The sequence below is a fragment of the Papaver somniferum genome, chromosome 3 (genome assembly GCF_003573695.1).
Source record: "Papaver somniferum cultivar HN1 chromosome 3, ASM357369v1, whole genome shotgun sequence".
Classification (NCBI taxonomy): Eukaryota; Viridiplantae; Streptophyta; class Magnoliopsida; order Ranunculales; family Papaveraceae; genus Papaver; species Papaver somniferum.
Window position 1 is genome coordinate 137,798,681 of NC_039360.1, and position 72,089 is coordinate 137,870,769.

The window sequence follows — 72,089 nt, forward strand, 5'->3', positions numbered from 1 at the left end:
AACTAAGGCTAACTCATCAATGCTCGATAAAAGAAGAGGAAACATCTTATTTCAGTCATATGGATCTTGATAATAAGTCTGCCATGTCTTTTAATCACACAAACACCATCTTCGAATAATATACAAAATCCTTTTCGAACCAATTGCCCAACACTAAGCAAGTTTTGAGATAAACCAAGAATATAATAAATATTATGAATTAGTATTTCTATATCTTATTTAGTCTTGACTGCAATGGTTCATTTTCCTTCAACTTGGACACATTTGTTTTTGCCAAGATGAACTTGCAACTTTTCATCTTCATTAATGTTGCGTAAAAGACTCTTTTCACCTGTCATATGATTACTACAACCACTATCCACAAACCATACATCAATCTTACTGTCTTTTGAGTTAACACAAGTAAGAAACATATTACCTTCCTTATTCCTCTCTTCAGCAAAGTTTGACTCTTCTTTACCTTTCTTTTCCCAACAATAATCCTCATCATGACCATATTTTTTATAATAATTGCACCGCCTCCACTTATAATTCGGGTTACCTTTGTCGGAGTCTGATCTAGTATGACTAGATCTGTCATGTCCTCTTCCATGACAATGATAACTTCCGCTGCCTCGGCCTCAGCCTCGTCAGGCAGATTTGTGGTTAGAGGAATTTTCGTTGTTTTCCTTCTTCTTCGAGACCTCCACCGTTGATTCAAACGAATGTTCAATAGATTTTTCTATTGACCTGTTCATTCTTTCTTCATAAGCTAAACGAGAACACGTTAATTAGTTCATCAGTTGAATAAACAGTTAAATCTTTATACTCTTCAATTGTAGTTATAACATGATCAAACTTGGACGGCAGACTCCTTAACACCATCTCTACAACTTTTTGTTATGTCATAACCTCACCATAAGTTTTTCACTGATTAACAATAGTTGAAACTCTAGAAAAGAAATCTTGCACAAATTCATTTCCTTTCATAAAGAGGGTTTCAAAATATGACTTTTACGCTTCACTACAGCAACCTTATCACCACCATGAAAAGCATTTTTCAAGATTAACCAAGCATCTTTTGACTTGATATAATATCAAATCTTAGGGAAGATTGGATCAGTGACAGCTTGTTGCAAAGTCAATAAAGCTTTTGAATCCTTCCTACGAAGTTCCCTCACATCAGTTTGATTCCCTCTCGTCTCTCACCATCTTCATAACCATTCTCAACTAGATCCCAAAGGTCTTGAGAAATAAAAAAGGTCTTCATCTTAATAATTCAAAACTCATAATTGTCACTAGAAAAAATAGGAATCAAGGATTGGAATATATTGACAGTATTACTACTCATCTTGAACATTTAACTGAAAAAAATCTTCTCAACAAAAATAAAAAATCACACCTTGATTCAGTGAAGATCTATAACAGCACCAGAAGTGATCTTCAAACAGTAAAATACAAGATTCAAATCGAACCAGGCTCTCGATACCAATTTTGTTGGTAAATCTGCAGAAATATAAGAGAAATAAAAAACGATGGAGGAAATCAGATTGTATTTAGATGATTTAGACTTACAATCTCTTACTCATGAACTGACTGTTGAGGATAATAATCCCATATAGACCAAACCCCTAGTATAGATCTCCATATAGTTGTATGGGCCACTCAACTCATTGCCAATTGGTTTTGAGTTGGATGCCCATATTCTATCATGGTATCAGATCTAGCCTGTATGCGTGTAAGCCCAATGGCTACCCTTACTTTGTCCACGGTGTAACGAACCATGGAGGGAGCTACCCGCATGTAGAGGCTCCAAACCCCGCCCCATGACGGGACCAGCTACCCATACAAAGGGTCAACGTTGTAGAGGCTCCAAAATTTTTCCCTACGCATTTAGGGGGCTTGTTGAGGATAATAGTCCCACATAGACCAAACCCCAAGTCTGGATCCTCCATATAGTTGTATGGTCCACTCCACTCATTGCCAATTGGTTTTGAGTTGGATGCCCATATTCTATCACTAAAAGACTCCAGCTTTTTATAACATAAAAAAACAGACACTTAGTGGGCATTCCACTTTCACACAACTCCTTATATTTTGGTAACAAATCACTACCAGTAACTCATATAATTCAGCAACAAACAAAAACGTGAAAGAATAAAAGAATTAGTAAAAGAAATCCTAAAACTTAGCTGAGTTGACTGACTACTTTGCATCAGTAATTTTATTAACATATATATACTCTTGGTTGTGTTAGGTTATTTGTTATTTAGTCATTTGATAATATGCTGCTTGATATGTAGTTAAGCATTTTATTTTATAAATGCATGTAGGGAGAATTGTTGAAATGAGGGGTTTGATAATTAGGCCTCAAGAAGTTCCAGTTCATAAGCTTAATTGACTTAGTTTTTCACATCCCCTTCTAGGTCAAGCTATGGCACATTAATTAATGGCAGTGGTTTAAGGTGTATAATGACTAATTTTAAATGTTGTCGTAATGTGTAATCATAGATTTTGTTAGAGCAAGTCTTATGGTGGAATCCAATTTATTCCAAGTGTGGAAAAATTGTGGAATGTCAAGTCTAGTGGCTTCCAAGTTGGGGTCTTCCACGTTTTTTCCAAGCCATGTTACATGATTTCATAGATGGTTCGTGGAATCCATGGAAGCGCTAATTAGATTAGCGTAAAACGTTATTCAGAATAATGCGCTGGAAGACAGAAAACGCCAATGAAAGTAGCGCCCAACGCTAATCTAAATAGAGTAAAGCGCTATTCAGAATAACGTTTTTTTTATCTGTAGACTTAAAATGAGTTATTGAAAATCTAATGGTTGAGAAAAAAACGTTAATCTTAATAGCGTAAAGCACTATTCTGAATAGCGTTTTTCTAACGCTATTCTTATTAGCGTAAAACGCTATTTTGAATAGCGTTTCTACTATTCCACCACCACACTTGCACTTCCATCCACGATTCTAAATGCAGAGGTGGCGTGAAAGATAGAAGATGGAACTCTTCCACCATAAGACTTGCTTACAAAGGAACTTTCATTAGTTTTCAAACTTTAGGACGTGAACTTGGATTATAAGGTCGGTTCCTATGGGTGTGGCAAATTAATAGATTTGCCAGTTTTGCACCCACTATGGAGCTGGAAAACAAGAAACCTATCCTGGATAAATGGAAAATTTGCCATTTAGCCAGGCCAGGTCAAGTTTCCACCGAGCGGTCGAGTCTCGACTGCTCGGTGTAGTTTGCACCGCCAGCGGTCTAGACTCGACCGCTAGTATCATCTCATCTAACGGTCATCATTTCATCATCCTACAAATACAATATCAAATTTCATTTCAACTCACACCATTTCTTCAATCTCCATTATTTCACTCCACAAATCCAACATGTCAGTTCGAGTTCGAGCTCGCAGATTTAGCATAACTGAAGATGAATCCATTTGCAGGCATTATGTCTTTGTTATATAAGATATGGCCAATGATGGATAACTGTTAGAGCACTGCTCGGTCGAACTCGCAAGCGTTTATATCTCAAGCTTGTTTGTCAAGTTTAGTTGCCAAAACTATAAGTCTTGATTTCTAGTCTACTTATAGCTAAGTCTCAGACTAGGATAGTAAGTGTAGTTGAGCTATAGACTCCACGACGTTCATCATGCAAAGACAAAGAACTACTCAAGGAAATGGTGGAACTTCATCGACAAAAAGGTATGTGGATACTTGAACTTATCTATCACTCAAAAGTTTATCTATTTTATCTCCTATCTTGAGACAAAAGTCGTATTGCTATATAGACATGGATTATACACATTTGCTATTTCGAGCTGAGTTTATCTCGCTTATCTATTTCTTGAAATATGTGTTGGTAAGGTTTCGCTTTGGCCAAGTTCATCTTTACTCGTGACGAAAGTCATGTTGATCATTTCAATAAATTGAAATTTTCTTTGATGAAAAATAGTTTGTGAATAACAACTATATAACATCCTCTAAGAATGTTTCAATGATTGGAATGAGAGTTTAAAATATATAACCATGAATGAATATAAACATTGTATGTGAATTCATACTTGTGTAAGTCCAAAATCCTTGAACCAAAGTCTGCGTACTTTACTGGTTTAGGATGACCGGAGCTAAGTCCGCGTACATGTACGTGTACTGTCAGAAGTTCACATCCCGTGAATTTCGGACGGAGTTTGTGAACTGAAAACAAGCTCAGTACAGGTACTTAAGTATGTGTACCGGTATGCGTACTTAAGTGGGTTATTTTCTAAAAATGGTTTATTCGTAAACTAAGACATTTATAAATTAAGGCATGAAATCTTTGCAAACCGCGGCTATCATGTTCATGAATCGATTCGAGTGAATCAAAATCTTTTTTGCTTCGATTGTGTCTTGTATACTTCTATGAGATTTAAGCAATTGAACAACTCTCTAACTAGTTCTTTTGAGTCATTTGAACTAGTTATTGTGAAGATGAATAAGGTTGATATGAAATTGCTCATATGGATAACCATTAGTTAACTATTGTTGAACCAACTAAGTGTACACGTTTAGGTACGGTTACTCAAACCTAAATGAAGTTACATTTCACGTGTGTATAACAAGCTAAGTCCGATCTAACGGTTGAAAGATATTAGCTTGAATCTAATCAGGTTTTCATCTAACAGTGAATATTGAATGCTTTGTTACCAAGGTAACTTAGATTGCAAACCCTGATTTGGAGACTATATAAAGGAAAACTCTAGCAACTGGGAAACCTAATCCCCACACCTCCTGTGTGATACTAGTTGTATAAGCTAGAGTCGATTCTCCTTAACCTTAGGTTTCTATCGAGACCCTGTAGGTTAACGACTTGAAGACTTCATTGGGATTTTGAATCCAGACCCAACTATTTTCTCTGTAGTTGCGTGACCTGATCTTGTTGTTTCTATCGTATTTGAGTACAATCGTAAGATTGGCTTGAGATTAATTTCTCCAATAGGAAAGATAGAAAAGTAGTCACAAACACCTTCGTCTCATTGTTTGTGATTCTACAATATCTTGTTTCGCTAGTCGATTAAGATTATTGTGATGTGATTGATATTTCTAGGCTGTTCTTCGGGGATATAAGTCTGGTATATCAATTGGTTCATGTTCACCTTGATTTATCAAAAGGTGGAACAAAACTCGTAGGTATTTCTGTGGGATACGGATTTATCTATTCATGTAGACTTTTCTGTGTGATGTAGATTTGTTCATTAAAGTCCTCGACTTTGGTTCGTAGCAACTCTTAGTTGTGGGTGAGATCAGCTAAGGTAATCAAGTGCGTACTATCCTGCTGGGATCAGAGACGTAAGGAGCGCAACTGTACCTTGGATCAGTGTGAGATTGATTGGGGTTCAAATACAGTCCATACCGAAGTTAGTTTGTAGTAGGATAGTGTCTGTAGCGGCTTAATACAGTGTGTGTTCAGTCTGGACTAGGTCCCGGGATTTTTCTGCATTTGCGGTTTCCTCGTTAACAAAACTTCTGGTGTCTGTGTTATTTCTTTTCTGCATTATATTTTGTTATATAATTGAAATATCACAGGTTGTGCGTTGAATTGATTAATTGGTAAATCCAACCTTTGGTTGTTGATTGAAATTGATTGATCCTTGAACATTGGTCTTTGGTACTGTTCAAGTGATTTCTCTTGTATTCAATCAGGCTCGCAAATTCCTATTTGTTTGAGTGAGGATTGAATCGAGAAATTGAGATATAACTCTTTGATATACTTTTTATTAAGATTGAGTCTAACTGTCTAGTTGATTCTATTAAAAGTATATTGGAGTTAGTCCATACAGATTGCTAAGCAAAATATTGGGTGAGGTTGTTAGACACCCACTTTTTCAACAACAACAACAAGAAAAAACTATATGGAGTCACATATTCAGAGATTTCATGAAGAAACATTGAACCTCAATAATCGAGATGCAAATGGATTTTGTAATCGCTTCGGAATAATCAACAAGGATTTGAAGTTGTTTCTTGCTGCACTTACTGAAGGCTGTCGAAACCGACAAAATGGCAAAAATGCATTTGATGTGGAGCAAATGTGTCGGCTCGAATGGCGGAACAGAGTGGGAAAAGATTTTCAATTTGATGGTTGTTATCTTATCTTAAGGGTGTTGCCCAAATATGATGAGTTTAGATTAACAACCCAAATATGATGCATCTTTCATTTGTACGATGCATCTTTCATTTGTATCAATTTTTAATTTTAATACGTTATTAATATAAAACTAGTGCATCTTTCATTAAGTTTAGAATTTTAATTTACATTAGTGCCTCTTTCATTCATCTAGATAATATAAACTAGACATAACTTACAATAAAGACTTTAAAAGTAAAAATTTGGGACAATGTTCTTCATCTTGTTTATCTTCTTCATTGAACCAAACTTCCAACCAATGCGCTCATGGACGGAGTCTCCTTTGTTTATCTTCTTCTTTGCCTTCAAATTTCCCTTCCCTTGAACTTTTCTTTGTCTTTTCTTAGTTGGAGGTTTGATTTGGTTAATATCCAAACTTGTAGACTTATTTGGTTTTTACCTATTTCTTTATAACCTTCACATATCTTACTAAGGGCGGCTTCAAGCACCACTCCGGAAAAATCAAGTTGGGTAGCCAAGTCAAGTTGGGATTCAAACTTTGTCATTTTGAAAGATAAGATAGATAAAGATAGAAACTTTTTGTGTAATGTTTTTCCATTTTTATAGCGGTGGAGAAAGAGCCGTTGGTTGAGACTACACCGCTAGCGGTTTAGTCTCAACCGTTCGGTGGAGACTCGATCGCTTACCATTTATACCATAGTAGCATGACCAGTTTGCCAGGCCAGCTGGCATGTCAAATGTGTGGGTTAGCTACCCCCATAGGAACCGGCCTAAGACGTTAGGAGAGGGTCCCAAATGTGAAAGCAGACGAACATAAATGAAACCTTCTTTTGTTGACGTGTATGACGTGTGTACAATTAGTCTCCCTCTCAAACGGGAAATTCTACACTCACCGCGGGTTGGGATCCTGCGGTGTGTATCACAAGACACAGAAGGCTGGGTTTCGCCCCAATTCGGTGGTTTTGAGGGGGTGGGTTAGGGCGGGGCCACCCTTCTGTGTCTTGCGGGACAAACCGCGGGATCCCAACCCGCTGTAAGTCCATAGTTTTCGCTCTCAAACTGCATCCCGATTCCCGAGTCCTTTCACACACGCTCTCTCTCTTCCCCGTTGTTGTTTTCTCTCCCTCGGCCTCCTTTCTCTACATTTTCTCCTTTTTTCTTCCCCTCTTTATTGTTGCTTCTTTTGATATGTATAATCTAACTGAATCAAGGTCTTTGTGTGTGCTTCTGTCGATCACACACTGGAAAGTTGTGTCACGCAATAAACTAAGGAAATTTTAACAAAATGCCACACTTTGGTTCTCCGGTTTAATAAAGTGCCACCATTTTTTTCAGAATTTATAAAATGCCATAAACGTTAAGTTTTTTGTTAACGCCCACTTGATTAGTCAACTGTCGTTGAAAAGTATAAAACATGTGGCATTATTACCAAACTAGCCTTCTCAATTTCCTAACAACTAGGGTTGCACAGGACTAACCGACCGACTGAGTCGACCCGAAGAACCGGGTATATTATTAACCATTGATCTGATAAAAAAATTAATCTCACTCTATTATAACCTAACCCTAAACGGAGAGACACTCGCTTCTCTTTCCCTTTTCTTCTTCTTCTCTGCTTCACTCTCTCGCCTCTCTTTCCTTTTTTTCTTCTTTTTCTTACGATCACGACCACCAGCAGAATCACCATAAATCACTGATTACTTCAATTTCTTTGGAAAGTGGTAAAGTTGTTCCTAATCAGATTGTTTTGGGAATAAATTGAGAAGATGTTGTTAGGGTTTATTACATAAGGGGTTTAATCGGAAGGTTGTAAAATCAGAAAGAGGGGTTTCATGATTTCGTGTAATGGCTAAATTATACTCAATTGTGATTTCTATTTTTTTATAAGAAAATCTATAATTGAAATACATTTGTTTGTTTTTTGGAGCTGTGTGAATTGTGAAGTTTTAGATCGAGAATTGTGAAGGATTGAGTTTATGTAGATTGAATTGCCATGGGGGGTTTTAGAATTGGAAGAAGAGAGAAGAACTGGTTGGATTTGTTTGAGCAGGAGATGAAGAATTGATGTGAGTCTATAATGAAATTTCTGTTGCTCATAGAAGAACATGGGTTTGATACATGATTTTGAATCTAAGATGAAGACAGGAGAAATTTATGGTTTGAATTGATTTGTCTGTGGCAGTCGAAGGAGATGGGTACTTGAGCTGAAATTGAGAAGATGGTGGTGCTAGGCTTGTGAGTTTGTTTGGCTTGATGGGTGTTGCAGCTGCAGTATGTATCAAGGAATTGGTATTTGCATCAGTGGTTTGAGTTGAGAACAAGCTGGAGATGTAAAATGGACTAGGGTCTACAGTGCGGTGAAATAGCTGTAGTTGAGAGACATGTTGAGCTGCAGCAAACAATGAAGAGGAGCTCGGATAGATGAATGCCTAGGTTTTAGGTACAAATTGTAGATGTTGTTGTTGCAGTGATGGAGAGAAGTTGGAGCTGAAATGTTTGAGTTACTGCTGTAGAAATGATGTGTTGATGCTCATAGTGCGGAGGTGATGCTCATTGTGTTGAAGTGATGGAGACATGTGTTGTAGCTTATGTATGACAGAGAAGTGTAGATTTGTTGTTGAGCTGACAAGGAAGTGAAGTTGGTGGAAGAACAGAATTTGCAGGGTTGTAACTGATGATGTTGGTAGTGACAGTGAGCTGAGAATGGTGGCTTTACAGAGAAATAGTTTGTTGCAGGTGGTGATGCAAAGAATAGGCTGTAATGCTGAGAGGTAGCAGTTGCAGAAGCTACATGCAGAGTTGAAAAGGAGTTGAGCAGCAAGAATACATATGTTGGTGAATGCAGGTGCTACACAGGCTTGATGAAGCACCACTATGGTGCACATCAAATTAGGTCGTGCAATGGAACCAACTTAGACCAGTCAGTTGGCTGACTCCGATACTCATTTCTTATTAATGTTGACTGTGGGATTTCATAGCAATGATTACAGTTTGTATTGATTTAACTCGTTTGGTTTAGGGAGATGATTTGAGGGTGTACATGTCTTTTACTAAGATAGATAACTGCCACCTATGCACTAACTGATGTCAACAGTTTTTTTGGATGGAAATGGTCAAATGTGTGGCATTAAATAAATTTTGAAAAAAATGATGGCAATTTCTTAAACATGAAATTAAAAGTGTGGCACTTTATTAAAAATCCCTAAACTAAGGAAATTAAGGGCGGGTTCTCTTCTAAAGTTTTCTGGTGTCAAGTGTGATTCGTATTTTAGTAGGGTAGGATAGGATAGTTTTAACACAAGTATATTTGGCAATATTACAGTAGGCATTCATTGTAATGGTTGGAATCTGATGACTTATGAGTGGGTTATGATCTGTTACTACAGTAACTTCAATTGGGTGATGCTCCGACAACTGTTTCTTCAGGCACAGACAAGCAATTTCCGTTATCAAACCCACCCTCTCCATGAGATATATAGAAATTTGGGAAATTTCGCCTCTGAGTCTTTCCAATTTTTATACAGACAAACTGACTAAAATAAGATTTCCGTTGAATGTGATTAAGGTTTTCTCATGGGAATTATCAGTAAAACTGAAGTAAATTTGAGGAGGTTGCTTGCAACAGCTCCGCAGCAGAAGAATCAAGCAAAGCTCATAAATGTAAGTGCAAGGTTTATTTGATTTACGACAAAACTGTTCGTATTTTGTAAATCTGGTTACTGAGTTATAATATTACGTTTTCTTGTTTGAAGCAGACTCATCGTGCTTAATAAGTAATAAAATCCTGGAAAACCCATGTAATGATGGTAGATGTTAATTAAGTTGTTATAAAAATCTTTTGTCAAGTCCAAAATTGTGATAATGGCTTTTTTTAACTCCAAATTATATGTTGTTGGTTGCATTCTCTTGGTTAAAACTATACCTGTCACTTACAAGATCTCTTTGATTTGACTTCCTTGCTTAACTTGTCACCCTGTTAGATGTAATTATATGGGTGACTCCCTTCAGATTTGGCTGAAATTTGGGGTATGGCCAACTGTTGTTGTGAGGTCTGTCACATATATCTCTTGTTGCAAATACATTATGGTTTCTGCGTTCAGTACCAATTTTGTCTCAGTATATCTCTTGTTCAAATAAATGACTGGTGCCCATGACTCAACTGTGCAGTATGTTGCTACTTTACGAGAACAATTGGAGCAATTGGCAGCAGAAACTACAGAGGATGGCTTACAAAGGTTTTGTTATTGTTAGCTTTTTTATACCTTTAAAGTTAAAAAAGACTGGTCAAGAAAGACATCTGTATGTTTTGGTCTAGTATCTCCTAAACCCAAGTTTGCTGGAAACTTTTTAGAATTATAACCGATTCTCCAGCACCTACGGATTATAAATATTATTCATCTTGATTTTGCAATTCAATATTTTTCCTGGAGATTCACCCTGTTGGTGGATTCACCCTAGTAATCTGGTTTTTTCTAGAGGCTAAGCACTTGTTGATTTTCTGTGACTTAAAGGCATCTTTGTGCAGGACATCCATGTTCTTTGTTGTGCATAAAGTATGGTATAGTGCTTTGGCATTAAATATTTTGAGTTATTTGTGTGGGTCATATAAACACCAAATGCTTAAGCATTTGCCCAAAAGATTACTCTGGAGTCTGAACCATTTTCTTTACTAATCTACAAAAAGATGATGAAACACTTTAGGAACTCCAAAATATTAACTTCCTGTTTCTCCACACTTGCAACTACTTGGAATTCACCGCTAACATTGAAACAATAGATTACAGTGTCAAAGAACAATGTGTTAAGAAGAATGAAATATTGTATATGCCCTTTTACAGCTTCTAGTTTTGTTAGTTACTTAACTGTTGGATCTTTCCTTTAGGATTTCGAAGGCAAAGGTGAGTGACTATTCAGAGAAGACTGAAGCACTGGCAGCTAAACTAGCTGCAGAACCAGTAAGTGTATGGTTTCACAACATTTTGGGATCCATTTTACGAATTTGTTTTTGAGTTTTTTCTTTGATCTATTATTATTTGATTATTCTGCATAAGGACATTTAGTTAGTAAAGGAACTCGACGCAGTCACTTTTCATGTCAAAATTCTTATCCAGAGGTAATTAGAAGAAAATGAGGAATTTCTTTGTCTGTACTGTGAAGTACGTGACATTGAAGGAGTTATTGACCGTGTGTACATGATCTGTCCTACTTTGTTAACCTAACAGATCTTTGGTTCGGTGGCAGCCTGTTTCGCCAGGACCCTTGGAGGCTTTTGACGGGGATTGGGTCAAGGAAATTCCATCAAAGCCGGAGCTAGGAAGTCAAATACCTTCTCCAAGATTGCGAAGGAGGTTGTTCTACGTGAAGCAATAATTTATTGCACTTGATGTTGATGTTCGGAACTAGCTTACCGGTTATCTAGCTTTACAGGTCTCATAATAAAGTTGAAGATAGATCAGCTCCTATCAAACTGGATGCTGAAGCACAGGCGCATATTGAAAAGCATAGGTATCTTACTTATATCATCTGAGTTGTCGTTGCAATATGGTTACAAAACCAAACTATTTCTTTGAGGGACACTCTTGAGGTTTAACAGGGAGTGTTAAGAGTTTTGATCGATGGAGAAAGGCAAAGCTAGTCCTATTTCGCCTTCATTTGCCTAGAGGTCTTATTCTCTCCTCTGATTTTTCAACAGAAAGCTTCAAGAAGATTTGACGGATGAAATGGTTGGATTAGCACAAAGACTTAAAGAGAGCAGTCTTATGACACGGAAAAGGTGTGTCGAATACACTATCTTGCATCAAATATTTTCTGTTCTTTTTCTCTTTCTTTTTATTTTTAAATCAGATATAAATCTGCCAGGACACTTCCACATGTATCATGTATGGAGGTGCAGGGGTTAAGTTTCATAAAGTGACACATAAGTATCTTGAGAACAGTTCAAAAGTTAAGATATAATATACTACTGGTTAATTCACAAGCATTATTGTGCATTCAAAAAATTAAGCTTCTTGAATAACTGTGCCCTTCTGCTAGAGTTGTCTACCTCCTATGTCTAAAATAATCAGAAAAGTCTGAAGAGCTCCAGAGCAAGAATCAAAACAACTTTCTCTATTTTAGTTGGAGGAGATGTTTTTGATGTAGTACTGAACCCAGAATGGTGCAGCGAAAGAGAAAAGTATTTCTTTCCTAGGACAACCTAAGTTTATCATCTTGCCATTGTGTCAATAAAATAAATGATAATCGAGTTTTATCAGTGTTACCATGTGCATGTGGTGTAGACATGTGACACCGGTAACCTATATGAATGATATCTGTACTCCAGCGAGCATGTGTGGTATTGCCTCATCACTTCCGTGTTTTGGATTGATACTGCTAGTTTGGCTAGAAGTACCAATTTGATGTCCACCTACCGGAACGCTTCTTTGCGGTGAAGAATTTTTCTTTAACCATAGTAGGAGACTGGGTGCTTGTTTGACGAGCCTTTACTTTTCACTTTTTCTTAGTCACATAGTATTTTCAAGGTGATGCTGTCTCAACTGCTTGATTTAAAAGTCTATACTCAGTACAAGTTTGTATAAAAGGTTTAGCCTTTTGCTATAAGTATATGACTGAATCATCTGTAAAAGCAAGTCATGTGCAGAGCTTCCAGAGCTAATCCTTGAACAAATTTCCTTAGAGGATAGGGATACAAAATTGCCTTTGTCATCTTCAATATCCTCGTGCATTAGAATCGAATACTACAAGTAGTTGGATCAATTTCAGGAGTGCTATTTTCAAATTAGCTGCCTGGTAACCTGAAAGAAATTTACTACATGAAGATGTTTTTTTTGTTGGCATAATAAAATTATTAGTAGAACATGATGGTTCTTATGATTTGGGTGAGCGCAGGTACTTGATTCTATGGAAAGGGCAGTGGAGCACAGCTTGGCAAGCACTAGTAATGCAAATGCTCGGGCAATGGAAATTTATCCCCGGACTTGCAAGACCACATGCTTCATGTGGCTACTAATCTTAGTCATGATATGTGTTTTCGTAATGGTCGTACTTCTCATTCGATTTGACTAGTTTATAAAACTGTAATCTTTGTTCTCAACTTTTCCAGACTGAAAAGTATGTTATTCAATGCTGCTTTATCTAGTTTTTGTGTCAGCACAATTTCATGCATTAGTTGAGCACTATAGGGTTCGCTTGCCTGCCATCTTGTGTTGTTACTTATTAAATAATATTTGTGTTGTAACTATGTACAAGAATGGTATGTCATCTCTCCATGATCATTTAGAAATCTTTCCTTACACCAATCTTGCTGGTAAGAAAAGACAATTCTTGATCACGGAGATGTGACATGTTTTAGTATCTATACTGGAGGAGTGGGATCTGTTAATAGAAGTCTTGTATTTGGGTTGACGTTCTGGACGGTGGCGGTCTGGATATTATTTTGCTGCACGAGTAAAAGAAAAAGTTAGTTACTAAAAATAACAATTGGGCAAAACTGATCAAAAAAGAAAGAGGTGAGATTTTAATGGTGACTGTTTGTTTATGCTCAGAAGACGAGAAGAATGGTAAGGGCCTTGGGGTTCTCCACTGAAATCATCAAAGTTAGTTTTAGAATCGTTCATCTGGACTGCAAAACTGGAAATATCTTGGTGGCATCAAAATGCTCGCGAGAGAGGCTTAGTTGTTTCCGTTTGTAAATCAAAGGTCGGCGACATGATTTTTCTCTTTGGGTTTCTTCAAAGAGAATTCCGAAGATTATTAGCCACTCTGATATTCTTGGGAATGCTCATAAACTCTTTTTGTATTTTAGAAACTAAATAAATAGGATGCGGTTTAACATGATTAAAAACAACATCATTCCTATGATTCCATATAGATCAAGAAGGCTATTATTGGGGCGTCGCATTCCATTAGAGGAGCTTCACCTAATAGGACAAAAAAGGGTCACCCAGAAGTAATATCAAAAACCCCTTATCTCAAATAATTTGTAATGACCGAACAACCCTTTAGTTAATTTTAATTTAATTAATTTCTACGGTTGGAATCAATGTAAACCTGGACGTAAAACCAATTTCTACGGTTGGAATTAAAAGGAACCTGGACGTAAAACTACATGCAAATAAAATTCTACAGTTTAATCCAAACCTGGGCGTAAAATCAATTTCTACGGTTGGAATCAATCCAAACTTGGACGTAAAACCAATTTCTACGGTTGGAATCAATCCAAACCTGGACGTAAAGTCAATTTCTACGGTTGGAATTAAAAGGAAGTTGGACGTAAAACTACATGCAAATAAAATTCTACGGTTGGAATTAATCCAAACCTGGCCGTGATTTCTTCATAAACTAAAATTACGTCTAGAAAAGATGCACCGAACCTAGACGTAGCACTAGCAGAAACGTTACTAAAACCCTAATTTTACTTCAATTTCATTCAATCTAACCTATTTTAAGCACAAAAACGAGTAAACAAAGATGGGTTTGTTCGATTATTACCTTACATACACCATGGGATTGTTCGATGATATGAATTCAAATGGATTCATCGTTGAAGAGGATGTAGAGAAAAATGAGAGGAAGAAGAAGAGCAATTGAAATGTGAAGAATAGAAATTAGGTTTTGTTTATGTTTTTAAGTTTTAATTTTAATTTAAGGGTAATTTGGATAGTTGTTATTGAATCAAAAGTATCCCATAACCAGATTTTTGGTCATTAAATATCCAAGTGAAGCCCCTCTATTGGATGGTGACGCCCCAATAATAGAGTGAAAGCAATTTTTTTCAATGTCTTTTTTAATAATAATATCATTCATACAAGTTTGAAACCAGTCTTTAATATTCTGATTTTGCAAACCAGACACTTTTAGTAATTTTAGTAAATTTGCAGTTCAGAAATACGTGGTTTTCATTTTCCATTTGATTATTAGAACAAATCCTGCAACAACGATATATGCATGTTTGTTATACTTGAACAATCTATCTCCTAGAGGTAGCACTCTAGAAACCAATTTCCAACAGAAGAGTTTAATTCTAGGAATGTAAGAGATTTTCAAAAAAGTTTTTCAATATTAAATGTGTCATTGTTAGAGAGGAAATGATACACAGATTTAATAGTACATTCCCTTGAAACAGTTTACTTCCATCGAATTATGTCAGGCATATCAAAATTTAAAGTGATGGATTTAATTCTATTATGCATAGATGGGTGGATATTTTTCAATAATCTCATTGTTCCAATTTCCATTTTCATCGGTTAACTGATTCACAGTGTTAGGCAAGCTATCATCAATACAAATAGGAATAAGTTTAGAAGATTGATTAGGAATCCAATAATCAGACCATATGTTAACATTAGAACCGTAGTTAACCTGCCATTCATAATTAGACCCTATGATATCTATCCCTTTTTTAATATTACTCCAAATCCATGATTTATTGTAATTTCTATAGTATATTAATGGGTTAGTTTTAGGAAAGTACTTATGGCGTAAAACTTGAACCCAAAGGAGATGTTGATTGTTTAAAAGTCTCCAGGCAAGCCTGGTAATCATAGACATATTTTATTTATGAGGATTTCTAATTCCCAGGCCACCAGAGTCAAGACTAGCGCATATATTAACCCAAGATTTAGTGTAGATACCTCTTGCATCTTCTTTTTTGTCCCATCAAAGATCCTTGCATTTTCTCAATGTTATCCAAAATAGTCTTAGGAAAGGCGAAGCATTGCATTTGATAGCTAGGATAGGCACTAAGAGAAACTTTAGTGTTGTTCTCAAAAGCCATATATGGCAACAAAACCAGCCGCATTCTGAGTTGCTGTAGTTGCCATATTCCTATAATCTCAAACGAAATGTCTATATATGAGAATTTTTTTTGACAATTATCATATATAGCTACGCGCTATCATAAATCGCGCGGAACATTAGACGCCATTATAAATGCCATGGAACCATTAACGCTATTGTAGATTACGTTTCGAATCTGGAAGTTATTTATAATCGCGTCTGTCCGATACGGTGTTTAAAATAGCGTGATGCGAAACGCTTTTGTTAATTGTGTCTGGAGTGGGACGCGATTGATAACGTGTGTTAGAGCATTGCTCGGTTGAACCCACCAAGCGTTGGTATGTCAAGTTTGCTTGTCATATTTTAGTAAATCAAAACTCATTTAAAGAGTCGCTTGATTATTTTCTAGAGTCAACTTCATATAGTGATGCGTGTCGTAACCACAACAAATTAATTAATATTTTTCCACCTAATTAACAAGTAATATAGTGTAGTCAAGTTCGTTCCCACGAGGAGCAAGAGATTTTTAGTTGTAAAATTGTCACCAAAGGGGGGAAATTATTGGTTTAGATAAAAGCAAAAGAAAGTAAACAAAGCAATTAAAATATAAAGAAAAATTAATAAGAGAGACAAGACCAAGGAATCCTTCTTCGTTGAAAAACGATGATTCAAGTTATGTTTTTCATCCACATGTTATTAGTCACAGATTATCACCAACCGTAGGATAGCAGGTTCGCTTAGCTAACCCCAAAATCCCTTGTATCACTGAGTAACAGGTCCGCTTAGTTATCAGATTCTATTCAAAAGAACCACCTTGAGGTTCGCTTACAAGATGTAATTCCCCGAACGCATTAAGATTTATGAATTTAGGTTAGTAGTTAGACTCGGTTCGCTTGATCCACTTTCTAGCGTTGTTTTCACACACAATTGCTCCACGGAATCCCTCCGCAAGGTCTCGTGTTTTCTACTTGTGTAAAGTGTCAAGAACGATTACGTATTCCCTAACTTATACTAGATTTAGGTTGAGTTAACAAATCAATTCAGCGTGCACTCTAAATAATCTATCAAACAACCATGAATGTATAAACATTCCAATTAGTAAAAGCAAACGATAATCATGTGAAAAACTTCAAGGTAGTTTTTAAAACAAAAACTCAAAACATGTTAAGAATTAGGAATTCATCCTCAATCAATAAGAAAATTATCTACTCATGTTTTTGAAATTCACACAAATAATTAAAAGGAGAATTTTGAAGTTCACACAAATAATTAAAAGAAGAATTTTGAAAAGCAAGCAAAAACACAAGTGTTGTGTGTGTAAAAAGTGTGTAAAAAATCGTTAGAAAAGTAGAAAACTTCTCTATTTATAGGCTTCAATTTCCTACCAATCCTCTTAAGAATAGACTCATTTTCCCATGATAATTCCACATTCCAAATCCTTGTCTTTGTAAAGTTCTTCCACCTTCTCCTTCCAAATTCAAGTCCAATTCCTCAAACCCATGAGTCTAGAGAATTCTTCTTGGTCGCCTGAAAAGTTGTCGGAATCACCGGAATCCGGCCTGAAAAGTTGTCGTCGGCCACCTGAGTTTTGTCGTCGTCGACCGAATATTCCATCACAGCACCGTCCAAGTTAACGGTCAAACGGGTTAAGCTGTTAGTCAAGAAAGTCAAGTAACAGGTAGTCAGCCGAGACAGCTGGTCTGACTCGGTCTAACTAGCTGATTTATTACGGCTCATCGAACTCACTGAGTTGACTCGTCGGCAAGGAAATCCGACAGAGTTTCGTTTGTTTCTTCGACATCTCCAGGCCAAATTCAGGCCATTCTTCTTCTTCCCTGTAACAACCTACACATACATCTAGTTCTTTTCACGTCATTCTTCACTGCAGAGCTTCACTTGTCTTCTGCTATTCAACACAATGAGCTTAGATTCTGCACCACCAATACATAACAATGATCTGCCATTCTTCTTCTTTGTTGAAATCGAGCCTCAGATGCCACCCATCTCCATCGATCTGATTCTTCTTCATCAGCAGCTCTATTTTCTCTCTGTTCATTACAGCTGCAATAATAAATCCAGGATAAACCCATTCTTACTAATTAATCCAGAATCCTCTTATCACAGTCAAACCCTACAAACTCGATCTGATTCAACCCATTAATTACCCATATCAACAGCACAGAAACTCTTTGATTAGAACCCAATCTCCACCTTTTCCAGCAATCCACCACCAACCTATCTTCTCAACTTCACGGTGAAACCTTAAGTCAGCACCTCCATCATCGTTCTAACTCAATCCCATCTTTCCTGTAAATCTCGATATCTTCACAAACCCTATCATTTCTTCTTAATTTCATCAATTCGAACCCAGTAGCAGCCTCAGTTCCTTCTCGATCTAATTTCTCCATTACCAGCACCATCTTCTTCGTCTTACACTTTCCTCTCGAATTGAATCAGCAGATGAGCTGCCGTTTTGTCCTTCTTTATTTCAGGTGGATGGAACAGAAATGAGAGAATACTCTCTCGATTTTAGGGTTAAAGAAACAGGGTTGGATATTCATCACCTGGTCACCTTGATAAGGGATACCCATTTGGCAGCCCATTAACCTGTAGTCGCTGTCTTTTAATACTTCTCCATAAGAGAGTTACCCCTTAACCTTTGGTCGGCTCCAGATAGTTTTCCCTGGAAATGACAGTTTTGTCCTTTTTGCTTAAATTGAGTGATTTCTTCTTCTTTTCCTCCGTGCGACTCCATAATAACTATAAAACTCAAAACACGCGTAAAATACATAATTTACAAGAAAAATAGCAGAGAAAGCATAAACAACAGATAATAAATAGGATGTATTCTACACCCTATCAAATTCCCGCACACTTAGACTTTGCTAGTCCTTGAGCAAATCAAACTAAAACTTATAACTTCAAAGCGTTCCAGCTCCCAAGCATCCAAAGAGTTACGAGGACATAGAGTTTCTGCATGCTAGTAACAAGAAGTTAGAAATACCAAAGAACATATTCTCATTCTTGAATGTTGAGAGAGAAATAACCACACCATAATGAGAGAACGCGTGTTTGTTGTGGTACTTCGATTGCGGTAAATAAGAGTTCGTTACTCGGACTTGAAAAGATTTTTAAAACAAAAATATATACACAATATGTCACAAGATCAAGAGGAACCAGGACTCAGGATTCCAATGTGTTTCATATTCAAGTGGCTCAGAAAATAATTCTAGGCGATTATAGCTCAAAATAAAACAAGTATTAACTCTATCTTTGCCAAATTAGATTCCATAAAATATTACTTGTATATGATAAGCATGGAACATCAAGAATCCCTAGGACTAAGCATGTTCCATCAAACAAAATCACAAGTAATTAATTGAAATCATAAATCAATTAAAATCGGTGCAAAAAGTGAATTAAGAATTATTTAAATAACCACATGGCTGAAAAACAGCTTCCTCCAACATCCCAGTATTGGGGTTTAGCTACTCATAATAATCATGTTCTCAAAATACATACTTGATGCTCAAAATATGATTAAAAGAGTGAAAAATATAATACAGTGAAACTACGACCCTCTTTAAGCGTCCAGAGAAGAACGATAGAATACCACTGATGTAAATAACGATACCTCACGGCTGCTGTTGACGCTGTTGTTTTAAGACCCCCGGCTGCTAGTCGTTGTCACTGTTGATAAACGACTGTCTCTGCCGGTGTGTTCTTCGTGTTCTTCGAGCTTTGTTAATGGCAGCAGCAGCAGCAGGTACAATTCCTGCAACTCCTCCTGCGCCTCTCTTCTGGCCTCCCAATCGACCCCTAACTCTTGATAAAACCTTTTATAACTTCTATCCACCTCTTATATACTTCACAGCTCAAAGAAATCCCGATAGAATCTCTTTTTTTTCTTCTCTGCCGTTGAAACAATAATCACCTCTGTCAGTGTTTGTACGCGTCTGTTAGCTATAAAATAGCCACCAAACTCTTCCTATGACTTGAACAGGACCAAATACATGACTATCCAGCGTAAAACTCTCCCAAAATCTCCACAAAATCTTTGAAAGTGCACAACAGGACACGTCTCTCTGTTTTAACTTTGATTGCTTCTCCCGGATATTCTAGCCCAATTAAGCCCATGAAATCATCCATACTAGAATTGTGTATCCATATCACGTCCAGCCCATGAGAATCAGTGATTTAATCTCATTAAAACTCGTCCGAAAATCCAACCCTAAATCTGTCTGGTGAAAGAAAATTTTCCCGCCAAAATTTGTTTTCAAACGGTGAAGGTGACCTCCCCCTTATCCAGTTCTGGTGTCCCTTTAGCACATGTCCGAATTGGGTTACCCCTTATCCATAGTGAGAGTCCGAATAACACTTTCCCCTTGGGTGCAAATAGTAATTTTTCTGGGATATTTTCAGCACTTTTTCAGGGTTCCTCCGGGGTATTTCTGGGGTGCTTCCAACATACTTCTGGGGTGCTTCTGGTACGTTATCTACGGAGGTTCAAATGCCACATTTTGAGCCAATTTCGCCGCAAAAGCTTATTTCTCCAAAAACACCTACAAAGACATAAAATAACCAAATAAGTACAAAATCGAGCACTAACAATATAAACAATTGGGACAAATTAGAAACATAAATGCGTCTATCAAATACCCCCAAACTTATTATTTGCTAGTCCCGAGCAAATCAAAACTACAAAATAAAATCCTAACTCACTGTCGCAGGCATCGTCGATTGCATTTAGCGTATGCAATAAGCCTTTAAACCCCTAGGTGGCCCTAGTGGCCGAGTTATAGTCTTGGGAGAGCTTACCAGAGATACACCCACAAAACCTGTACTCCAGACCTTAGCTATCTACGCAGAACCTTGGAAAGCACTAAAGAATCTCCTTGGTTGGTATACTTATTGACTACAGGAAGAAGTACCCTGATGCGAAATTCCAATTGTTGTACACGAGTTTGCACTCAAGCATACTAAAATTCATATAAAGTGACAGAGCTCTACTCAGATAGTTGCACTATGGACATCATATTCGGAGTCAAACTAATCACATGGAAAGATTAAGAGATGGATATAGAAAAACATAGATGGTTTTGATGTTTACTAAGTGAACGGCGTTTCCCATATCTGTCTGAAGGCCTCCGCCAAAATGAACCTATCCTAATGGATTGAGATACTAGTCTGACTAATATCAACACACTGGCATATACAAGGGTACCAGTGGTCGATAACCTAACTCTAGGTCAACACAACTGGCATATACAAGGGTACCAGTGGTCGACTTTATTGAATTTATTCCTTTTGGTCAAATGGTCTGGTCTCAATTTTTTTTTTTTTTTTTCATGGTATCTCAATCACTCTAATTCACCCTAGCATTGGTAACAACTTGAATCATGGGCCCCACCTATCACTTAGAGAAACATAGTTTAAAAACAAAATAAAATAAAAATAGAAGTGAAAAGGACTCAACGAGATATGGTGAAACTATCATGTTATTTCTAACACCTGAGCTCTGTGCTTTTATGAATAGACTCTTTAGATGTTTCCATCTAATCAGATTGGTTCCTCAAACTCCTACAATCAAAATGCTTCCATCCACTTAGATTAGTTAGTGCAATCCTCAATAGGCATAATTTCTAAGCTCTGGAGTTTATTTATTGCAACTAAAAAGTTTCTCCCATACCCCCAAACTTAAATCTAACATTGTCCTCAATGTTCTAAAGATGAAATTAAAAGCATGAACAAGGAGAAACTGTTACCATTTGAAGCAAAAGAGATAAGGAAAGATATTACCGTGTCGCATGAGTTTGGGTTACCTCCCAAGAAGTGCTAAGTTTAAAGTCTTCAGCCAGACATAGAAAAGGTTTAGTCAACTCGAACCGTATAACAGTAGCCGGAATAACTGAGGGTCTTTAAAACCAAAAAGAGCTGAAAAAAGGAAACTGCAGTAAACCAAGAAAATGTACGATACTGGCATGCCCTTACCTAGTTTCTGGATAACTATCGCTAATTGCGGTTCAGGTTCTATGAAGGGGTCTAAATAGACTATTTTCCTCGGATGCATTTCCTCATAGGTAGGATCCAAATTATTAGGTCCTAGAGTCTGGAAAAACTCAGATAAGAACCTGGAATCACAAAATAACCTAAATAATTTAGGATCCTCTAAGTCAATTAGGTATGACTTACATAGTTCACCACAGTTAGAGTAGTGGTCATTCTGAAGCAAATGTGTCGATTCTAATTTCCTAAAGTACTTAGGCTTAGTCTCAGAACTTAATAAGTGACACATTTGAAATCTATACGTTCCCACAATTGGAAGAAAACTATTTGGTGGGAAAACAAAGTCAATATGGGTATTAGCCTGGGCAAACCACATCAACCAGAGGATGGGTTTCTTACGACTGAACTTTTTTCATGACATCATTAGGTTCGGGAAACCTAGTATGAAGATAATCTTGTAAGATGGTTGAGGCACAGATATCAAGTCCTAAGTGTGGGGACTTTCTGAGAGTTAAAGGTAAGGCACTAGGGAAGTGATAATCACCCCCAAACTTAGAGTTTTCAGTGTCTCTAGATAGACCTCTAATTATTTCTTGAATTTCCGTATCTTCAGAGTCCTTAAAATATTCAAGAGATTCTTCTAAGTTATTATCAGGTAGTGCATCTTTACTCATCTCTACGGGTCTATCTTCTTCTTCCAAGACTATTGTTTCTAAGTCGCTAGACTCTAAAACAGTATTTTCGAAATGAACCCGTTCCTCTAAACCACTATCGGCTTCGTAAACAGGAAATACTACATCGTCTAAAACGGTGGTATCCCTAATCAAATCCTCGTCCTTTTGAATAGGTGAATAATCATAAAAATTATTTGGATTTGAACTAGAAATAATATAATCACTATACAGCTCAATTGGATTACTAGACTCCTGATCACTATGCCTACATATTTCAGATTCTTCATTACTGCTATCCTCATCATCATAATACGAAAATGATTGAACCTTATCTAAATAAGTAGTGTCTTTTATTCTAACCTCGTCCTCTAAATTAGGCAAATATTCACTATTGATATCAAGGGTAAAATTAGAAACACTATTTTGGAAATTTAGAATATTTCGAGCAAGTCTTTCGTTCGTCTCAGCCATCAACTTGAGGGATTCCTCTATAGAAAGTTCTCTTTCGTCAAGAACTAAGTTATTCATTTCTGCTAACTTACGTGTTGACTCAGCTAATTTACGTGTTGACTCTAGTAAAGAGGAATTATCAGAAGGATCATAAAAATGACTACTTTTCAATAGTTTGATTGTATCCTCTAGAGACGAAGAACTAGTACTATAATCTTCTTGCTCGTAAGACTGATGCATGTGTGGATAGTAATTGGGCTCACCAGGGTATGACCCATATCCTTCCAAAGGATGGCGTTCCCAACCACTATTCCCAACATGGTCATAAAAATGATGATGTCCATATTCAAATTCAGGTCGATACTCATTGTATTGGCTTCTATCATACCATTTCGACATTCTTAATTGCAAGGGAATTTTACACAACCACAAACAAGGCCGACTCGACTCCACCAAAACAAACATAAATATTTCTAGCAAACAAAAAGCATGATGGCTCCACTTAGATTGTTTTCTAGACCAGCTTCTATTCCTTCGAAAAGGAATTCGTTATAATTTGAGCACACCCCTCTGGAATCAATCCGAGCTAATGTAAGTTGAATCGAGGCGAGGGAAGCTCAGTGGAGCTTTGATACCCAAGGCCTCACCGCTATCACAAGGCGGCGCAGTCACGCATTCAACTCACAGAAACCATCATGAACTTTGAAATGTGCTTAAAGAGCAACCAATATTTTTCGAACGAGTTTCCTATTAAGCTCGTTACCCTATTGGTCTCGTTCTATTCAAAATTTTAGGCTTAGGTTCGCGTTTGGTTTCGTTTTCCTAAGGCGGGCAAGAAGGAAACGGTGATGAAATCTGAGTCCTTATCTTGATTTGGCCAGGCCTTGCCCTTTACTAGGAAATTAAAAACAGTCCGGTTCGTCCTCAAACAATTATCACCTTAAGGCAGACAGTAACCCGCTTGCAGGAGATTCACGGGTGTTTCGATTGGACTTACCTCCCGTACCAGACGGGCGATGAACCGTTGTTGTCGACTCGGGCCACGACTCCTATGCCGTGTGCGAACCCGAGGGGCCGAGACGATATAGTAATCGTCGTCCTTCCCTGCAAACAGTTTGTATTTAATTTTTTTTTAATTTATAACCCTTCCGTAGGGTTTTTAAAAATAATGTCCAAAGTCCAGAATAAAGTCCAAATAAAAAGTCCAAAAATTACAAAAATTATGAAAAATAAAGCCTATTTACAAATTCTAAAAAAAAATATATAAAAGCTATATACAAAAAAAAATAAAAATAATAATAAAAATAAAATTAAATCCTAAAAAAAATTATGTCTTTTTTTTTCTTCTCTTTTAGCTTTTAGCTTTTAGCTTTAAGCTTTTTGTTCCCAAGTCCTTAGTATTCCACTTCGAACCTGTAAATCAAAGACACAAAAAGAAACGTAAAAAGGAACAAATAATAATAAATAAATAAAAAATTAAACCTAAAAACAAATCTATATACAAGTCCGCGTCGGCGGCGCCATTTTGTTGTGGTACTTCGATTGCGGTAAATAAGAGTTCGTTACTCGGACTTGAAAAGATTTTTAAAACAAAAATATATACACAATATGTCACAAGATCAAGAGGAACCAGGACTCAGGATTCCAATGTGTGATTGATCACAAGAGAATAAATAGGATGTATTCTACACCCTATCATATAGGTTATCTAGAAAGTTACTAGGATATGAGACCTACAAGTATTACGTAAAAACTTGAAGAATGTGAAGAAGTAAAGAGCTACAACGACGACATCATCCTTCCTCTTGAGGTTAGTAATATTTGACTTGAACTGTTTCATTCATAATGTATCTTTCAAGTTGTGCATATTGAAAACATAACTGCGAAGCTGTGAATGATTATACTCTAATTAGACATAGTATTAAGGAATTAGAATACAAAGTATAACATCTATCTTTTGAACTTCGTACATAAGACATCGACATAATCGTATGAATGCTATTGTGATTATGTATGGGTTTGGGTGAAGATTTTGTCCTAAGAAACAATGTTTTACATTCGTTTAAAAGGAATTACAATTCATAAACTTGTTTTATGACTCGAAAGGGAAATCGTTAGGCTTATTGGTAGTGTTATTCATTGCAAATATTTGGATTACCAATATGTGTGTTTAGTATAACCGCTCATAACTTGTTTATGTATCTTGGTAAAACTATTCACAAGGCCTGACTTTTGTATTGGTATGACTTTTATTAGTGAAATCGATCTTAAGTAATTACCTAAGATGGTATGATCGATATATTGTAATTGGTATGACCAACTCTAGACATTGGGGAACCGATCCTAGTAAGAGGTGAAACCGATCACAAGTATGTGGAATCGATCCTTGTAATAGGTGCAACAAGTCTTAGTAATTGATGACTGATCCTATGACTTGTACAACCAATTATGAGTAATACCATAATTATGTAGTAACCGATCCTAGTACCTAGTCAACCAATTTTTGGAAAGCTAGTATGACCGATCCTAGTACCCACATGGAGGTAGAACCGAAGCCTTGCATTTTGGTAGAACCGTGAAACCCATTAATGGTGATTTGATAGGATAATCAATCACATAGTTCTTGGAAGTCAGATGAACCAATTCTAAACTCGTTTGGAAGTGTGGCAAATCGGTTCCAAGATGGTAAATATGGAAAAGGATTTACCAAGTGAAGATGTCGACATACTTTGAACATGTCCAGTAATTCTTATCTTTTATTGTTCAAAGATATTCCTTAATAACTAAAGGAGAATCCCTGATCGAAATAAATTGAGAATCTTTTAATTAAGGTTTTTAGTTTTATATGCTTTTAATTTCATATCTTTAGAAAATAAAAATTTGTAATGTGCATTTACTAATTGGAGATTTTCTACTGAGATTTCGGTCAATATTTGGACAGAGCATTTCCAGAAATTATGAAAACCGGATTTGGAAATATATTGCATATCTTGAGAATATTTTCGAAAATTGGAAATTCCTTAGTGTCCAAATTTCTTTGGGATTGGGAAGCTCTACGAGTACCGTTCGTGGGAAACTAGATAATTGCAGTTTATTACTAGTTTTCGATTGATTTGATTGACTAATGGTTGTTGAACTTTGATTGCACCTAGTTTGTTTATGCTTGAGAATCTTCTCTTCTAATATAAGATTCACTCATACTAGATCGAAGTATCGACGGGGATCTTTAGACTGTTTGTAGATCTAAAGACGTCTTGTGATAATCCATTGTTAACAGACTCCGTTCTATGTGTGATTTATCACAAGAGATTCAAGTTGATTGTGTGCAGGTGTTTATTGAAGATCTAAGAAGATTTGAAGACAAAGAAGATTGCTTGTTTGAGTTCATAATCTTTGGTGTGGACAAAACTTGATCGGCTGGGGATCCAACTATAATCGTTTTATCTTTGTGATAACACTGAATGATTAGTTGAGTAGATCGGCATCAATACGTTTCTTTGTGGTTAAGGGTATTGATTACATAGTCTAGACAATTACTTTGGTAGTTGTTATTAGATTGATCTAAGAACCTGATAAAGAAGTTTATTGCAATAAACGGAAGAGCATTTTGTCAAACTCATATCACTTGTTTGAAAAGAGTTGTTACCGAACAGATTTGTTGTTCCTTTACTGTTTGGAATACGAACCAAAGGAATTGTTCCAAGTGCGTGACTTATTGCAAGTTGGAGGCGCAGCGATACAGACGGAACTAGGTGAACTATAGGTTTTGTTGCTTGGTCTCAACTATACGAAGTTGGTTTGTATTTTGTATAGCGGCTTAATCCTGAGAGTATTCAATTCTGGACAATGTCCCGGGGTTTTTCTTCATTTGCGGTTTCCTCGTTAACATAATCTTGTTGTGTCTTTTACTTTTTTATTTCCGCAATTATACTTGTTTTTATTACAATTAGAAGTAAAGTACACGATCGTTAATTCCTCATTACTTAATAGCAATCTTATTGTGTTTGGTTAAGTCTGAACCTATTATCAAGTAATCATACTTCGTTGTTGTATTGTCTCGATCTTGTATCCATAGTCAATCATACAAGCTATCTTGTTGTCGTATTGTCTCGATCTCGTATTCATATACGATCACACGAAGTGTGAACCGATTAGTTGTATTGTCTCGACTCAGTCCATAGACAATCATTTTCGGAGAAAGGACTTATAGGTGGAAAAGTTTTAGATTAAGTTATTTTTGGGTATCCTCGTCTTTTCAGCGTGTAACTCCAACACAATCAAAAATGACGTTTGTTCATACGGTATTTTCAAAAGCGTGTAACATCAGACGTGAATATAAATAGCGTTTCTTGTTTTCAGTAGAGATAGCAATCTGAATGCTAGTGCATGGGATTGGAACTAAAATCTGAGTTGTGTCATCTCGATTATTAGAGAAACACGTATACAGTAGAGATAGCATGGGATTCGAACAAGTGCATGGGATTGGAACACGTACACAATAGGTTAAATTGTGTCACGTATACAGTAGGTTAAGTATGGATAGCAATTTGAACGTTATTATTAATTGCGTGAATGCTACACGTAGTTTTTAAAGCCTTTTTGTGAAACGTGGTTATAAAAACCGTTCCATACTCACACGTAACTTGAAGGTCTGTCGAACACTAGACGCTTTCAATGACAGCGTTTAACAACACACGTTATTATAAAGGGCGTTAGAGTCATACGGTTTTTTTAAAAACGTTTGTGCGGAAACGCAGATACTAGCTGCGTTGATCGATAGGAATTCGTCTCCCACTACGCCACACACGAAATTGCCAAAAAAATAAAAGCCATATTTGGGATAGGAATTTGGGAATATAACAACTCAACACTAAAGTTCCTCTATGTACAGATTTAATGAGCACAGTTCTGTCATCTTAAGACAAGAGTTTAGCCTTCCATCTCTGAAGAGCAGCATAACATTTATTAAGAAGAGGTTCAAAACTTTTAATTTTATTCCTATCAAAGAAAAGCGGGGTGCCTAAATATTTATCATTTTTGGAATTTTGCTTTAGTGCTTGTTATGTATTTTTGGAGATAGGTAGATTCTAGATTTATGAAGATTTATGACCTGACCAGAAACAACTCCAAAAACACTAAGAATACCCATCATATTCCTTGCTTCGTGTATTCCAACTTTTGAAACAAGAAACAATCATCAGCGAAGAACAAATGAGATATTGAAGGAGCCGATTTAGAAACTTTAATTCCAGAAATTTTCTCATCCTTATCGGCTTTATACAAAAGTCTAGGTAGGAACTCCATACAAACGATAAAAAGGTAAGGTGAAAAAGGATCTTCCTGTCGCAAGACCCTCTCCACTTTAAAAACTTGTCCAGGAATTCCTTCATAAGAAGAACATAGAAGGAAGTTGTAGAAACACATTGCATAATAAGCTTGCACCAGCTTTCATTAAAACCAAAAGCGGAAAAAGAAAATTCTCAAGGAAATCCCATTCGACCCCGTCAAAAGCTTTCGAAAAATCAAGTTTTAAAATAAAGAAACCTTTTTTATTTTTTGAAGTTTTCATTGTGTGCAGAATTTCGTGTGCAATGATTATATTATCAGTAATTTGACGACCTGGAATAAAGGTTGATTGATTCTGAGAAATCATTTTTTCTGAAAAAAGGCTTTACTCTATTAGGCAAGGTTTTTGAAAGAAGTTTATAAATAGTATTACTTAAACTAATAGGCCTAAAGTCACTAGGATCACAAGGATTTTGGACCTTAGGAATTAAACTAATATAGGAGTGACTTAATTGTTTATTCATATATTTGGTTTTAAAAAAATCTTGAACAAGATTAATAACATCCTCAGCAAATAAGTCTCAATGCGCTTTGGAAAAACCAGAGGAAAAGTCGTCTGGCCCCGGCGTCCCCCACTGTTGATACTAAAAAGCGTGTTTTTAATTTCTTGTTGTTCTGGGATTCTAGTTAGAGTTATATCATCCTTATCAGTAATTACTGGAAGAATTAAATCATTAATCATGTCTTCATACGTAATTTCTTTAGATAATCCTATATCTAGCACTAATGCACTAGAACCCATCAAAAAATGTAAATCACATTGCACATTTGTTGTGTCAATATGCAATGTATCGTGATCAAACAAGATGATGTGTCTATCTATCACCTTTTTTATGTAATCCTTCAAATCTCAATATGAATGAGGTAGTCGAATAAATAAAATCTAGGGTCTCTTCAAAGCCCCTTCTTCCTTAAAAAAAAAAAAAAAAAACTTAAATTCCCAATAAAAATGTTTTGTAGCAATTAAGGTTTTCATAAAAGAAAAATTAATTTTGCCGAGCGAAGCGAGGAGGACTCTATATATGGTGACTTTGTGTCAATGTGAAGCATGATTCTTTTTCTAATTTGACACAAAAAGATAGGATTTGGTGTCCATGATTAGTATTTTTCATTGGACAAAATTGTCCCTCCCTTTTACTGTAATCCTCCAACTCCTTATGTATCCTATTTCTTAAGGGTATAATTGGCAACTCAACTTTAATATAACATATCTAAAAATTCCGTGCCTTGGAATTTTACAAATTTTATCTCGTTGGAATGATTTTAAAAAAATCTATGCAATGAGTACAAACAACAATATCAAATTTAGAGTTTTTACGAAAAATTCGGAGATTTATCATTTTAGGCACAATTTGGAAAATTAAATGTGTATCCATTATTAGGGCTGAACATGGTTTCGGTTTTCCGCTGGAAACGGACCAAACCAGACCAATTCGGAAGAAACCAAACCGAACCATTTACTAATGGATTGGTTACGGTGTAGAAAGTGGAAAACCGGTAGTGTTGGTTTTGGCTTGGTTTGACCTCTAAAACCGAACCAAAAACCATTGGAAAACCGATTAATTTTTAAACTTAGTTTCTACCGTCGATTTACATGTATTAGATTCTACCCATTGATTTAGAGGATAAATAGAAACCCTAAATCTAATATTTCATTATGATACTCTCCCTCTTCTCTTTCTCCTTCTCTCAGCCGCCTCCCTTCTCCACGCCCAACTACAGCTGCTGCTACTCGATTTTTTTCTTCCCGTCTTCCTTCTTTTTTATTTGTCAATAACTAAATTAAGATATATTATATATCTTTTTTTGATCTCTAGAATTAGAGTAAGCTTTAACTATTCTTGATATTTTATTTTATTTTATTTTTTTTGTCTGTATATTTGTGTAAACCAATACTATCGGCAACTACGATTTTTTATATGTAAATTTGTGTATTTTTTTTTGGTTTGACATAATTATTGGTTAACCAAAAATCACTGGGACAAACCGAAACCAACTGGAACCATTTGGAAACTGAACCAATGGTTAATGGATTGGTTTGGTTTAGATTTTTAGAAACCAATAGTATTGGTTTCGGTTTTGGTTTGGCTAGAAACCGAACCAAAACCGACCATGAACAGCCCTATCCATTATGCAAACCGCCACAAAGGATACATAATACTTTATGTAGCCATATTTTGGTTTATGCATCAACTTATTTTCCGTTGCAACTAACAAAACGTTGTACTCCCTCCGTTTCAAGAAAAATGATACTTTCACTTTAGGCACAATTTTCGAAAATTCAATGCATAGCCATTATGCAAACCACCATAAAGGATGCATAACACATTATGCAACCATGTTTTGGTTTATGCACGTCTAATTTTCCATTCCAGGAAAAGTGATATTTTCACCCTGTGTCAGGAAAAATAATACTTTTACCCCGTGTCAGGAAAAATGATACTTTAACGCTGTGTCATGAAAAATGATACTTTCGCATCCCACCGTGGCAACGGTCATCTAGTTAATTTCGACCGTTTCATATTTTATTGTGTTAATAGTGTGTGATTGTTTCATATTTTATTATGTTAATAGTGTTTAATACACCGTAATAACTTCTCATTGACCGGTATTAAAAAGTTTGAGTACAAAATCATATTTTGGTTAGAAAAATAATTGTTGTTCTTTAGGATTGAGTTTTTCTATTATGTCTCTTTAAGCTTTTAAGAAAATGAACTTTTATGAGAAATGAATCATCCCTGGTTTTTCTAGAGAAAAAGAATAAAGTGTAGAAGTTTCACATTCTCTCACCGTGAAAAAGTAATTGTGTAAGAGATTGAACTCGGTTGTTTTATCATGGGGACAACGCAACATTGACGAACTGTTTTCACAATCTTGGACAGAGCCGCAAAATGTATTAAAGAGAGCGACCTAGTCCGCGACTCAACCATAACATTTGTTTCGTGTTTGTTTTTTATTTTTTGTGCAGGCATCATTTAACAATTGTTCCAACAATTTTAATATGTTATATTCTGCCATAGATATCAAAACGAAAAACGATTGCTACAACGTGATAAAGTCATTATTAATTTTGTTTATTGAATAATTAACAATATAATTTTTATAACGAATTTATATGATGCTTGAAAATTTTAGGTCACTAGATACCTAGAGTTAAATTTTATGTCTTATCTTGATGGACTAGGATTGTAACATGGCTAGCAAAATATTGTTGATGATAAACTAATTTTTTGCACATGCTATGAAGTTTTATGTGGATCTCTTTAATGAAAACGAATTGGGTCTATAAAATTTAACCGAGTATTATTAGACATCTTGAAGATCATCCACGACAAATTTCACAATTTTTGGAGTCTCAAAAGTATTTTTAGAGTATTTTACAAAACTGCATAATGTTGCTGAAAATTTCTGACGGGTAGAAATTTAGTCCTGGTTGTTTTCGTTTTTCGGATCTTTGTATTGATATTTTGGATTCGTGTATCGCATGAAACTATTAGATCAGGAACTTATCTTCAAAACCCAATCTAATTTTTTTCATTTGGATTTTTGGTTTGAGAGATGCTTCAACATTGTTGTGTATGTATGTAGAAAATATTAAACGTGGTACTTGAGTTTAGAGATTAGAGATGTAAGAAATTACATTAAAAATCATGTATTGATTCTAGTACTTCGTACTTCTTGTTTTGTCAATGAAAACGAAGATCATTGTTAGCAATCAAACTAATGCACCACATATGTTTGATAAAATGCTTAGTAGAAAGTTATAAATATATGTATGATGCTATAGCTATATAATTTTGAATCTTTGTTTGACACTTAAGAGAAACTTGGAGTACTATATTTTAATTAATTTTTAAGTAATTATATAAGTGCATACCTTACTTATTTTTGTTTCAAATGCTCACATGTAAATGATTATGACACGTGGAAATTCACTTACTTGAGTAAGCTTTTATTTTCCAATGAAATAAAATTGCGGGAGATTAATCGATATGTGGAGCAATGATATTAATAAATAAAATTTATTCAACAAAATATTTCGAAAATATTTACACAAACATCCTTAGCATTTAAAAAAAAAAAAACTGATAAGGGTCTATTTTTATAATTACTAAGTTAAGTTATTATGAAGTATGGATTTTCGATTGTTGAATTTCCCCCTTTTAGAGGTCTCAGCATTCTTACAGATTGCTTTAACCGGATCTTTTTTCTTGAACTGTTAAGTTCCTTTCTCAAATTTGAGACAAGATCTTGATATCGAGAAATCAGATTATCCAAATATTCCATTCGACTTTTTGAGTTAACTTTTGATTGGAACTATGATCCTGTCATGCTTGAAGAACAATATCTGCTTCCTTTTAGACAATGTCTACGTTTTTGTGTATCGGTAGGACATTATTTTTGATAATGTCCCCATTGTTTACATCGGAAACAAGGTGCATACATACTCTGATTACAACCATTATGTTTGAGAGATTTATGTAACCAATTCTTATGGTCTCTTTTTGGCTTGGAGACAACTTTGATTGATTTACAAGAGCAGCCACGATATTCCTCAATTTTGAGTTTTCTAGTTTTAATTTTTTTGATTTCATCATGACAACAGTTAATGTCATTGATAAGTTTAGATACTCATTCCTTTTTAGAACATAGTGAAAGTCCAGTTTTCACAAGTCGTCTATTCAGCTTTTCTTTATCACTCAGATAGCTTAATCTGATTTGATCAAGAGATAATTTTATTCCTTTGATCTCAGACTCTATGGATTGAATTTTTTATCTTGATAAAGAAGTTTTTGTGGAAAAACCTTAGGAATGAAATCTTCTTGTGTATCTAAAGTTGGAAATGAATCGGGATTGTAGATCTCTGAAATTATTGCAACACAATTTGTCTTATAGTCTTGATCGATCTCATCAGGAGAATAGTCAAAGGTTGCAGTATATGCATTTTTCTCCCATCGAGAGACCTTGGTAGTACAGTTTGGAGTGATATGACCAAAGCCTTGGCATTTGTAGCATTGAGGATTATTATCATCATCATCCCATGTATCCTTTAACTTCGAAGTAGAAGAATGATTCCTACTTGATACAGAGTGATTTCTCTTTTGTTGTCTCGATTATTTCTTGACTTGTTGAGTAACAAGAGATAAATGATGATTTAATTCAGCATTTTCTTCATCATTTATAACTACATGATCTTTGGAGTTTTCCGGACTAGAAGCCAACGGACTTCCTTTTTGACAAAAACTTCTGATAAAAAATCTTTAATTTCCCGACAAGAGTACTTCTTGATAAGGAGGAAAGATCATTAGCTTCAATGATACTATGTTTTTTATACTCGTACGTAGATGGTAACGATCCAAGTATCTTGCATAATATATCTTTTTCATAAATAGTCTTTCCAAGTGAGAAAGAAGCATTGACAATCTCAGAGAGCTTAACATGAAAGTATCGTTATCATCCATACTATATCTTTTTCAGAAATAGCCTTTCCTGATATAGGTAAGCTTCGTTCCTACCAAGACTCTCAACACAAGCTAGGATCAGTTCTACCATGTATCCCAATATATGTAAGGATCAGTTCTACCAAGACTCTCAATATAAGTTAAGATCGGTTCTACTGTGTATCCCAAACTAGGTATACATCGTATCTAGCATAAGTCTCAACATAAGTCAAGATCGGTTATGCCAAAGTTCTTACCTAGGTTTGAATTGGTCATCCAATATATCTTCATTGAAAACCGGACCAATACACCTATTGATTTCTTTTAGATTACGAAACAAGTTTTGTATACGTACTTCCTTTAAACATATGTAAATAAACATAGTTTCCTAGGATGAAATCACACCTATGTCCAATACACAATCAAGTAACAAGTTACAGGTTACATAGATTCTGTCGATGTCGTATTTACGAAGTTTAAACGATAAACGTTATACTTCGTAATCAAATATTCTTCCTTGACACTTTGATCATAATAAAATGATCAAGTCTAATACTAGAATATTAAATATAACCTCGCATGTTATGTTTTCAATCTTAAACGACTTGAAAGTTACGATAGGAATGGAAACAAGTCAATCCAATATCACTAACCTCAAGTGGAAGGATGATGTCTTCACTGTAGTCGTTATGTTTTCAAGATATTCAGGTCTTCAGAGTAATACTTGTATGTCTCAACATTTCTATACTTTCTAGTCTAACCTAAACGAAGTTAACTCGAGTACATTGATACTAAAATATGACAACCAAACTTGAAATACCAACGCTTGGTGGGTTTAACCGAGCAATACTCTAACAGAATATATCAAACAAGAATATTGCATACGTAGCAGAAACTAATCATTAAATATTCAAACTCAAATTGGGAATAAAATTCCCCTTACCTCAATAAAAAATACAGAGCACTACCCCATTTTGCGGGCTTGTTGAATCATTTAATCTTGGAAAGAGAAGAAAATTGAATAACCGGTACCCTAATTGAAATAAAAAGCAAGCAATTTCATTAGACCCTAATTGAAAAATAGAAAATCAAGCAATTCACCATATCCTAATTGAATCAGGAGGTGAAATTATAATCAAAGTATCAAGTAGTCATATCAAAGAAGAACACATATTATATGCAAAGATTCCAAACAAAACCCTAACTGTAACTATATGAATCTTAGCATCTTACTTACCTGAGCTTTGACTTGTTTACTTTGTTGTTGTGAAACTTGCTTTGTTGCTTGTTGCGTTGGTACTTTGATTTGAATTGAAATACTGAAAGTCCTGAAATCTGAAATGAACTGAAGAAGAAGCGTGAAGAAGAAACTGAGAGAAGGAGAATAAAGGCAGAAGCGACGATTTGCGATTAGGTTTAGGTTAAAAATGATAGAGTTCGTTTTATGTATGAGATTGAACGACTAAGAATAATCGATGAGGAGTAAACTAAGGGTTAAGGAAATTTAAGCAGGTGGGCGGGTTAAATCGGGTGAGGTAAGGTGCTACCTTTACCCGACCTAACATATGGCGGGTTTTGATGCTGTGACCCATAGTCGACCCGCTCCTAAACGGGTAATTTCAGGCAGGTGTAGTTTGGGTTGACGGGTTGATTAAGGTTTGTGCAATCCCAAATTCTGGGGATATCAATATCTAACGATTAATATAATTTTACTAATTATATAATCACAAATGATCTATCAGGTTGTATTACGGGAAACAAAGATGGAGAAGATGGTGGTTTTGCTTACTCAAGTTCGGTTTGGTTTTGTAAAACTTTTGATATTTAAGAAGGGTTGCAGTTAGAACATGTTTGTTTTCTCTTGACTCACCTGACTCGTCTGGATCTGACTCATCTGGATCTGACTGAAATCATTTGACTCATCTGGATCTGACTCAATATGTTTGTTTTTTGAGTCAGATCTGACTCATCTGACTCAAAAATATGAGTCAATGGTTTGTTCCCATGAATCAGGGATATTTTATTACCTGACTTAAACGGTCCGAATCAGGAATTAGGTCTGACTCAGATCGCGAGTCAGATCTGACTCAAAATAAAACACAAACTATCTGACATCAGAAAAGGGGCCGAGTCAGCAGAAAACAAACATTAGTCCAGTGATGACTCATGGGTTGTACTTGTATTTAGTCACTGCGTACTGATAAACATACATTACTGGTTTAAGCGGTGGGCCCACAAGATTTATTTGTTTATCTTAGCCGTTATCTTACGCCGCTTGTAATGACGGTTGTGATTTAACGAGTCGAGACTCGAGACCAGTATTTTTCTGTGAGCATATTCGTTGTAAACCCTAGAAATCTGAATTAAGTCAAATTTCATCCCCTCCACTTTGTGAAACGGGGTGCAATACTAAGCTTTCAGGAGCAGCTGCCGAAACTCTCAAGTAAGTAGCAATGAATCGTTCCATTACATTATTTTCGTTGTTTATGATTTTTCAATTTTTGGAATTGATATATTGAAATCTATGTGAAATTTTATAACATGGTGTTGATGTTGTCATCCTTTTTCATGTTTGTTTTATTCAGTCTAAGATGGAACATTCTCAAGAAGAAGAAGTGGAGAAGAATCCAGAAAAAGCACCTGCCTTGAAACTAGAAAATCGTGAGGACATGCTTTCCAGGCACAGGTACTTTACTTCAGTGCTTCATGTTCTTCGCTTCGCTGTGGGTGTTCATTGTTTCATTGTTTCAAGATCGAAAATTCGTATCTTGTTTTTGCTGGTATTTGTTTGTTTTTTTTTTCCCTCTATTTGCATGTGTCACTAGAGAAGTTTGTTAGGATGGTCGATCATTCGAAGAATCTAATGGTAGAGTGAGATGTAGGATCAAGTTAGTACAAATACTTATCTGTTTCGGTTCAGATTTCAGACCTAGCTCTTCAACAATCTTTAACTTTATTGTTTGTTCCCTGATTGCAACCTCGTGTTCTTAGAAACCATGATAAACCAGTTAACAGAATAACAAACCACGCAAAGAACAGAAGAGTTGTGTGGTTATGCAATGTAACCGTTCCCTAATCTCTAGTGCAAGGAAAGTCACCATCTGAAAAAGAGATTATAAGTGGTCATTGAAGCATTCTGTAAACTAGTCTCATCTGCTCGAGAATTCCCCCTATTCTCTGGCCAAAAATCACTTCCAATATAGTAATTAGTATTTCTGATGGACGGACGGGCAACATTGGATAACAATCGCCCAAGCCATAAACCACATCATAGACCACGCTAGCCAGGTACTGATTGTGTTATGAAGAAGTAAGAACTGTATCTTCATGAGTCCTTGCATGTGTACAATCTAAAGACCTGAATGAATTTTGTAAAACTGTAAGTTTCTTTGCAACATCCAAATTCAACCACTAAGTTTATTCACAGGAAAGAGATTACTGAACTTCAGCACAAAGAAGCGGGTATGAAAAAAGCAGCTGCAAAAGGTAGCAAAGCTGAACAGAAGGCGAAAAAGAAGCAGGTGGAGGATGAAATCTCTAGACTGTCTACCAAACTCAAAGAAAAACATGCAGAAGAACTTGCCTCATTAGGGTACAGCAATAGTGATGGCAAGGAAAAGACAAATCTTGATACTTTGGTGAAGGCCATAGCTGGTGTTTCGGTGAACAATCAAGCCGACTCCTCAAAACCCAGCAAAAGCGTAAAAAGGCGTGAAAAACGAGCTCAGCAAGAAGCAGATAGAGAGCAAAGAATACAGGAAGAGCAAAGCAATATTGTCAGCAACCGGATGGTAGAAGATGAAAAGTTGGATAAAAAGCTTGAGCCATTAGGATTGGTGGTTAACGAAATCAAACCTGATGGCCACTGCCTTTATAGAGCTGTGGAGGATCAATTGGCTAACTTTGCTGGAGGTTCTTCACCCTATAGCTACCAAAAGCTTCGTGAAATGGCTGCTTCTTATATGAGACAACATGAATCAGATTTCCTTCCGTTCTTTTTATCAGACAACAACATTGAAATGGATTCTGATAATTCGCCTTCGGAGATATTTGAGAATTACTGTAAAGAAGTTGAGTCTACTGCAGCATGGGGAGGACAGCTAGAACTTGGGGCATTAACTCATTGTCTTAGGAAACATATTGTGATATATTCAGGATCCTTCCCCGATGTGGAGATGGGTAAAGAGTATAAATCCGACAGTGGAACTAGCTCCTCTAATCCAAGTATCAAGTTGTCATACCACAAACATGCATTTGGGCTTGGTGAACACTACAACTCTATCATCTGCAAGGAGACATCATGATAAGTAAGTAGGTATGAGGAATGTCTTGCAGGAGAAGGTATTTATTGATTTTTGTGCTAAAATTGACCTGGTTTGTATTTTGGTTACATACCCATATTTTGGGATTTAAGTTGAACACAACACAGGTTGTATTTGTTTTTCTTGCTTTTGGGTTGTGTGATATTTGGCTCTAAGAAATAGAGAACTCTCTAGGATACTGAGTTGAAATGTTGAAATGCGAAAATTATCGCTAGCAAATGTTCGTTCATGTCTGTGCATTTGAAATCTGAATGTTTCTGCATTATTGCAATAGTTTTGCAGTCCCAAGCAGTCCCACTATGATGACTTGGAAATGTGTCTAAATTTTAGTTCTGCTTTGCCAAACTGGGTCTTATCAACGAAAGCTCACGTGCAGATTAGCTATGAAAGAGCAGGGGTAGTATCTCTTGATTTGCATCACACCTGCAAGTCCTCTCGTTTTCCCCTCTTTTGTTTAGTGAAAACGACTAGTCCTGTAATACCTTAACACGTAGAGCAGAAAGGATGGACCATAACGTAGACATGATTATACAACGCACAGACACGCAATTGATTTAGAGACCTAGAATATGATGTTTTATTCTACATTATGTACTAAAATTGTTAGATGAAGGTGCTTGGTGAGAAGATCTGAAGATTATGAGTTACTCCTTCCGTTCTTTTTTAATAGGCCAGTTTTGTTTTTAGCGAAATTTAAGGAAATTAAGAGAACTAATTATTGAAAGTGGTTCTCATGACACTTATCAATAAAAGAAGTGAAGTGAAATGGTCCCCATGACACTTATTAGCAAAAGAAGTAAAGTGAAGTGGTCCACATGACACTTGTCATCAAAAGAAGTTAAGAGAAAAATGGTCCAAAATTAAAATAACATTTGACACTTGTCCCAAAAAATTAAAATAACATTTGACTTTCCCAATTAGGAAACTGGACTATTTTTTGAAACTTTTATTTATAGAAACTGACCTATTAAAAAAGAACGGAGGGAGTAAAATTTTTGTGTATGGGATTCCATTTTGATAATCTTTTTCAACATATGGAAAGAGGGAACTGATCTATGTGACGCCGGGATGCGACCCCGGATTCGACTAATAATTTCGTTAGTCTTTGTCAATAAGTTTTATTTTTTATATAAACTGTTCATGTATATACTTCATGGATTCTCTCTCAAAAAAAAAAAAAATCGTGACCGGTGCAGGGTTAGTAACTTAGTACCACAGTTGCCATACAAATCCACATAATAAAGCTACCTTATAAAAGAGGTACTATCCACGTAGCGGCCAAAAATAGACTAAAATGAAAAAAAGATAGTATCTCTTTTATATCAGAGCCTGCCAATGCGAGAACTATGAATGATGGGCCTAAATCACCTATGAAAAACAAAAAACCATTCATGCATAGCACTGTCAAACCAAAGCCGCTTAACTATGGATGGAGTATCATACAGAACAGTCACCATTATTAGATTAATAAGCCCCATATAATTTGGTAACTCCTCGTAGCAGCTTTTGACAAACTTGGAGGTTAGGCTCGAGTAGAATTACAATACCCCGAGCAACCATGAACCCTTGTGATAATTGGCCCTTCATACTTGCTATAGCCACTAACCATACTTGATCAATCTTGTGATCAAATCCTCCGTGCTCTCAAATCTATGATGATATCTTCTTTTCTTTTTTCGGCAAAAGACCAAACGGAATATTTCTTGAAATAAAAGCTGTGTGTCATGTTTCACGTTACTACTATACGTTGGTGTGTATATTTCTATAGTTATAACGGAAAAGAGAAAAAATTATCCGAATACAAAACCGGACAACTTGTGACAAAATACATGGTACGGCAAAAGGGAGGTATATTATATTTATGATTGATTTCAATCAAAATCTGTCTAGAACGTTAGATTAGATAACCCCTAATCTTGATTCTGCGCATTTATTAAATGACAATTTGTTGCTTTTAAGTGCAAATTAAGACTAAGAATTTGCTATTAAAGGGAGAAAAAGGATAAAGAAGAAAGAATTCCAAAACGATAAACCTTCACTTCTCTTTCTTTGTCTCTAAATAAGATGCTCCAACATAAACTTGGAAGGAATTGAAAAGTGAGTCTAGTTACGATAATAACCCAACTAATAAATAAGTTAAGCGCACAAGTGATTAAAAGAAAGGGGGTAATATGGGCATATGCCAAAAAAAATTTAAAAGTTCAAAATTCCCACCACATTTTTTCATTCTTTGATAGAACTAAATAATCTATTGTCACTACCAACCTGTATAAATACTTCCATGGGAGCTACCTCAAAACTCATCCCCACTTAGTGATATTTTTCTATCCGATACAACATCCATTTTTCTCCTAAGAATTTGTAGGCTTCATCCTTTGCTTCGATCACCACCAAGGCACATTTTTCATTTCACTTGTTGGTTATTCCTTTTTCATTGTTATTTTTTCAGATGGAAAGAAACCATTTTCCTCCTTCCGATTTTGGGATAGGGAGATTAGCATCACAAAATCAAGTAATGATCTTCACAAAGAGTACATGTTGCATGTGTCACACCATTACGACATTGTTTGGCCGACTCGGGATTAACCCGACTGTTTGCGAAATCGATCACGACCCTAATGGAAGAGAAATGGAAAAAGTTCTGACGAGATTAGGTTGTAAACCAGCCGTACCGGCTGTGTTTATCGGCGGCAAATTAGTAGGCGGTCCTAATGAAGTCATGACCCGTCACCTCAGTGGAACCCTCATTCCTTTTAAGAAATAGCCATAATATATCTTGAATTAATCAGCAGTATAATCAGTTCTCATACCATATTAAAAATAACATTCTCTGTGAGATAGCAAATTGTATGCTTGATCAGGAATCACCGAGATACATATAAACAAAGTAGAGTTTCAGCGTCTGCTTGCTTTGTATTTTGTGGATCAAAATTGTAACTTTTCCTTTTTTACCTCCCTAAAAGCTTAACTAATTTTCTTACCGTCTTGTTAAACTGTGGCTAATATTAATTTCTTTTCATGTATCCCAATAAAAAAAGAAAAGAAAAAGGATGATTTGATTGATTGTTAATTTGATCCTTCCAATCTGGGTTGCACAGACGCGGACGCGTAGCCGCGGACACGACGCGACGCGGACGCGAACACTACAAAATTCTCAAAAAACTAGGACGCGGACACGTATATACATATTTTATTTATATATTATTTATATATATAATCATGTATTTATACAAAAAAGTCAAGCATTTCGATCCTAACAATTAGAAAATGATGCTACATGTGTATAAATTTCAAAAGAAAAGAAGATATCGTTTATTTATACACGCCAAAGGTCAAACAATCAGTCACTATTAAACACATGGTACAATCAAAATGCATTGTTAGAACAACACATACCCAACTAAGGTATACGTGATGTCATTTCCAATTAATTCCAAAGATATGTTAAATCATAAAGGTATGGACATTTATAGTTCTTGTATTCTTTGTGGAGATAGTTCTGAATCTCAGGAGCATATTTTGCTACACTGCAAGGTTTCAAAGTTCATTTGGAATGTTGTGACTCCAAAAAGTCATTGGGCGTGGGTGTTTCCAGAAAATTTGTTCTCTTTTGCTCATACTTGGCATAATAATCAGCTTTCTCACTCTGGAAGGGTGGTGTGGGATTTTATTCCGGCGACAGTAATTTGGGTTTTGTGGAGAGAAAGAAATTGTTGAACCTTTGAAGAAAATTACAAGTTCAAGACAGACCAGGATTTAGCTATTGATGTAAAATCTTTGGTGCTTTCGTGGGCAACTGCTTGTGGGAAGAGAGTTCATCTGAACTTCTCAAATACTGTCTCACAATGGGATACTGTTTTCTCTTGATGTTTTGTTTTTGTTTTGCGTCTGCTTCTTTATAGTCTATATTTTGTAGACTTTTGTACATTCTCTAATCTTTAATAAAATCTTCTCTTCTGATCAAAAAAAAAAATGTCATTTCCAATTACAAAACCCTAATAAAGACCTTAATTATTGATCTAAATGTTTGTCTTTCTTCATTTGGTTAATAATAGTAAAAATAAAGGAAGAAGTTTAAATGAAAATGAAAAAATAAAAATGCGTCGGACACGCGTCATCGATGCGTCCAAACGAGACGCGCGCAAGACGCGCAAATTGGTACGTCGGACACGCGTCGTGTCAGCGTCCCACACACGTCGTCGGACGCGGACACGGCTCACGAAATGGAGCGTCCAGCAACCCATCTTCCAATTAAAATATAGATTGCATTGCCATCAAGCTTGGATTATAAACCGATCAAAAAAAACAATAAGCATCGATAATAAATTTGTGCGCTTTCTTTGGTCGGTAATTATTTATTCCTTCTTCCTGGTTAATAAAGAGAAAAGAATATTCGTTTACACAGAATTGAAAGATAGAAATGGGCGATTTATGCAGTTTCGATTTTATGCATAATATAGTGATATTAGAGACTTATGAAAGTAATAATTGGTATTGCTGGTTATAAATAATCTCTTAGAAAAGTAATAATTAAATGGGATGGTTAATCTTATGTCACCTCCAAAGAATGTTTAAGTAAGTGGCAAACCAAACGTGATGCATATTAAACAATTAAGAAAAGTTTTTCGTTAAAAACTTAGAACTAGATTCTTTGATCTCTTGTTCGGCTAAATATGAAAAAGTCTAAAACTAACTTTTTCCATAAGTAAACGAAATTTTAAAGTTTGCCACGGAGGATGAATTTGTAGGCATAACGTATCAATGTCAATATGAGCCGTTGCTATGGTCAGGTTTTATGGTGGAAGTATTCTTATCTCCCAAATTTCATGATACATAAACACTTATAATAGATCATGGAAATTCAAATTTAACGGTGGGAGATAAAATAGATTGCAAAACATAATTTCTAATTGCATTAAATCTTGGTCCGTAAAATCGGTGGTTAAAAAGAAACAATTGTGAACACAAAGATCATAGTCATCTGAGTATTCACAAATAATGCGCGCAGACTCATGACAGTACAGTAAATAAGCTGCGCCTGAGGGAAATGGATAGGTTATGTCGAATCCTTGATTCAGAGTTCTAATACCCTTCCTCGTCTCATCAACCACAATCATTGTTCTTGGCTCATACAATAAGATAAATAGTGGATGAAGTATAAAATGTACGAACATGATATATCATAAGTATCGAATTGAACATATAAAGTATAAATGCATGAATATAGATGAAACGATTAACTTATATGACTCATCACTCAGATCTCTGTCTACGGGTTTGGGTTTTTCATTATATGTATGAAGGTTACAGAAATAGTCCAATGACTTTGAGACCAACATAAGCCTGCGTAGCAGGAGGAACTTCACTTACACTTTCTCTATCTCTCTGTCTCTCTCCTATTCTCCTCTCAATATTTTTCCGCCTCCTTCTTCACTTGGGAGAGAGGGGTATTTATAGGGAGGTTACGTGGGGTTCACTTCTGAAGCCCGTTATAACCTTATCCTCTTGTATTTTGTGCCGCTACGCAGAAGTCTTCGTGTTCTCGGCTGCATCTGTGTTCTGTCTGATACGCAGTATTATCTGCGCTTCCTACAGGCTGACTGACACGTATGCTGTTTGAGGGTATTTAATGCGGGTAGTTGAGATGTCTGTCCGCGGTAGACAGCTGTCCTCTGCCCCTGTCTTGTCTGCGTCAGTGACTATCCCAGCCGTAGATCTTAGATCTTTCTAGGGATAGGATAAAGTGACTCTTGGCTGTCCACGTGATATCATATCTTGATGCCCTTAGCCGCATGTCCTCCACGTGTGTCTTTGGGCACGTGGCGGAAGATGAAATGTGTACCTACAATTTGCCCCTTTTCCTCCTACTGGGCGGTTAGTCGAAGTGGGAAGAAAAAACGTGTTACTCTCTTCATCTTCTCTTTATTATTTTCCTAGATTTTAGGGCACGTTCCCCACTATTTGTAATAACTTCTTCTTGGGTAGTGGAAAAACGTATTACTCTCTTCATCTTCTCTTTATTATTTTCCTAGATTTTAGGGCACATTCCCCACTATTTGCAATAACTTCTTCTTGGGTAGTGGGGCGGTTTTTATTTCTCTTTGCATATGTATATGAGAAGGAATGTGAAAATTCTCTAATCATAAATTTCATTCCTTCTCTTTCCTCGGAATTTTATTCTTTGTTCTCTGCTTTTGTATCCTTGTTATTAACTGCTGCTGCTGCTACTGTTGCTCCTCAAAGTTTTCTGCTGCTGCTTTGTTGTTCGTCGAGGTTTTCTGCTGCTGCTTGTTGTTCGTCGAGGTTTTCTGCTGCTGCTACTGTTCGTCGAGGCTTTCTGCTTAATTTTTGTTTATAGGTAGGTGGTTTTACTGTGTCTGATTATCTTTTGATGAACTGTTGCTATATGTGTTTGTGATGAAGAACATATATATAAGTGTGTATGATTGCCCCTGTTCGTTATTACAAACAGTAATGATTTCTTCCTTCGTATATGCTTGCCCCTATTTGTTATTTCCCCTTTTATTTAGGGTTTGTTCTTATTTTCCATCTGGTTCATGATTATGAAGAACTGGATGAAATTGGGTTTTTTGATTTCTGTTTTGTCTCGCGGAAATCTGAAACTTGTTTGTGTACTACGCAGACATGGCTGACCGTCCGCGGGTTTCTTATCAAACTCCACCGCCTAGTCCGCGTAGATCTCCTCCGCGTAGGGATCCTGATGTTTCTCCGCCTGGTGGAGGTTCGTCTAAATCTTCCCAAGGTGATGCCCGCGTTCATAGGGTTTTTCTCTTCTGGTCAGAGGCACTTATCTTCTAAGAGGGTGAGTCGCATAGAGGGAATACGCAGAAGGGGGACCGGCCAAAAGAGGCTCCTGGCTCCCGGTATGCTGTTTCTCGTCCCTTAGTTAATCCGCGTGATGATCCAAGAGAACGCGGGATGTCCTACCTCTTCGGTCAGTGGCGCCTCCTTCCGCGTCTCATCAACATCCTCTACCTCCCCCTCCAGTGTCTCAACCCAAGGGGAGGTCTTCGAAAGAAGTGGTTTCGAAGACTGATGTATCTAAGGTTCATCCTAAGAGGAAAGCTTCCGAGAAACCCTTCGAAGGGTTCTGCGCCTGATCCCGTGGAGGAGGAAGATATTTCTCAGGAAATACGTAGCGTCGCTGTTGGGGAGAAGAAAGTGACCTTCAAACATATTGATCTGGAGGTTTTCAAGGAAAAGCATGGTCTTCAGCTATTCGATGTTCGTTTTTACGCTGCTGATGATGATATTACTTATGAGATGATATCGACATATAAGTTTGATGAATTTCATCTGCTGACCACGGTGGGGGCCTTTGAAGCGGGTCTTATGTTGCCTTTGTACAAGTCTGGGGATTCTTTTTATTATGATGTGCTGGCTGGTCGAGAGGGTTCTTCGAAGAACACACACTGTCGCTCTATTTCCCAACTTCATGGGAATTATCTTCGTGCACTGAGGGAGTGTTATCTTCGGAGCAAAGGAGAGACAATGATGACTTTATGTTCCCAATCCTGAGGAAAGGGAGTGGTATACGCCTGAGAATTTTAACAAGTCTTTCGGTGACTATGTTAACAGTAGGAATCGTAAACCGTGGAGTGTGAGTCTTCGAATATTGCCGCTCCTCGTGGTGAGATCCGCCTTCTGAGTGAAGTAAGTGGTGCTAAGGTGAAGTACGTCCCGGGTACAGAGAATTCTACTAACAAACTGGTGTTTCCTACTCGTGAGCGGATCAAGCGTGATCATGACTATGAATGGCACGCAACTGTTATTGAGGTTGTTGGTCCCTGGGCTTGGGGGTGGGTTCCAGGTCCGCAAGGATGGCGTCCTACCGCAGATAGCCAGATACGCGGCTCCTCCTGCTCGTTATGGGAATTTCCGTCCTTGGCATTTGAATTTTGAGGGCATGAATTTCCAATATGCCCTCGATGTTGTTGATGGAGATGACGAAGAGAGTTCCGATGCTGATCTTCAGCGAAGAATGCGGTTGTCAAGGTAAGATTTCCATATGCCTTGTCCTTTAGTTGAGGCAGTTTTAATTCTTTTCAAAGTCAGGGATTTTTATTCTTGTGCCTTGTCTTTTTAGGCGACGAAGAAGAGGAGGATAAATCCCAAGCAGTCCACCACCGCAACAATCGAGGGGCGGAGGTTATGAAGAAGTTAACAGTCCTGTGACTGAGCTTGGAGAGGATGAAGATATGTCTGATATGGAAGAGCGTACTGATACATCCCCTCCAGGTCATGATGATGAAGAATTTGTTGAAGGGAATACTACCGCTGGTGGCAGCGGTATTGGTGGTGAAATTAATCCCGCAGGTTGTCATGATGCTGGTGCCGAAGCTAATCCTGCGGGTTGCAGTGATGCTGGTGATGATAACACTGGCCTTGGTGATGAGGGTGTTGGTGGTGAAATTCCGCTATGTCTCAGGAGTTTTCCTTTGGTCGGATTTATTCTGCGGAGGATAGTTTTGACATAAACGCTGCCCTGGGCCTGGCTTCTGAGTTCAACCTGCTTTCCCCAAACGATGATTGGGATGTGCTTGGTAACTCTAGCAAGGCGGATGGAAAGGGCAAGGGAGTCGTGGATGCTAGTGATGTTCCAGAGGGGAGGTGCTAGAGACCTTCCAGATTTGGATGCGGGAGTAGCCTCGAACTCTTCGGGTGCTAAATTCACGGACATGGGTAAGGCCTCGGTTGGGTCTTCTGGAGATGATTTTCCTCAGTCACTGATCCTTGAGGGTGATGATGCCATCTTAGCTTGGTTTAAAAAGAAGAACTTGATGTTCGTACCCAATCCAGCTCCTGTGGTGGAGGGTGAGAAGAAATCTGATGCCTATACCCGTAAGATGATGCAATTGTCTCCCGAGGACCAGGTTGCAGAAGCGTGGGATAAGAATCTTCGGGCCTTGGAGGCTGCTCTAGTAGTCGACGCTCCCTCGACTGTTGCTGATATGATGGCGTTGGCTGATGGGTATCAGTATGGATTTCCCCAACAGCGGATGTTAGAGTGAGTTCTCTTATCATTTGCCTTGTATCAATTTTTAGAGTCAGGGTGTTCTAATCTTCTGATTCGCAGATGATGAGGAGTGAGCATTGCAATCACATGTTGTACCAGTTTTTTAAGGCCAAATCCCTTAAGTTGGAGGCTAAGCTTCGTCTTCGGGAAGAGGAGCTTACTGCGGCTGAGACTGTCATTGCTGATAGGGATAGGGAGATGTGAGTTGAAGAGTCTCCTCAAGGCTAAGGAGCAACAAGGCAAGGAGGAGGAGAAGCTTCGCTTGGATCTTGCTATGGCTCGTAGTGAGTTGGAAGAGGCCAAGAAGAATTCTTCGGCTGTTACAGGTTTGATTATCTGTTCTCTTCCTTGCTGTTGTCCTTTACTGTAATTAGTGTTCTGTCTGAGTCTCCCTCCCCCACCCTATCTTCAGTGGGTGGAGTTCCTGAGTTAGTATGGCTTCGGAAAGAGCGGAACGTCAGAAATCTCGCATCGCAGAGTTGGTAGAGAAGATAAAGAGCGAGGCTGATAAGTGGAATGCTCGTGCCGATGAACATAATGCTCTGGCAGAGGAGTGGCGGGCAGACGAGTCCAAATGATTGATATGCAGAACAAATATAACAATGATCGTCGTTTGTTTAATGGAACGTTGTTGTGGACGCGTGATAATCTTCGTGAATCCCGAGAACAGGTCTCATCATTGGAAGCTAAAATCAATCTCTTGGAAGAAGAATTGCGTCAAGCTCGTTCTTCTCAGTCTTCTGATGTTAAGATTACATTCAGCGTCTTGCTAGGGAGAGAGATGACGCTAGGGCTGAGGCTGGTGCTCTTAGCAAAGCTTTAGCTGCGTCTAGGGCTGATGTGGTACGCCAAGCTGAGTCTGAGAGAAATCTTGAAGTAAATATGTATCGGCTCAACAAGGGTCTGGAGGGTTTAAACAATGAGGTCAACCATCTTCGTCACTTGGATTCAATGAAACAGGTAGAATTAGATGCGAGTCAGTACGCCCTTTCAACCCTTCAAGCGGATTATAAGAAGTTGTCAGATGAGTATGATTTTCTTGATGAAGCCCGTGATGCTGTTGTTAACGAATATGAAATAGCTTCGGCGAGAGTCGAAGGTATATGCTTATATTATCGAGTGTGATTCTGTAATTTCCTGGACCTAACCATCTGCATTTTTCTTTTCCTTGCAGAGCTCCAGGGACAGCTTCGCACTGCAAATGAAGAGCTTGCGGAGGCTCAATCAATTAGTGCATCAGGAAAGCCAGATTAATTATCACAAAGGTTTAGCTACAGCAAGGGACGAGGCTGCCCAAGCCGCTTCGAAGGAAGTGAGTCGCCTTTCCTCGTTGTTGTCAAAGGCTGAGATGATGAATACTGTTATTGCGTACAAGGCTCGTGTCAACTAGTGGAAGAGACTAACAAATTCTGGATAGCATCGAGTATGATCTTAAGACCGAGCATGGCCTTATCAAGAGCTATCCGCGCCGTGAGAAACCCCCCCCCTACATCTGGTTCTTCAGGGCCTTCCTCGGGTGGGAGCGTACCTTCAACGCAGAAGGGGAAGATTGCTAAACCTGCTGGTGGGGTTGAACCATCCAAGTAGATTTTGTAGAGAGTTGATCTTTGTTGATTATAAGGCTTCGTGAGATTCCTTTTGTATTTTCTTGTTTCCGCGTATCATTGCCAAGCCTGTAATCAACTTTTAATGAATTGATCATTGTTTTAATTTTATCTGTTGTCCGATTTTTTTTAATATTGTTATGGTTAATTTGGAATATAACTGAATGTAATCAAGGATAGCGAAGTGTTTGAGTGCGAACCCGAAGATATGTGTATCTTCGTGAACGTCTTGAGACCTGTCACCCCGCTGGCTAATCCTGGGCCAGAGGATTCCCAGACGGTGGGGGTCGGGGTAGCGTTCTAGGATATGAGTTGTTTGGAATGTACGTTCATTCCGTCAACCCGCTGCCATAAGATTGGTTGGGTATCTCTTTCTGCTGGATGCCTTCCCCATGGTCCTACACTTATAGACGCTGATAGGGGAGTCCCGAGAGATTGTAGGTGACTACTTTCCCCAAGTAAAATAGAACAACAATTAACACAAGTGTTTACGTGGTTCGACAGCAGAGTGTCTACGTCCATGGGTGAAAGAGGGTTAAAGTGTCTATTCAGTTTGTTGAGTTACATTTAGAAGAATTCCATTGATGGAACCTCTGAGGTAGTAAATAGTAAAAATAGGAGGATGAAGTATTGACGCGGAGGCTGTATTTACAGGTGTAGGGTTCTCGTGAGGTGTTATTTACACGCAGTCGTCTTGTTACTATGTTGCTCCATGTATTGTGACTATTTTTTGCCAAAAGTTTGCTTGATTGATAGGTTGAGGTTTGCTATTCCTCTCTCAGAGATAGAAACATGTCGATCGCAAGCGTCGTTTCTTCTTCTGGCGCTCTTCACGCAGATGCAGGTCTGCGTTGCCCTCTACGGGTAGTATGGCTTGAGATATTTTGCATTCCATGGGTGTTTGAGGATCTCCCCTTTTAGGTTGCGCAGATAATAAGACCCATTTCCTGCAACATCATGTATGACGAAGGGTCCCCCCCATGTTGGTGCTAATTTCCCCACTTCTTTTCTCGTTGGTATTGGGGAATGGTCCTCAGCACATACTGCCCTTCTACGAAATTTCTAAGCTTAACCCTCTTATTATACTCCCTTGCTAGTTTCCTTTGATAGTTTTCCATTTTTTGTAGTGCTGCCTCCCTCCTCTCTTCTAGATCATCCAACCTTTCCAACATCATGTCCGCTGTGAGGTTCTTCTCCCATGCTTCAGTCTTCGTAGTTGGCATGATTATTTCTGTTGGGATAATAGCTTCGGCTCCATAGGTGAGTAAGAATGGGGATTCTCCCGTGGCTGATCTTCGAGTTGTCCTATAAGCCCACAAAACGTTGTGTAGTTGCTCACACCAACGCTTCTTGTATTCGTCCAACTGCTTTTTGAGGATGAGTGCGAGGGTTTTGTTTGTGGCTTCTGCCTGACCATTGCTTTGAGGGTAAATTGGTGTTGACTTGTTCTTTCGAATTTTGAAAGTATCGAAGAGTAAGTCGATGTTTTTTCCCTGGAATTGCTTGCCATTGTCAGATACAATCTCAGCTGGTATGCCAAACCTGCAAATGATGTTTTGAAAGATGAATGTGAAGACATCTGCGTCTCGGATCCTTGCCAGGGCTTTAGCCTCTACCCATTTGCTGAAATAGTCCGTGGCCACTATCAAAAATCTTCTCTTCCCTGATCCTTCGATTAGGGGACCCACGATGTCTATGCCCCATTTTGAGAATGGCCAAGGGCTGTCTACTGGGTTCAACATTGTTGCGGGTGCGTGGATTTTTTTGGCGAAACGCTGGCATTCTTCGCATCTTCGTGACATTCTTGCAGCGTCTCGTATCATTGTTGGCCAGTAATATCCTTGAGTTTTCGCCTTATCTGCTAGGGATCTCATTCCGCTGTGATTGCCTGCGTCGCCGCGGTGTATGTCTTTCAAAATCAAATGTCCTTCGGATCTGGATAGGCAACGTAATAATGGTCCGAGAAAAGATTTTTTGTACAAAATTTCTTTTCTCAGATCATATCTTCCTGCCTTTGACTGTATTTTTCTGGCTTGCTTTAGATCCGAGGGTAGTATTCTTCTTTTAGGAAAAGATGAATCTCAGATCTCCAATCTTCTTCTTTGCTGAAGTCTTCATCTTGATCTGCCTTAGCCATGATGTCGTCTTCTTGGAAATCATCCGCGATGAATTCTCCCACGTCATCATCTGCAATATCCTTCTGCGTGGTTCCTCTGCTGTGCAGCGCAGAGTTCTTGAATATCAATTGAAGGCTCGTAAATCCTGGTTACTTTGATTGCTTTGACGTCCTCGTTTCTGAGCATCGATGATATGTAGGCCAGGGCATCCGCGTGCCTGAGTTCCTTCCTTGCCAGGTGTCGGAATTTGATGTTTGGATTTGTGATGCCAGTGTTTGCACCAATTCCATGTATGCTGACAATGTTCTGTCATAAACATTATATTGCAACCCTATTTGTCGGATGACCATGTGAATCGCTTGTCAGACGCACGTCAGTTATGCCCATTTCTATTATCAACTGAAGGGCATGCACCACTGCTTCATATTCAACTATGTTGTTGGTATGCCCCTTGAATTCTAACCTGAAAGCATGTATGATCCTGTCTCCTGTTGGGGTGGTGATTACGATGCCTATCCCCGCCCCTTCTTATTTTTCGACCCATCTACGAAGACTTCCCATTGCCTAGGATTTTTTGGTTCCAAGATGTCTATAGGGTCTTTACCTTCGTCCATTTCTGGTAGTCCTGCTGCCTTCCGTCCTTCGATGATGACTTCTTCGCAGTTATCCAACGGTAAGTCTGCTAGGAAATCTGCTAATACTTGTGACTTCTGAGAGTGTTGTAGCTCATGGATGATATTGAATTGATCTAGGTGAGTATTCCATTTTGCAATTCTGCCTACTTTCCTGCGTTTTTAAGGACTGCTTCTAGCGGAGCTTTGCATGGGACGCGGACGTAGTGAGTCAAAAAGTAAGTTCTGAGTTTCAGGGTTGCCCATACTAATGCCAAGATGAGCTGCTCGATCTTCGTGTAGTTCCTTTCTGCTGCGTTCAGAGTCTTGCTGATGTAATAGATGGGCTGCTCTATCTTCGTGTTGGTTTTAACCAATACTGCGCTGACTGCATCTTCTGTTGCTGTATAGTGCCAACACTTCATCAGGGTCTGGTTTTTGTAGTATAGGGATCTCAGCCAGGTATTCTTTGATATTTCGAAAAGCTTCCTCGCACTCTGCCGTCCATTCGAATTTGCTTCCTTTTTTGAGAATGTTAAAAAAGTGCTTACATCTATCCGAGGACCTGGATATGAACCTCCCCAGCGCAGCCAGTGAACCATTGAGTTTCTGAACCTCTTTTAAATTCTTTGGGGATGGCATTCTTACGATGGCTTCAATTTTAGCGGGATCGACTTCAATGCCCCTCTTCGTCACCAAATATCCGAGGAACTTTCCGGAAGTGACACCAAAAGTGCACTTCTCTGGGTTTACCTTCATGTTGTGCACTCTCATTGCTTGGAAAATATCTTTTAGGTCTTGGTGATGATCTTTGCGCAGCTTGCTTTTAACGAGCATATCATCCACATATACTTCCAGCGTACTTCCAATCCATGGTTTGAAAATTGCATCCACCATTCTTTGGTAGGTTGCCCCTGCGTTTCGCAGTCCAAAGGGCATTCTTATAGCAATAGAGGCCGTGTGGTGTATAGAATGTTGTATGTTGCTGATCTTCTTCTGCTAGGAATAATTGTTGTATCCAGAGTATCCATCCATGAATGACATTTCTTCGTATCCTTCAACTGCCTCGACAAGTTGGTCAATGCTTGGCAGTGGATAGCTATCTTTAGGGCAAGCCTTATTGAGGTTGGTGAAGTCGATGCATATCCTTACTCCGCCATTTTTCTTCGGTACGATGACCATGTTAGAGATCCATGTTGGGTACTTAACTTCTTTGATGAATCCTGCGTCCAGTAGTTTGCGGAGTTCCACTTCAACTGCTCGATGGTATTCTGGAGCTACTTTGCGCACCTTCTGCCTAAAAGGGGGGGTACCTGGTTTTATTCGAAGTTCGTGATGAACTAATTTGGGTCAATTCCCGGCATGTCCCCCAATTTCCAAGCAAAGATGTCCGCGTATTCCTTTAGAAGTTTGATTAGCGCGGCTTCTCTTTCTTCATCCATCAAGGTGCCTATTCTGATAATCTTCGGGTTTCCTCAGTACCTATGTTGACTTCTTTAGCTGCTTCGACAGGTGTAAACGTGGGTTTTGGTTCCCCCAAGAGAGGAACATTCTTTGATTGCTATTTGGTGGGCTCTCCGTCTTCTTTTGTCGCGGAGGTGCTTGCTTCTGCGCTGCCAGTGGTGCTTACGTTCAGAAGGCTTTTTCCGGAGATTTCTTCCAGATATGTATCTATGGTTATCTCCTTATTTTTGGCTCTTCGGGACTGGTGCTTTTCTTCCCGCTCATTATTGATCTGATTCTGTAAGGTCTGACATTCCCGCGCAGTTACTTGGTCTCCTTTAATTTCCATGACTCCCAGGGGTGTTGGGAATCTGAGATATTGATGGTAGGTTGCGCTACTCCCTTGAGCTTGTGAACCCATCTTCTTCCGATGATGGCGTTGTAGGTGAAGGTGCATCTACGACGCTGAATCGAGTGTCCACTTTCATGGGCCCTGCGTCTACTTGTAAGACAATGTCCCCTAGGGGCTTTGTAGCTGCGCCGTTGAATCCGTAGATGGTGTAGTAAGATGACAGCAGTTGCTCGTCGTTGAGTTCCATACGTTTGAACGTGTCATAGAACAGGACGTTGACGAGCTTCCTCCATCGATGAGAATTTTCTTGACATTGCACCCTGCTATTGGGAGTGTGAGGACTAGAGGATCATTATGGTCTTCCATGTCTTCTTCCACATCGTGCATCGAAAGTCATGGGCGCGTCCATCCATTGTTCGTGCTCGTTTACCTCTTTCCCATCGATCTTATAAAGCTCACAATAATCTTCGAATTTTTTCTCAATCTCTTCCCAATCTGGGCGGTTAGGGATGGTCCTTGAATCTCTGAACATGAAATCGTGTTGAGGGTGCGGTTGCCTTCTGGTAATTGAACCTGCTTGCCTCTCTTGGTTCTATCTTCGTTATCAATCTTCTGTATATATTGCTTCAGGTCTCCTGCGTCGATTAGTTTTTGAATCATTATCTTGAGATTTTTGCACTTTTCTGTTTGATGACCGTTGAAACAGTGGTATTCACAGTATTCCTTGGATTTTTTCTGATCTAGGAGGCTGCTTTCCCTTGGACCATGGCCAATCGAAGTTCTCCCTCCCTTTGATCTCTCAGGATGCGCGAATAACTGGTATTCAGCTTGGTATAGATTTGATCTTCAAATTTTCGATCACCTCTTCGTCTATCATCCCTTTTCTTTTTTTTCGTTGGGACGTTCTTCTGTGATTCCTCTTTTGGACCCGCTGGCTTGATCCACGAATTTGTGCGTGGGACGTTGAGTATGAGCTCTGGGATTTTCACGCTGAATTTCTTCTAACCTTGCATGCTTTTCTATGATTATCCGGAGATCTCCTTCGGTGGTAGGGATGGTTCCGTGGATCTCGACAAATAAAGGACTCATCCTGTCCATCCCCATTGTAGCAGTTGATACTAACCACGGGATCTACGTTGCCAATAGCTTGGCAAATCTTGTGCCATATATAGTATATTCTCTGATGGTCTCTTGTATTTCATCTCCAGCGAGAATAGCTTGTCCATGCCGGTATTGACAACCTTGTTGTACATGTATGTTGCTAGAAATTTTTCTGTGAGTTGGTCGTAGGAGTCGATGGAGTTTGATGGCAAGTTATCAAACCAGACAACGCGGACCCTTTAAACTTGGGAAGTATCTGCACAGTATGGAGTCTTCGTTATCCCAACGGGCCATCATTCGATTATAATATCGAAGATGAGCCGCAGGATCAGTTGATCCGTCATAGCAATCGAAAGCAGGAACCGAACACTTCTGCGGTATGGAAGCCCTGGCCAAGTGTGGTGTCAGCGGGGTAGTGTTTGCTTCCTTCATCACTTGCTCTAGTCTTCCGCCTCCCTGCCTAGTCTTTAGCTCCTTGATTTCTGCCAGCATCTCAGCACGCAGATTTTCCATTGCGATCTGGTGCTCTTCATGAATGGTAGATTTTGCTCGTAGGGGGTGGTACCGTCGAGTAGTCCGAGTTCTCGGGATTGTAATCAGGGTCTGATCTTGGCTGCTCCTTGCTCCTCTTCGATTCAATGGAAGTGGGTTGTTTGCGATCACCATTCTTCTATCTTGATTAGGTGCTACAACCTTGGAGTTAGCTTCGTCGTTGCGTTGGTTTCTACCTCTGCGATAAATTATTTTCCTTGTTTTGGGTTCTCTTGTGCTAATATCGCCACAACATCTGTGTATGCCTTCTGGTTCTTCCTTAATTCTGTCAGTTCGGCTATCATCTGAGCGGAATGATTTGACCCTTGATTTGGTGTTCCTGCCCGCAATTTCTCATCAGCGGCTATAGTTTGTTCCTCATCCACGATCTTATTACTGGTTCTGGTGGATCTAACCGTGCACCTTGGGACCCCGACGGTTGTTGTGAGGGTTGACCTGCTATTAGAAGCGGTTGCTTGGACGGAAAAGGTATGTTCTGTTCGTTGGTTAAGGGCATCCCATAGAGGGGTTGTTGTATTCCTGATTCTGCTACGACTTCCTGATGTTCCTGTAGTTGAGCATTGGTTACTCTTGGAGCTCCAACTTTAGATCCACCAGCTCTTGAAGCTCCTGCTTTGGCTGCCGCGGCATTTACTGCGTTTGCTGCGATGATGTTGGCATTGATGGGGGCCGTGCTTTCTGCATTATCCTGCACCCTATCCGCTGCCTTCAGCTTTTCACCTCTCTGCTTACTCCTAGTTACCACTGGGGTTGTCCTTGGCATCTCTTTTGACGAAGCTTTTGTCTTCCCGACATCTTTGCTTTTCTCCATCTTTTAATATTTTCCTAAAAGAGAGAGAAAAAATCACGAAGACAATGGGCCCCACGTGATATCTATTAGCGTTTTGAGTTCTCAAAGGTGTAAAATCTTGAAGATACTAAAGGCGCCCATCTATGTAGAGGACCGCATATTTGTTCAAAGTTTTGATTTTCAAAGACGTGAAAACTTAGAAAATGTATGAAGAACCAGATCTACTTAGATAAACGCGGATCTGTTCATAATTTTGGTTTTCAAAGACGTGAAAACTTAGAAAATGTATGAAGAACCAGATCTACTTAGATAAACGCGGATCTGTTCATAATTTTGGTTTTCAAAGACGTGAAAACTTAGAAAATGTATGAAGAACCAGATCTACTTAGATAAATGCAGATATGTTCATAATTTTGTTTTTTGAAATCATGAACGGAGAAAATCGTAGTGTTCCATGCATCGTTATTTTCAGAAAACTAAGTCTGAAACAAAACACAGAAGAAGATAAATCTTTTACTGGGATGAAGATCCCTGTTTCTAGCGCCAGATTGTGAACACAAAGATCATAGTCATCTAAGTATTCACAAATAATGCGCGCAAACTCATGACAATACAGTAAATAAGCTGCGCCTAAGGGGAATGGATAGGTTATGTCGAATCCTTGACTCAGAGTTCTAATACTCTTCCTCGTCTCATCAACCACAATCATTGTTCTTGGCTCATACAATATGATAAATAGTGGATGAAGTATAAAATGTACAAACATGATATATCATAAGTATCGAATTGGACATATAAAGTATAAATGCATGAATATAGATGAAACGATTAACTTATATGATTCATCACTCAGATCTCTGTCTACGGGTTTGGGTTTTTCATTATATGTATGAAGGTTACAGAAATAGTCAAATGACTTTGAGACCGACATAAGACTGCGTAGCAGGAGGAACTTCACTTACACTTTCTCTATCTCTCTGTCTCTCTCCTATTCTCCTCTCAATATTTTTCCGCCTCCTTCTTCACTTGGGAGAGAAGGGTATTTATAGGGAGGTTACGTGGGGTCCACTTCTGAAGCCCGTTATAACCTTATCCTCTTGTGTTTTGTGCCACTCACGCAGAAGTCTTCGTGTTCTCGGTTGCATCTGCGTGTTCTGTCTGGATACGCAGTATTATCTGCGCTTCCAATACAGGTTGACTGACACGTATGCTGTTTGAGGGTATTTAATGCGGGTAGTTGAGATGTATGTTCGCGGTAGACAGTTGTCCTCTGCCCCTGTCTTGTCTGCGTCAGTCTGACTATCCCCAGCCGTAGATCTTAGATCTTTCTAGGGATAGGATAAAGTGACTCTTGGTTGTCCACGCGTGATATCATATCTTGATGCCCTTAGCCGCATGTCCTCCACGTGTGTCTTTGTGGGCACGTGGCGGAAGATGAAATGTGTACCTACAACAATTATGTTTAGAAATAAAACAAATGATCGCAATTCGGAATTTCTTTAACGCAATTTGGATTGTCACTTTCTCTTGGATTCCAAGGTATCTTGGGGACCAAGATTGAACACAATTCTGTAACTACTAAAATTATGGAGACAGTGTAGGTATGCATATCCAGTATGCGTACCTAGACATCTGAGCTCCGGGACAAGCCAGGTACGCTTACCCTAAGGTTCTGAGTTTGTGAATAGGGGAAGTACGCATACCCAACGAGTACCCCAAGGGCCTGAGTTCTTGAATGGATAAGAGTACACATATCCAGTACGCGTACCCAAGTAACCTGAGTTCACGCTCTGGTTTTAAGATATGTGTATCCCTAAGTATACCTACCCAGTATCGAACTAGCAGATGCTAATAAACTATTTCACAAATATGTTTGGCATTTCTACAACTCTCATAAACACTTCTTAGACAACTTTGTTCACCAAATCACTTTGTTTTTTTGAATCATGATTTAAATCTTGAGTGTTAATGAATATGATTTATGCTTGTAAGTTCTTAAGGCATATTTCTCATGAACTATCATCGCATACTGTTCCATAAACTTGCATCATAGTGTATATTCTTTTATGTAATTTCAAAGCGAACTTCTCACATGCTTACATGAATTCTTAACAAGAATTTCATCTTAACTGAGAAAGTGTTTGCCTGAATCTCAAGTTATCTTAGCTTGAATTCAAAGCTTCCTACAACCTTGAAAATCTATAAATAAAGATGCACCTGCAACTGTAATTCTCAATTTCTGACACTTCTGCGTACTATTTGCTTGCTAGAGTCGTCCTCTATCCTAGGTTTCCTTTGTAAAACATAATAGGCTTACGACTTGAAAGCTTCACTTAGGGATTCATGTAGTCAGGTCCGACTATCTTTTACCTGATAGTTCGCGTATTCTGATCTTGTTCTTATTGATCATTGAGGTTTTCGTCAATCTCCTATCAGGAACGAGATAGATAGACATTATAAAGTTCTCTTCATCTCATACTTTGTGATTCCTAAAGATGGATATCTAAAACTCTTCTTCATTGATTTTTTTAGATTGTTCTTAGGAGGTAGTTAGTAATCCAGACTTCTCAGCTAACTGAGTGTAAGTGTTTCGGATTCGTGAGGTTTGCTAGATTTGTTTATTGCAAACATATTTCCAAACCCAGATCAAAAGAGAAATCAAACAGGATTATTTGTTAGAGGCAGATTAAGTCTTCACATAGGTTGAAGCATCTCTTAGGTTGTAAAGGACGTCGGCTAAGGGAATCAATTACGTAGAGAGTTTTCGAGGTTCAAGAGACGTAAGGAGCACGACTACAACTGAACTGCTTGGAGGGTTACTTCAATTCGATATCAAATACATTACGTTACGAAGTCCGATAGTATGATAGCATCTATAGCCACTTAATACATTTTGTTGGTCAAAGTTGGACGAGGTTTCGAGGTTTTTTGCAAGTTCAATTTTCCTCGTACCAAAACTTCTAGTTATTGTGTTTTTCCTTTTCTACATTATATTGTTTTGTCTTTATAGTAGGAATAACACAAGTAGTACGTCTTCATTCTAGGTAGTATAAGTACTTATTAATTGTAATCAATAACGAGAGTTGTTGTTGTTGAATTCATATCTTGAAAGATAGTGTAACACCCCGAGTTCCTGACCAGGGTCAAATCCATATGGAGATCCGAACTCGAAGCGTTACGGGTCGGAATGAGACAAAAAAAGAGAGCTTTATTTTATATAATTATTTCACTAAGCTTATGGAATTATTATTATAAATGAATTTAATTTATTATAAAAATCCAATAACAATATTCTCAACAAAATATTAAAATCAAATTATACTTCAAATAATAATAACAAAAACAACACGGATGGGAATTCATTTAATTTTAAAGTTTTGATTCCTCTAATTGTTTTGATGAACTCATTTTCCATCACAATTAATACAAGCGACTTTTTGAGTTAGTGAAAAGTATTATTTCATGTTGATAATTGTTATTTTGTTCAAGGTCTTATGTCAATTTGTTTTAGCTCTTGCAATATGATATATCGTTTCTGATATTCTTGTCATGGGTATCATTACTTGTAATTTTCTAATTGTCTGTACATTTGTCGGCGAAATGATAGTGATCTTTCGCGAGTATATATTTAACTGAAGCTGTCATTTTTAATGCTCATTTTCTCCGGCAACAAAGTCACGAGCCTAAATACTCCCATGAGCAATGGCCTCTTGACCTTGCCTTATCCTGTCACTCAGCTTCCTAATGAAGGGTTTCATCCCTTTATATTCCCCATTTCCCGTTCAAGGGGTCCCAGAATGTGTTGGATAGTGCCCTCACCCTCTTCTCCAACAATTGTTTTCGGGATTTTGCATTCATTCGACTATGTCACGTCACGTAAAAAATCTGCACCCTAAGTGGAATTTCTTGGGGACCGAGTGCAGATGCTACCAAGGAATTTCCTGTCTGAATAACACTTCAAATGTCCCAGAGACCTATGCCTCAACCGTTAACCTTGGCACCTCTTGCATAGTTTATACCCTTTCGCTGAATACAAAGGACGTAAAAACTTACTCAGTGTACCTCTTGCTTTTCAATTAAATAAATATCTCCAAAGCTTGACCATGCAGTATATTGATAGGGCATACATGTCTTCCTCTTGCCTTTTAGATGGGTTATAGATCTCACATATTAACTGCCTTAGATTTTATCTTGCACACACTGCATGATGGCTCTTAGCCAGAAATCCAGGTTTTATATACATATGTGTGATTATCGGCATCTCCGCTCGCCATCTCCATTTTATGGACAATATTTCTTGATGTATTTGGGTTCCATGGGTAATCTATCTTTTCACCTTCATGGTCCACAGATTCGTATGCGCCACTCTCTTCTACTCGTTTAACGATGTATGGTCCTTCCGAAGTTGGTTCCAGGTTTCCTCCTTGGCCTTTTTGGTATGGTGGTATTTCTCGCAAGACCATCTTGGCAGGCTGAAAATCACGCAACTAGACTCTTTTAGCATATTATTAAGCCATCCTTCGTTGATAATTTTCCATGTAAAACCATTTCCCCTGTTTCTAGCGCCAAAATATAGCTGCGAGAAATCCCACAATACAACCAAAGTGATTATCTAGGAAATATTCAAGGTGAAGAAATGTCTTTGCAAATATGTAAACTAAATATTGATAACACATGCAATTTACGTGGTTCGTTGTTAAAAGTTACAGCCAAGGTGATGGTTTCGGTATGACTTATTGGAGATGATTATAAGTGCTCAAAGGAAAATACAGTAGTGTTTGAAAAAACGGGGGTCTAACAACACCACCCAATAATTCGATTAGCAATTTGTATGGACAAACTCGAATATACTTTTAAGAGAATCAACAAGACTCAATCAATTAAAAGTAGTGGAAATTAAATAACTGTCCTTACTTTTTAGAGGTTTCACAAATATCCTTACCAATTAATATTTATATCCCTATATGATCCGGAAGAAAATCCATTTGATGATATTCCCATAAATACCCCCTATGTCAGTCGAGATAACGTATCTTTTATCTGTTCGTTCACAATAAGTATCTCTTCGTTCATAACAATTTTCTCCGGCCATCCCCATCACCATCATCACCTCTCCAATTTCTACCACCTTCGCCGTCGCAAACTTGATTCGGATTCGAACCATAACTATCAGCACCAGAGAGGACCTTCTTCTAAAGATTAAATTATTAGATTTAGATCGAGATCTGATCATAGGTTTTGATTTCTAGTAATTTCAGGGTTGAAATTCTTCGAATTACTGAAGCTCAAGAGATAATGATGATGGTGGTGGTTCTGGTGGCGGCGGTGGTGGAAGAGGTATGTATTTGGATCTATTTCAGTTTTTGTTATGAGATTGGTTGGGGTTACTGTAGTTGATGATGAATCTTAACTCTAACTTACTTTTAGTCGTGGATTTTGTAGGATTGGGTTTCAATTTACAAAATGGCTATATCATCTACTTGAATCAATTACCGACAGAATTTTTTGGATTTTTAAATAATTGCTTGTTGGTTATAGAAACTATGGATTACGAGATTAGTAGACTTATGGTGGTGTTGGTGGTCAGTTGAAGTAGCAAGGAGGTGTAGGATACATAATTGTTGGTGGTTGAGTTGTGTAGGCATATGGTGGTGGTGGTGGCATCTATTCTGGTGTAGGAGTTTCATGTGTTAGGGAAGGTGGTGGCATGTACATTAGTGCAGGAGTTTCATACGTTGGTGTAGGTATTGAAGTTGTTGTTTATGAGGCTACAGGTGATGATCAATTTTTGTGATTTATATGTTTTTATGGGATCAATTGTTGTTGTTGATCCAATTTTTACTGGATCAACTACGGTTTCTGATCCATCTATGGGATCAACTTCTGTTGTTGACCCAATTTTTTATGGGATCAACTACTGCTGTCGATCCTTCCAACTCCTATTGTTGACAATATTTCCTTGGATAAGTATAATCACGCTTGTAGTTTAAATCATGTAAACTTCTTCCGATGTTTGAACTTGTGGTGCAATGGTAGCATGACTGACTCCATGTCAGATGACGCGTGTTCGACTCACGCCATGGTCACTCCATTTACATCGATCAACTTTTATTGTTGATCCAATTTAGTGGATCAACTACCATTGTTGATCCACTAAATTTGGATCAACTTCTACTGTTGATCCTTTGTTTTTTGGATCAACTACCGTTGTTGATCCCCTAAACTGGATCAACTTCTGATGTTGGTTCTATTTTTATTTTGGATCAATTATTGTTGTTGATACAAAAATATATGAACCAGTGGTGGTGATGGCGGAGGTGGTGGCGGCGGCAGTGGCGGTGGCGGTGGTGGCGGCAGACTAGTGGTGGTGACGACGACGAACTAGTGGTGGTGGAGGACTGGTGGTGGTGTAATGGTGGTGGTGCAGCAGTGGCGGTGGAATATTAGTGGTGATTGAGCGGTGGTGGTGGAATGGTAGTTGAATGTTGGTAGTGGTGGTGGTGAAGTGGTAGAGGAAGACATTTGTTGCTTTTGAAATAAAGAAAAATATTATATGAGTGAGGGTATTAAGGTAATCTAATTTTAAATGGATAAGGTTATTAAAAAGTAGGGACATATTTATTGTTGTATAAGGATATATTTATTCAGGTTCAAAAGTAGAGACATATAAATGATGTACCCTTAAAAGTATATCAACGAGTTTATATCTCTCTCTTGATTTGATTTACGCAAGCAGGAACTGCGAGTTCTAATCAAATATAAGGAATAACTCGGATGGTACCAAAGACCAATATCCGAGGATCAATCAATGACAATCAACAACCAAAGGTTGGATTACTCTGATTGATGATCTAACGCACAACCTGTATTATTTCAATTATAAAGATAAAACAATATAATGCGGAAACTGAAATAACACAGACACCAGAAATTTTGTTAACGAGGAAACCGCAAATGCAGAAAAACCCCGGGACCTAGTCCAGATTGAACACACACTGTATTAAGCCGCTACAAACACTAGCCTACTCCAAACTAACTTCGGTCTGGACTGTAGTTGAACCCCAATCAATCTCACACTGATCCAAGGTACAGTTATGCTCCTACTCCTCTGATCCCAGCAGGATACTGCGCACTTGATTCCCTTAGCTGATCTCATCCACAACTAAGAGTTGCTACGACCCAAAGTCGAAGACTTTAATAAACAAATCTATATCACACAGAAAAGTCTACGATAATAGATAAATTCTTCTCCCACGAATATACCTACGAGTTTTGTTCCGTCTTTTGATAAATCAAGGTGAACAGGAACCAATCAATAATACCAGACTTATATTTCCGAAGAACAACTTAGTATTATCAATCACCTTACAATAATCTTAATCGACGCAGCGAAAAAAGATATTGTGGAATCACAAACGATGAGACGAAGTTTGTTTGTGATTAATTTTCTATCTTGCCTATCGGAGATATCAATCTCAAGCCAATTATTACAATTGTACTCGTACGATAGAAGATGCAAGATCAGATCACACAACTACAAGAAAAGTAGTATCGGTCTGGCTTCACAATCCCAATGAAGTCTTTAAGTCGTTAACCTGGTTTAGAAGAAGAAACCAAAGGTTAAAGGAGAATTGACTCTAGCTTAGCACAAATAGTATCACACAGAATGTGTGGGGATTAGGTTTTCCAGTTGCTAGAGTTCTCCCTTATATACACTTTCAAATCAGGGTTTGCATTCAATGTTAGCTTAGTAACAAAGCATTCAATATTCACCGTTAGATGAAAACCTGATTAGATTCAAGCTAATATTTCTCAACCGTTGGATCGAGAACTTAGCTTGTTACACACAAATGAAATGTCCAATTTTGGGTTTACGAACCGTTCCCAAACATTAACATATGTTGGTTCAACAATAGTTAACCAAATGGTTTTGCCATATGATTACTTTCATATCAACCATATTCTTGAACTAGTTAGACAGTTGTTCAATTTGGTCACTTGAAAGATAGTTTTCGATATAAAGGTTGAAAGATATTAGCTTGAATCTAATCAGGTTTTCATCTAACGGTGAATGTTGAATGCTTTATTACCAAGCTAACATTGATTGCAAACCCTGATTTGAAAGACTATATAGGGGAGAACTCTAGCAACTGGGAAACCTAATCCCCACACCTTCTGTGTGATACTAGTTGTGCTAAGCTAGAGTCGATTCTCCTTTAACCTTTGGTTTCTTATTCTAAACCAGGTTAACGACTTAAAGACTTCATTGGGATTGTGAAGCCAGACCGATACTACTTTCTTGTAGTTGTGTGATCTGATCTTGTTGTTTCTATCGTACGAGTACAATTGTAATAATTGGCTTGAGATTGATATCTCCGATAGGCAAGATATAAAAGTAATCACAAAAACTTCATCTCATCGTTTGTGATTCCGTAATATCTTTTTTCGCTGCGTCGATTAAGATTATTGTGAGGTGATTGATAATACTAGGCTGTTCTTCGGGAATATAAGTCTGGGTTATCAATTGGTTCATGTTCACCTTGATTTATTAAAAGACGGAACAAAACTCGTAGGTATATTCGTGGGAGACGGATTTATCTATTACCGTAGACTTTTCTGTGTGATACAGATTTGTTTATTAAAGTCTTCGACTTTGGGTCGTAGCAACTCTTAGTTGTGGGTGAGATCAGCTAACAGAATCAAGTACGTAGCATCCTATTGGGATCAGAGATGTAGGAGCATAATTGTACCTTGGATCAGTGTGAGATTGATTGGGGTACAACTACAATCCATACCGAAGTTAATTTGGAGTAGGCTAGTGTCTGTAGCGGCTTAATACAGTGTGTGTTCAAACTAGACTAGGTCCCAGGGTTTTTCTGCATTTGCGGTTTCCTCGTTAACAAAATTCTGGTGTCTGTGTTATTTCTTTTCCGCATTATATTTTGTTATATAATTGAAATATCACAGGTTGTGCGTTGATCAATCAATTAGAATATCCAACCTTTTGGTTGTTGATTTAAATTGATTGACACTTGGATATTGGTCTTTGGTACCATCCAAGTTATCTCTCTAGTATTTGATAAAATTTCGCAGATTTCTATTTGCTTGAGTAAAGATCAAATCGAGAGATTGAGATATAAACTCTTTGATATACTTTTTATCTAGATTGAGTCTGACTGTCTAGTTGATTCTCTAGAAAGTATATCGGAATTTGTCCATACAGATTGCTAAGCGAAATATTGGGTGTGGTTGTTGTACCTCTGCTTTTTCGAGAGATACCGTACTAAAAAATCCACCTTCATAGGTACTTTAGGATTATAGAACTTATATGGAAACACCAAGAAACCCTCTAGAGCCATCGAAGCATAACAACTAGCAACTTCCACTTTCTAGAATCATCCACAACACTATCATGAATTATAGCAACAAAACCTTCCAGTAGCTAAAGTAAATTGGAAACTTCTCTCATTTCCCATTCCTTTAAGTTTCACTTACAATTAATATTCCAGGCCCGTTGGTCAGTAATCATATCTTTAACCGAAGAATTTGTGCAGTTTGATAATTTATACAGACTTGGAACATTATATTTGAGTGAGACCTCACAAACCCACTTACCAGACCAAAAAAGCATATTTGTACCATTATTCAAGATGGGTGAAGTTTTTACCTTGACGTAAGAACTAGATTTAAGGATACCTCCCCAGAGACTATGACCAATAGACTTTGATAAATTACTTAATAAAAAAGAATTAGAGTTCTCGTGGATGATTTTTTTCCAAAGAGCGCATTTCTCGCTACCATATCTCCAGATCCACTTGGAATGTAGAGATTTATTAAGCAACTTGATCTTCTCAATTCTAATGCCACCATGAGACTAAGAAACAACATCCTTGGACCAATACACCCAGCTTCTCTTCCTTGAAGTTGCCGAAGAACCCCAAAAAAGGCTTCTCATTATCTTCTCTAAATCCTTTACCATAGACATAAGAATCTGAAACATGATAAGATAGTAAATTGAGAGACTTGCTATTACATTGTTTATCAGGATAAGACTTTGTCCTTTAGATAAATAATTTCTTCTCCAAGTGTTTAATTTCTGTTGACATCTTTGAATAATTACATCACATATTGCCTTGTTTTTTGACTTACTACTGAAAAAGCGGGGGTACCAAAATACACCACCAACTTTTTCTTAGGAAACCTGTATGGAAAAACTCAAAAATGATTCAGAGAGTTCAAATTAATGAATCTCAATCACGAAAGAATATTCAAAGTTATATATTTCCATTTCTCAAAATTAAAACGTTTACAGAGACTAGTCCGTGAACCTGATTTCCGGGTGAGAGTACTTGGTGATTCCAAAGATCAATATCCAAGTATCAATCAAGTCGTATCCAACAAACAAGGATTGGAACAACATGTGATATTTCAATTATAAAGATAAACAATAAAATGCGAAAAAATAAATAACACAGATACCAGAAGTTTCGTTAACGAGGAAACCGCACATGCAGAAAAACCCCGGGACCTAGTCCTGATTGAACACCAAACTGTATTAAGTCGTTACAGACACTAGCCTACTACCAATTAACTTAGGACTGGAATGTAGTTGAGACCGCATTAAACCCTCCCAGAAATTCAGTTACAGTCGCGCTCCTTACGCCTCTTGAATCCCAGCAGGACTTTGCGCAATTGATTCCCTTAGCTGATGTCGCACCAACTAAGAGTTTCTTTAACTCAATTGAAGACTTTAAACCAATATGCCTCCCACAGATAAGCCTATATGTGATTTCCTTTGCGATCAATAGTTAGATCAAGGTGACGGAAATCGATAGAAATAGACAAAGTCTAACTAACCTCAAAATCCGGACTTATGCAACCCGAAGTGCATCCTAGATTATTATTCACCTCACAAGGGTAAAACTTGTGGAATCAACAAAGTCTGAGACGAAGAGAACTTTGCTTATTTCTATCTATCTTGTTCAAATGAGAATCTCAAAATCGAACAAGATCAGGATACTCGAGCTATCAAGATAAACAATAACATGACCTAGCTTCATAAATCCCAATGAAGTCTTTGTAGTCGCTAAACCCTAAAAGGGTTTTAGGAAGAGGACGACTGTAGGTACAACTAAGACACACCAAGGAAAGTAGTGTCGAGATTCAAAGATCCCAGTTGTTTGAAGTTCTCCTTTTATAGACATTCAAAGCATAGGTTGCTTTAGGTTTAAGCTAAGATAGCTTTTGAACCAAGCAATCAATATCCACCGTTAGATGAATATTTGAATCTAATTTACATAACAAGATATACACTCTGGTTAGGATGAACCGTAACCGAAGCTTGTATAAGACCATGCTCATGAATGGTTAGTTGAAGCTATCCAACTGAACTATAATCTTGAGCATTTTCATAAACACTTAAGATTTAACATGAAACACAATCAAGTAATCAAATATGTCTATGGTGTTTTTAGAGATTATTCAAATGCAAATTATCTCAGAGAAATAATTTAAGTGCATAAGAATTCAATAGACATGGTAAGTAGGTGTACAAGGTACAAACACTTAACCTGTTCGTGAACAGTTATGTCTTGGTACGTGTACCAGTATGTAAACCTTAAGACATAACCGAGTTTCGGAGTTCACATAACTTTTCGGTATGCATACTGGTGTGGATATCATTTAAGCATAGCCGAGTTTCGGAGTCCACAAAACGTTTGTGGTACGTGTACTGGTATGGATACCATTTAAAGATAGCCACGTTCCGGAGTCCACATAACTTTTCTGGTACGTGCACCGGGATGGATACTAAACCGGTTCTGTAACCCACAGTTCTTTTCTAGATAGCGTACTGGTTTGTGTACCAATCTGGATTCATGAGTTCTCAGACTTTTAAAGGTGTGCAAACGAATATGCATACCAAAAATCTGTTTGGTGACATATAGCTACTCTATTTTGTGTATTGAGTTCATGCATGCTTCAAACTTATAACATTTCCCTAGTTTGTAAGACTTTACACTATCTTATAGCTGAATCTACAGTAGTTCTATATTTCTCTCTAAATCGAGTCGAAACATTCTCGAATAACATCAATGACACATATCACTGTTCTAGGCTATTTTCGAATGATAAAACTTGAATCATGATTTTGATTGCGAAAAGATAAATTGTTCTTAACCGAAATTCATCAAGTGTTAAAAATATTCATTAAGCTTAGTCATATTTCGAAAACTAATTACAAGATGAATCTTGACTCGAAATTCTTGAATATGCTTATGATAGTCTAATTAGTTATGCGACATCATCTCATAAATAGAAAGATAAATATAACTTGAGAAATAAGTGGTTCAGTTTTCACTTAACTTTTGTTGAAAAATTTCTCCAAAAGCTTCAGTTGACCTTCTCCTTCAAACGGTAGAACGCAATGATGACTGTCGTGATGTCTGTTTTGACAACTAAATTTGAAAACAAGCTTGAGATAGCAACCCTTGCGAATTCGACCGAGCAATGCTCTAACAATCTCCCCTTTTGTCAATTTTAGTGACGAAACTATTAATATATGGATAAAAAGATAAAGCTTTGAAAAATCCTCGAATCCATCATGCTTGATTTCTTTGGTTTCTTCAACTCCTTGAATTCTTCTTTACTTCAAGTTGCAATGATTCTGAATGTGTTCAACTCAACATCGTTGTTGTTAAAGATCCATAGCAATAACAACTTTGAAAACAAATATCTTAAATCGTCATTATACAGAAGCATAATATTATTATCTTCTCCAAAGTTCAATTGTATCCCAACTCTGAAGTAATACTACGGTGATATGTTTCTCCCCCTTAATCAATACTTACATCTTTTGAATAATATGTGAAACTTATAGATTACTGATTCAACCTCCCTTACACAATGATATGTAAACCATATGTATGTAGTGCGAAACTACTAGATAATTCTCCCCCTTTTTGTCAATAAAAATTGGCAAAGGTACGAAAAGCATGGGATCGTAATGAATACAACCAAAAGATACTTCAGGATTCCAAGGTGGTTACATATCAAATTTATTTAGATTATATCACATAGTAAGAAAATACTTAGCGCACATCGGGATATTTAAGATACAAGCATCCCCTTTAAATTCCACAACCACACACCCCACAAATATTTAGCAATTAAGCACAAGTTCATTTAAGAACTCTCCCCCATTTGATGTCATTCCCAAAAGAACAACATGAGTGACCTTACTTTATGAAAAAGAAGAATTTAATAAGATGACAACAATTCCTTAACTGGAACTCAAGTTTTATTGCCCAAAGGATATGAATAAGGGAAATAGTTAAAACTTGATTTAGTGAACCAAAACAACACCAAAAGACTTCTGCAAGTGTTCAAACGTTGCGGTGTCTAGAGGTTTGGTGAGAATATCATACAATTGTTGTTCTGACGACACAAAAGTTATGTTGATGTTAGAGCATTGCTCGGTCGAACTCGCATGCGTTGCTATCTCAAGCATGTTTGTCAATGTTGGTGATCAAAACTATAAGTCTTGATTTCTAGCCTACATAGATAAAGGTCTTGGACTAGGATAGAAAGTGTGGTTGAGCTCAAGAACTCCATGGCAATCATCATACAAGACGAAGGACTACTCAAGGAACTGGTGGATCTTCGTCGACTAAAAGGTATGTGGAGACTTGAACTTATCTGTCACTCAAAAGTCTATCTATTCTATCTCCTACTCTTGAGACAAAATTCGTTTTGATATGTAGACTTTCATTATGCACATTTTCTATTTCGATCCGAGTTTACCTCGCCTATCTATTTCTCGAAATATGTGTTGGTAAGCTTTCGCTTTAGCCGAATTCATCTTTACCTAGTGAGGAAAGTCATGTTATGTTTCAATCACTTTGAAAATTGCTCTAACGAAAAATGGTATGTGAATAATGGCTATATCCATCCTCTGAGAATGTTTCAATGATTGAAATGAGAGTTTAGATTACATAACCACTGGTAGGATATAAGCATTGTTGTGGAAACACATATATGTATAAGTCCTTATTCCTTGAACCAAAGTTTGCGAACTTTGTTGATCAAGAGAAATGGAAGTGGCGTGAGCCAAGTCCGCGAACTGGCGGAAGTTCTCGACTCGAGAATTTCTGCTGGAGTTTGTGAACTCCTTCCATGAGCTTAAGTCCGCGAACCCAGTCCGCGAACTTGAGCAGGTTATATCTAAAATCGGTTGTTCTTGAACTCATGTTTATTTAAACTAAGGAATGCTTTTGCAAACTGTGGCTATAAAGTTCATGAACCGATTCGAGTGAATCAAACCGTTTTTGCTTAGATTGTGTCTTGTGTAGTTACATAAGATCTAAGCAATTGAACAACTCTCTAACTAGTTCATTTGAGTCATTTGAACTAGTTATGGTGAAGAAGAATATGGTTGATATGAAAGTAATCATATGGCTAACCATTTGGTTAACTATTGTTGAACCAACAAATTTTAATGTTTGGGAACGGTTCGTAAACCCAAAATTGGACATTTCATTTGTGTATAACAAGCTAAGTTTTCGATCCAACAGTTGAGAAATATTAGCTTGAATCTAATCAGGTTTTCATCTAACGGTGAATATTGAATGCTTTGTTACCAAGCTAACATTGATTGGAAACCCTGATTTGAAAACTATACAAGGGAGAACTCTAGCAATTGGGAAACCTAATCCCCACGCCTTACGTGCGATACTAGTTGCATAGCTAGAGTCAATTCTCCTTTAACCTTTGGTTTATTATTCTAAACCAGGTTAATGACTTAAAGACTTCATTGGGATTGTGAAGCCAGACCGATACTACCTTTCTTGTAGTTGTGTGATCTGATCTTGCATCTTCTATCGTTACGAGTACGATTGTAATAATTGGCTCGAGATTTGATATCTCCGATAGGTAAGATAGAAAAGTAATCACAAACACTTCGTCTCATCGTTTGTGATTCCACAATATCTTTTTTCGCTACGTCGATTAAGATTATTGTGAGGTGATCAATAATACTAGGTTGTTCTTCGGGAATATAAGACCAATTTATTGATTGGTTCCTGTTCACCTTGATTTATCTAAAGACGGAACAAAACTCGTAGGTATTCGAGGGAGACGGATTTATCTATTACCGTAGACTTTTCTGTGTGATACAAATTTGTTTATTAAAGTCTTCGACTTTGGGTCGTAGCAAATCTTAATTGTGGGGTGAGATCATCTAAGGGAATCAAGTACGTAGCATCCTGCTGGGATCAGAGGCGTAGGAGCATAATTGTACCTTGGATCAGTGTGAGATCGATTGGGGTTCAACTACAGTCCAGACCGAAGTTAATTCGGAGTAGGCTAGTGTCTGTAGCGGCTTAATACAGTGTGTGTTCAATCTTGACTAGGTCCCGAGGTTTTTCTGCATTTGCGGTTTCCTTGTTAACAAAATTCTGGTGTCTGTGTTATTTCTTTTCCGCATTATATTTTGTTATATAATTGAAATATCACAGGTTGTGTGTTGTTCAATCAATTAAAATATCCGACCTTTTGGTTGTTGATTTAAATTGATTGACACTTGGATATTGGTCTTTGGTACCATCCAAGTTATCTGTCTTTGATAAAGACTCGCAGATTTCTATTTGCTTGAGTAAAGATCAAATCGAGAGAATGAGATATAAACTCTTTGATATACTTTTATCTAGATTGAGTCTGACTGTCTAGTTGATTCTCTAGAAAGTATATTGGAGTTTGTCCATACAGATTGCTAATCGAATTGTTGGGTGTGGTTGTTATACCCCCACCTTTTCAATTGGTATCAGAGAAGGCAAACACGTTCAAGACCTTACAAATTTGTGTTTGTAGCGATCTGATTATGGACGAATCTATCTCTAATAACGTACCAGTTCAGAAATTACCAGATGTTTCTAAAAGCTTGGATTTACCTGAGAGAACTGTCACAACTAAGTCAATATCTAAACATTCTCTTGATGTAAAAACTGTTGATTGGGAAACTCTCCTAGAAGAACAGTTGGATGAACTTTCTAATGAAGGTGATTCAGATATTGATAGAGATGTTGATGAGGAAGTCTCATAGTATGTTAAGTTTATGGAATCATGGAATATGAAGAAGATTACAACTTCTCATGTCTCACCTCTTCTGACTCCTCTCTGTCGAGAAAACAAGAAGTTGAGAAGATGTTACGCAGGTGTTTATTTTTCGAATCGTTCTAACGAATCGATCCTCAAGGATTCTGAGGAAAACGTACGTATGAAGTCACTTGAATGTGATAGTATTTATCAAAAATACTTCTTGTTGGAAGAGAAACTTGCATAATCTAAAGCAAAATATGAAT

At 37.6% G+C, this 72,089-nt stretch overlaps 3 protein-coding genes across 6 annotated transcripts; 2 read left to right on the forward strand and 1 right to left on the reverse strand.

The window, feature by feature from the left end:
* The first annotated feature begins 7,672 nt into the window (after positions 1-7,672).
* LOC113357490 lies at positions 7,673-13,248 on the forward strand. Of its 4 annotated transcripts, none has more exons than XM_026600897.1 (8): positions 7,673-9,771; positions 10,092-10,160; positions 10,279-10,346; positions 10,994-11,072; positions 11,353-11,459; positions 11,539-11,616; positions 11,804-11,884; positions 13,000-13,248. In XM_026600897.1, the coding sequence occupies exons 2-8, from the start codon at positions 10,140-10,142 to the stop codon at positions 13,118-13,120; spliced, it is 555 nt and encodes a 184-aa protein (XP_026456682.1). In that variant the 5' UTR covers positions 7,673-9,771; positions 10,092-10,139; the 3' UTR covers positions 13,121-13,248. The 4 variants fall into 4 exon arrangements, with proteins under 4 accessions (XP_026456682.1, XP_026456683.1, XP_026456680.1 ...); XM_026600898.1 differs by having other exon boundaries at positions 10,994-11,066; XM_026600895.1 differs by lacking the exon at positions 10,092-10,160.
* Positions 13,249-36,109: 22,861 nt separating this feature from the next.
* LOC113357492 (deubiquitinase OTUD6B-like) lies at positions 36,110-38,392 on the forward strand. The gene is made up of 3 exons (XM_026600899.1): positions 36,110-36,248; positions 36,391-36,491; positions 37,233-38,392. Exons 2-3 carry the CDS (start codon positions 36,397-36,399, stop codon positions 38,107-38,109), a joined length of 972 nt encoding a protein of 323 aa, XP_026456684.1. The 5' UTR covers positions 36,110-36,248; positions 36,391-36,396; the 3' UTR covers positions 38,110-38,392.
* A 2,342-nt stretch (positions 38,393-40,734) lies between these two features.
* LOC113361673 lies at positions 40,735-40,848 on the reverse strand. The gene has a single exon (XM_026604841.1). It carries the CDS (start codon positions 40,846-40,848, stop codon positions 40,735-40,737), a length of 114 nt encoding a protein of 37 aa, XP_026460626.1.
* Positions 40,849-72,089: the final 31,241 nt, after the last annotated feature.

Bases quoted from the DNA above. Each gene is read 5' to 3' on its own strand.
- LOC113357490 (XM_026600895.1), top strand. From the start codon at position 9,685: ATGGGAATTATCAGTAAAACTGAAGTAAATTTGAGGAGGTTGCTTGCA. The intron at 9,772-10,278 runs GTAAGTGCAAGG...TCAACTGTGCAG, and splicing joins ATCAAGCAAAGCTCATAAAT to TATGTTGCTACTTTACGAGA. The intron at 11,617-11,803 runs GTATCTTACTTA...ATTTTTCAACAG, and splicing joins GCGCATATTGAAAAGCATAG to AAAGCTTCAAGAAGATTTGA.
- LOC113357492 (XM_026600899.1), top strand. From the start codon at position 36,397: ATGGAACATTCTCAAGAAGAAGAAGTGGAGAAGAATCCAGAAAAAGCA. The intron at 36,492-37,232 runs GTACTTTACTTC...GTTTATTCACAG, and splicing joins GACATGCTTTCCAGGCACAG to GAAAGAGATTACTGAACTTC.
- LOC113361673 (XM_026604841.1), bottom strand. From the start codon at position 40,848: ATGACTTCATTAGGACCGCCTACTAATTTGCCGCCGATAAACACAGCC.